A 72089-nucleotide genomic window follows, 5' to 3' on the forward strand; every position below is an offset into this window, starting at 1 on the left:
GAATACATTACCGGATTATGTAATCAGGATATGAAAAAAAAGGTAAATGCATACATTACAGTTGAGAAAGAGACATAATCAGAGTACTTACAACTTTACAACAAGGCTTACGATAAATAAAGAACGATATATTAGGAAACACATGCAAACATTTAAACACTTTAAATAACTTACAACACCAAGTGAAGCAAGACTCCAACATTGTATTCATTGCCATTGCATTTGATATATTGAGGTTAACCAAAAGTAATGGAAAGAAATCAGATAACATAAGTTTTATTTTTACGATTATGTTAACGATTAAACATTTTTACAGGTCATTGTAACAAAATACATTTTCAAAGTAACCCTCCAAACCCTGGCTTATTGATATACAGAAATAACATCCCCATATTGTTTACTAATTGGAAATACCATGAATAAGTTCTGTTATGAACTTTCTGTGGATGGAGCTGATATAAATATGCTGTACAGTTACCCCACCATGTGACAGTAATATCCTGATGTGCATGTGACAGAGAGCAGTGTATGCTGTCCTTGATTAACATCAAGATAACGGGGTCATGTGTTTCTTTGTCTGTGTATCTACTGTTACTCATAGCATCGGTGTGTAGGCGTTATTTAAGTTGCAGAGCCCAAGGTTAGGAGGACCCAGAGCTCACCCTCTGTAACTCTCTCCTTGTCCCCGAGCATTGAGTGCTGAGAAGCGCCTATATTCTCCATCATGGTAATGCTTTTTTTAACCCATGGTGCACTTAGCCCAGTCAAGTACACTGCACCTTTTCAATAAAACCAGTCATATGGCTTGTCTACAGCTCCGAGGCATAGGTCAAACACTTCGACAAACAACATGCTGTCGATTAATATGTCTTCTCTCAGTTACATAACTAAATGCTACTTAGATGTTGAGCAAGAAGGGTAAGAATTATCTGCTACAGGTCTTCAGAGGGCAGCAAGAGGTCAAAGACTCATTTAGTGGCTAATTGCATTGTGAATGCAATCCACGTTTAGAAAGTATACCAAAGTAAAAGGAAAAGACAGGGACAGGTATGACTATTCAACCCGTATGTTATGCTCAAAATAAACTGATACTTTATGATTTCAACCATATATGATAACTGTTTATGATTTTGAATTATCACTTTAGTTAAGACTCAGAGACTCCAGCTATGAATCATGGTTAACACAATGGTTATTCAAAAGTCTATGTGTCTGCTTTTGGAGATGACAATACTTAATATACAGAACTTACCTTCCCAAATACAGAACAAAAATCTTTTGGCATTTTTCTGTTAAGCCTCTCTGTATAGTCATTTGGATATCTGTCATCTTCATTAGATATGCATGCTAAGTTATGTCAATTCCCGAATAATGGGTTTTAAAAAGGTCAGAACAAATAAAGACATTTTGCAGGAAAAAAATGATTTGCAAGAAAAGTATAACTTGCCCACAAATCATGCATCGAAGTTGTCTGATCGTAGGAACAGCATCCAACACCACACTTATATACAGTGGGGCAAAAAAGTATTTAGTCAGCCACCAATTGTGCAAGTTCTCCCATTTAAAAAGATGAGAGAGGCCTGTAATTTTTATCATAGGTACACTTCAACTATGAGAGACAGAATGAGAAAAAAAAATCCAGGAAATCACATTGTAGGATTTTTAATGAATTAATTGGTAAATTCCTCGGTAAAATAAGTATTTGGTCACCTACAAACAAGCAAGATTTCTGGCTCTCACAGACCTGTAACTTCTTCTTTAAGAGGCTCCTCTGTCCTCCACTCGTTACCTGTATTAATGGCACCTTTTTGAACTCGTTATCAGTATAAAAGACACCTGTCCACAACCTCAAACAGTCATACTTCAAACTCCACTATAGCCAAGACCAAAGAGCTGTCAAAGGTGACCAGAGACTAAATTGTAGACCTGCACCAGGCTGGGAAAACTGAATCTGCAATAGGTAAGCAGCTTGGTGTGAAGAAATCAACTGTGGGAGCAATTATTAGAAAATGGAAGACATACAAGACCACTGCTAATCTCCCTCGATCTGGGGCTCCACACAAGATCTCACCCCGTGGGTTCAAAATGATCACAAGAACGGTGAGCAAAAATCCCAGAACCACACGGGGGGACCTAGTGAATGACCTGCAGAGAGCTGGGACCAAAGTAACAGAGGCTACCATCAGTAACACACTACGCCGCCAGGGACTTAAATCCTGCAGTTCAAGACGTGTCCCCCTGCTTAAGCCAGTACATGTCCAGGCCCGTCTGAAGTTTGCTAGAGGGCATTTGGATGATCCAGAAGAGGATTGGGAGAATGTCATATGGTCAGATGAAACCAAAATAGAACTTTTTGGTCAAAACTCAACTCGTCGTGTTTGGAGGAGAAAGAATGCAGAGTTGCATCCAAAGAACACCATACCTACTGTGAAGCATGGGGGTGGAAACATCATGCTTTGGGGCTGTTTTTCTGCAAAGGGACCAGGACGACTGATCCGTGTAAAGGAAAGAATGAATGGGGCCATGTATCGTCAGATTTTGAGTGAAAACCTCCTTCCATCAGCAAGGGCACTGAAGATGAAGCGTGGCTGGGTCTTTCAGCATGACAATGATCCCAAACACACCGCCAGGGCAACGAAGGAGTGGCTTCGTAAGAAGCATTTCAAGGTCCTGGAGTGGCCTAGCCAGTCTCCAGATCTCAACCCCATAGAAAATCTTTGGAGGTAGTTGAAAGTCCGTGTTGCCCAGCGACAGCCGCAAAACATCACTGCTTTAGAGGAGATCTGCATGGAGGAATGGGCCAAAATACCAGCAACAGTGTGTGAAAACCTGGTGAAGACTTACAGAAAACGTTTGACCTCTGTCATTGCCAACAAAGGGTATATAACAAAGTATTGAGATGAACTTTTGTTATTGACCAAATACTTATTTTCCACAATCATTTGAAAATTAATTCATTAAAAATCCTACAATGTGATTTTCTGGATTTTTTTTCTCATTCTGTCTCTCATAGTTGAGGTGTACCTATGATAAAAATTACAGGCCTCTCTCATCTTTTTAAATGGGAGAACTTGCACAATTGGTGGCTGACTAAATACTTTTTTGCCCCACTGTACATAAGACCTGGGAATAAAAAAAGAATTGAAAATGAAAAAGGGACCTGAGAGCGTAGCCTACCTCTGGTAACCCTTTTATAAATCCTATTACCGGTTGTTGTATGGCTTAAACCCAATGGCCTATAGGGGTCCTTGAAATCACTTTTTATTGCAGAGTATCCTAAGATGTGCAAAAAGTTCCCAGTAGAGGATAAAAGGCTCCTTGAAGTAATCACAGCAGTCTCTGAGAAGTCTCTCAGAAATTGTAAAGTCGAGCATGCTGGTAAATCAACGCCCTCTACAACACGCTTTTTTGAGAAGTAAGGCAATATGTTTAATATTTATAACATATGGTAGTTTAAGTAGCTTTTGGCAAACATATTTGGTGGCAGCCATTATATAAATCCCATGGACTATTTGACAGAAGTTATCAGGCTGATAGCTTTAAATAACTAGAAGAAAAATCTGAAATAAGAAGGACACTTTAAGAGTCTTTTTCAAACGTTAACAATTCTACACATGTATGTTTAGTATTTCATTTATGTTATGCAAGATCTTCCTCACTCTGGATTCAAATGCTCTCTTATGACTCTTATTTTGATCTACTTCCTGTCCCCAAACTGTCCATCTACTGTGATGCTGCATGTGACCTTTTGTGCGCCCTTCCCTTCCCACCACTAGCTTCCTCCGTCACTCCTCCATGCACAGGTCAGTGTGATTAATACAGTGAACTCCCATATCATACACTGATGGCCATTGGGAATTTCACATTCTCACAAACACACACATTATACAGAGGAACCTGTGGGACTCGGATAGATGCGAGTGGTGGTGGTGCGGGGAGCTGTGGCCTCTTTATAAAGATCCATGGGGCTATTTTACCCAGAACGGAGGAGGCTGTACTTACAATTTGCAGCGTTAAGAGCCTTGGGTGTGCTTTACACAGACACTGTTATTTGCAGTGATTCGTTATGTGCTTGTTGTGCAATTAGGCCTTTGTGGATGGGCCTCTGGAGCCGGGCTGACACCGAGTAGAGATTAAGTGCATTAAAATGTGACGAAAACTTGGCTTGCGGCGGCAATTAAGGTAAGAGACAAAAACGCATTTTGAATGTCTCACTTAGAAAGTTCCTGGTGACAAGCATACTTTATAATGGTGCCCTTTAGTTTCTAAAACAGTGCTTCAATGATACCTATATTTATTTAACACATCAAATACATGAAAATAGATCTATCAGGTCAAAAAACATATTCAGAGTTGCCGTAATGGGAATATAATAGCAGCAATTCTCTTACTTTCACTACTCACATTGTGAATGGTGATGCTCAAAAGGATGCTAAAGAGGCGGCAAGAGAATGATTTATCTGTAAAATGTGCTCATAAATTAAACCACAATGGTGATGAAAACATGAATTACTAAAGTAGCTCTTGAATGTGTGCTTAATTAGATAGAAATTGATGATTGGATGAAGACACAGTTGAATAAGTACATATATCTGAAAGTTCAGAAGCCCTTCACTGGCATCACACAGCTGAAGGCAAGCCATGGGCACACTGGATTTAACAAGCATGATAAAAGACGTGCACAATTTCACTTCAGCATTTGGAGATTTGGATTTACAGTTCAAGAGAGAAATACTCCATGAGGTTTTTAAGCAGATAACCAAATGTGTTGGGACTTTATCACCCACCCCTCTTTAGGTTTTCCTACAGGTTAGGGTCACTGTGGAAGCAAATACATGGATGACATATACCGGTAGGCTAGAATAGGAAATAGATCATACAAATATATGATAAGTCCAATATAGGCTATAGCCTCCTTTAGCTCTATTTTGGGTTTCTGACAAAACTCATATTCCTGTACAAGTACAAGTTGTTCTAAATGTGCATAAACCAGCCATAAAACACAATCATTTAGGACTTATTTATTCTACTGGGATTTTTGGAGTTTGTTTTTAGCTGTCCCTGAATAGACGGGGGGGAAAAAAGCCTGCACGACTTCCTTCAGGGTTCATTTTGTAATGCCTTGTTAGTGTTGTTATCCTACAGGATCAGCACACAACAGACGCCAGGTGTTCACCGAGAGGAATGCCTTCTCTCTTTTTCTATAAATCAGTCTAGACTTTCCACGGGAACCCTTACATCACTGCTACATCAACAAAATGGAAGACAGCTATTTCACGGAGCTCTACACGGTGACGATGCTCCTATCTGCTGCTTTGAAAATGCCAGGCCACTCTGTGACAGGTGAGCAACAAAGAGGGTGATTTAGCAGCCGTTCCTGTATCCTCTTTTGATGAGCATATCCGGACCTACACTCCTCAGAGAAGGACCCACCATTAATCTCCGCTTCTGACATGCGCATTGTTCTGCCACTTCTCCAAGCACCACCAGCACCCCAAACTTGTACCGAAGCACCCAGGGGAGCAGTTCAGGCTCATTTATCAAACACACACACACACGATGTCCTGCAAGCTCTCCCCGGGCCCTCCCCCCCTTTCCATGCTTCATATCAATGCAAATGTAACCATTTTGGGTGTGCAACAGCAGAGGCTGCCTCACCCGGAGTGGAATAGATAAATGTAAAGCCCTTGTTTGGAAAGCTTTGCATGTGTATGGGTGACTCCTCTATATGCATGCATGCGCGCACACACACACACTTTTTTTTTTGTTAGCAGGCAACCAATCGGGTGTCAGGAAGGGCTGAATAGAAACACCTCTCCACAGCTGGCAGATTTCAACATAACTCCATTATGTCCACGGAGATGAAAGGGGAGAGATGGACAGATTTTTATTACCTGAGAGAGAAGTTCACACCTCCTGCACAGCGACGGTGTTCTTTTGAGTACTAAAATCTGGGGCGAGGGACAAGTGAAGAGGCTCTATTCACTGGGATAAAGTGCTCATTTGAATGGAAGAGTGAACGTGTGTATATCTGTGTGTGTGTGTGTGTGTGTGTGTGTGTGTGTGTGTGTGTGTGTGTGTGTGTGTGTGTGTGTGTGTGTGTGTGTGTGTGTTTGTAGTCACTCAGCATTTCTGTGTGTATTGAAATGAGTGGACAGAGATGAATAGTTGCTGTATTTGGGTCAGGGCCATCATTCAACAGTGTGAAAAGAGACACACAGCAATAGAGGGAACATGAAACAGTATTTTAAGTATAAAGATGAATGCTCATATATCATCAGTCCAGTCTTTTAATCATTTTCTACTTTTAGCATTTTTTTGTGGCACTATTCACCATTTGCTTCCATTCGTCCTCCTCTCCATCCTTTTGAGTCAAACCCAACTTTAATCTAAAATCATAAGTGGTGCGAAACAGGACAGCAAGTGTGCAAAAGAGGAAGGCAGATGGGCCTAATGGCAGATTGTGGGACGTGGTGAATAAAAGATGAGCTCGCTAGCAGGTGGATAATATGATGCATAAACAGCCAGGATGGGATTGTGTGTACACCATTAAATATGGATGGGTCTTCAAGACCCCAGGCTAAATAACAGCATTCCCACAGATGTGCTGGAGGCGCTGCTAAATACACAAATAATAATCCTCAGTGCAAACACACTCCCACCCACCTGCAAGCCCCTTCCCAGTAAAACACACAACAAATGGTCTAAGTGGAGAGGATTTTTGGCCACGCTTATTTTCACTTCCTCTAAAAGCATTTCCAAACATTTAAATTGACAGAACATTGCCACATCACATAAAGTATATCTCACCTGCTTCCCTGCTGATGTATGTATGCAATTCAGACAGATCCAGCACTCCTATAAACACACACACACGCACGCACGCGCACGCACGCACGCACGCACTCAGTGGAGAGGCAGCTCACCAGGTGAGAGCAGCTGCACCTGTGACAGATGTGTCAATGTGATCCTCAGCACGCATACTTACTCAGTTTTCCCCCCTGCCCACGTCACCAGTGGGACATGACGACTGCTGCTCTTTCACCTCACATGAACCATGGCAACAGCTAACAAAAGAGAAACACACACACACACACACACACACACACACACACACACACACACACACACACACACACACACACACACACACACACACACACACACACACACACACACAAAACAAATACACACTACTATAATAAACAGTGTGGACAAGCAGCAGTCTTGCATCATATCTGGCATTATTCACTTTGTGTGGTTTGTGTATTGCATGTGTTAATAAGTCCAAGAACAATTCAGGAACTGCTGTTTAACGGATTTCCATGCAATTCTGCATCATGTCCCCATTAATTAATTGTAATAACTTTTGGTGATCCCGAAACGTTTTGACTTATGGTCAAAAGGTAAAAGTTTCAATTTATATCACACTGACCAAATACTTTTATTAATTCATTCCCATCAGTGACACTGTACCTTCTGTGGGTTGCTAGTCAGCAAACATTAGCATGCTAACATGCTAAACACAAGTTTTACCATCTTAATTTAGCATGATAGCATGGTCTGTTTTTGAACATCAGCAGCTCATTGATATTTGTTTTGACTAAAGGTGGAATTCGATGGACGTGAAGATCTGCATTAAAACTAATTCAGCTGTTTCTGTTGAACAAAAACATAAAACAGGACATAAACAGTCATATTTGTCATTTATTAGCATAACATGTTATTTGTATCTAATAATATCAAAATGTTAAGGGAAAAAGATGTTTAGTTACAGTACATTCCACTTGCAGAGAAGCAGAGTCCAACCTACACAGCTTCAAAAGAGAATGGTAGATCTGTAGGGATGCAGGTTTGGACCTTTTTCCTGGTTTAAGATTGCATTGACTGGTTCCAGCACTGTCACACCTTCATATACAGTAGCATAATTATCTGCCATCCCACACTCTTGCATTCTTTGAGGTAAAAAAATACATCTTTAGTATTGATACATTCATAGAAATATAAAAGCGTCTTCACTTCCTTATTGTGCTTTTATGTGGGAATATTGCGTTTACTCTGAACAGCTGAGGAAATGGATCTCAGTTTGTAACCCTGGGTGACAATCAGTGAAATGGCCTCCATTGTGGATCATGAACCAATTTAGGATTGGCCATTTTTATCCAGGCCACTTCACAATGACGGCTATTACCTTGTGCCTAAATCACCCAGTTGTTTAAACTGAGCCGACATCCAATAAATATGCATCAGTAAATGCCCGGTTCAGCTAAACGATTGAACCTTGTGTCCTTTAAATAGATAGATAAATGGCAAGCTGGATTTCCACAGGGTGACATGCATTATGTTAATGTGTGTCTACAGGCACTACTCAAAAGGCTTGAACGGCATGCAGAGAGCAAGAGAAAGATTAGGAAGGGAGGAGAGAGAGAATGAAAGTTTGTGGAGAAAAACACTGGAGAAGAGAAGCAGAGAAAGAGTCCCTGCGCTCAGTGCGACAGACGACAGCAGGGGCTGTGCTGCCTGAGGCATAACATACCCCCTTCATAACCAACCTCCTCCACCCTCCATCCCCCTTTCCCTGAGGGCCAGCTGTAAAGAGCACAATACATCCCATCTCCATCGCCATGCTCACACCATACTGTGCTCCCAGTTTAACCAGCCACACACTGGTACACGCAATCCAGAGCACCGAGCGTGGGTTGAGTGCGCAAGGACAGAAGGGTTCAACGGAGAGTAAATGGCAGAGATAAGAGGTTGGGGGAAGGTCGTAAAAAGTCCTCCCCTCTTTGTCTCCATAGTCCACCTCCACCACTCAAGATGCTTTTTCGTCCTCCAACAAGCCGACATTAAACCATCAGTAGCCAGAAGCAAAAATAAAAATAAAAAAGGAGGAAAGAAACAACTCTGTCCTCCTTTGTTTACATCATGTCCTCCATTATGGCACCATCCCGCCTCAAGGTGAGGTGGTTGGGGGGGTTGGGGTTGAGCTGTGCCCGAAGAGCTGCCATCATAAAGATCACAACTGACCCAAACCTGTCTAACACTACGTTTCTATAAGGTAAAGCTAACACACCTAAACCTTCTGTGCTTGTTTTCATGCAACAAGATTTTTTTTTAAACACGTGCCTTTAAAACAAAAGGAATCTGAGTTGCATCTCTGCAAACGTCCTCCAATGATATGGGGGACCCCAGTTCATCAGTTTGGTGTCAGTTCAGGAACATATCCCATCAGAAATGATCGGGGAAAACATTTTTCTGCGGAGTTCAGATGGAGGGCTGCTACAAACCCATAGTTGGATGGTGTAAGGTGCCACCAAGTCCTGTCTGAGAACAGCCAGAGCTCTGATGAGGGTCCTCATCTCCCTGTCCGCCGTCTACGCTCGACCTGAAGGAGACAGAAGCCCCGTCTTTGAGGGGGGAAACCTCAGGAGAGCTGAAGGGTGAGGACAGCGAATGAGGCTCTCCGATGAGAAGAGAAGGCAGGTCACAAATTAAAGGTGGAGTTGAGCCGGGGACAGCAGTGTAAACCAGCTGGAGGTCCTGTTGTCTGCAAGTGAGGGGGTCCGCCTGGCACATGGCACCATGGTGCTGACGGGCAGTGTAAGGAGAAGAGGGCAATGACAGGGGCATGTCCGTCCAGATGGTGGCAGTCTGAGCAGGGGATGCTGGAGGGTAAGACTGCGGGTGGTGCAGATATGTGATGTGAGCTGGGGAGCAGTGCGTGGGACAGACCACTGTGGGCTGAGGTGCTGAGGTCATGAGGGTCTCCATGAGTTGAGCCATTCTCTTCATGACTTGTCCAAGGTCGGCCACTTCCCTCCCCAGGTTGCTCACCTGGAAAAAAAAGAAGGAAAGACCATGTTCATTATGTTTTTAAACCCAGGATTAAATGGAGGATATAAAGGAATCAAATTTAACACATTTTAGGTTTTTTTTTACTGAACGCCTTAGTACACGTTATCAGGAGCTACCTTTAGCCTAATTCAAAGGTATATTTTCATCACATTTAATAATGTCTAATACAGTATTTCTTATCTTCTTCTTTTACCCCGTAGTTTTTTTTCTTTGTTTTTATTCAATTGTTGTCTACTGATTTTTTAACACATATATTTTTCTGAATCCCGTTTGTTAGCACATACAAATATTGAGTATTTTGAGGTTTGCCACTTGTTGATTGATGCGTTTGATTCTTTCAACACCTCTAGTAGTTCACTTAGTTTGTAACACAGCCTTTCTGGGAAATACTAACTATCAAAAACACAAATCCCCAGGGTATGAAAAAAAACCTTCTACATTTTGTATTTTCAGGTCAGTTATTTTGGGTCAAAACATTTCCGTCTCCTGCCCGCCATTTAGCATGTAACATCATACTGCTACAATTGTCATTACACCGATGGTAGAAGGGGGGGGTTTGGTGGTGATTAGTTCCTCTCTGCAAATGGCATGTCCACAGAGGGCACGACTATGAAGCTCTGCCAACGTGCCATCTGCTTCCACCAGTCTGAGGACTCATGACCATTCATCAGGCCAATCACGCACATCAGTGCCACTGGATGAAAATCAGCCCTCAGCAGGACACACAGCTCCAGGTGGAAACTGCTCCAGTCGCTGTGTGGTGACGTCACAGGGTGTGCAAGAACACCGTGACCAGGACAGACCAAATAAGGTTATTGGAGCTCCCTGCTTATAATACATTACATTTCATTTCATTTAGCTGACGGTTTTACCCCAAGTGACTTACAATAAGTGCAATAAACCATAAAGATCCAAACTCAGTACAACCAAAACGAATAAACCAACCTATTGTCAGTATTGGGGCAATAGTTTCTAATGGGCTGAACTCATGTGATACTTTTTTGGCCAAGTTACAAGCAAAACAGGTGTGTTTTTAGTTTGCATGGACGATGTGTGGACATCCAATGCATTTGTGACCAAGATAGCTGACCATGGACACAATGTGAATTAGACAATGTGTTACAAACCCATAGTTTTCTTATTTAATAGCCAAATGTACATTGATTTTTCTTATTCGGTTTTGATATCCGTTAACATCGAGCTTGCATGACCTTTGAGTCCCAAACAATACTTGGATGAACTGATTCTTCTTCCATATCTCCCGTTTCTCTGACTCCAGACTGGACGATAAAATTCCTGGGTGTAAGATCTGCCTCTGATAAAAATAGAAAAGCTGAGAGCGACAGGACAGTCCAATCTGACACGCTGTCAACATGATTCCAGTTCTCCCACCTCAGATGCAACCCTCTTTGGAGTTTGTCAGACAAAACAGCAAAAAGAGACAATCCGAACTCACTGCTTCTACAGGTAGGTATGATGCCCGAAACATTAAAGCAGCAGCATCGGTACCACTTAATACCAGATATACAAAACAACTGGAGACCGAAACACAGCCATCGTACTCTTCAGGTGGCTAAATAACTGCTAAAGTTTCTGTTAGATATGCGAGAAGATAATACAAACATGCTGTGTTAACACCTAGTTCTGTTTCTCCCAAGTGGCCAATAAATGTAATGTTTTTTACTATTCGTTTAGTAATGTAGGTCAGTACTGCTGTGCATACAAGTGTGTACCCATGTCTCCTTGTTAAGTGTATTCTTTAGCATCACAAGTGCAATTACTCAGACTCTTAACACAGCGCTTTTTATTATTCCAGCTCTCCTTGTGATTTCCATGACTCGGCACACAGGTCAGTATGTAGGGCCTCTCTTTACCTATAAAGCCGCATTCATCTCCCACAAAACCGCTGCAGGTTAAAGGGCAAAGACAAGAGGTCGCAGAGCGGGGCCAGAGTTTATTACTGTGTTCACACGTTTAGTTGTTCATTAAAATGCTGCCACTTCTCTGTGGTTCGGGTCAAGAGTGAGCAAAAACATTAACCTCTCCAGTTGTGTTGTTGTTAAAATTGCAGTTTGGGATTTTTTATTCCGAGGTACCGAAACAGGTCTCCACAGGTCATCGTCACATTATTTTTACTAAAAGAATTGGTATTGTTGTAGAATAAAAAATAACACTTGGCAGATTCTGGCATGTCCAACTTTTTGTGAAGTGTCGTCTAGTGGATTTCTACCCACAGATGAGGTTTAACAACAGCACCTGTAGTGCAACATTAGCTTTTGGAGGAGAACATGTGCATGAGGTACTGAATTACAATGTTTGGGACAGTAAATCCCTTTTTTAGAAGATCATCTGACATTGCTAAACAAAGTGGTATGTGTCATAAGCCGGAAGCAGATAAACCAACACCCATTTTTTATCTCCTGAGTAGAGCGATCCAAGTGAGGATTAACAACCTGCAAGCCCATGCTGAGAGACTTCCTGTTGAACACCGGTAACCCACAGAGGCACAGAATGGACAACATGTACAACTGTGAAGATGCTGTGCCATTGTCTAGCACACTTTCTTTTTCTCTCACTCTTGCTTTTTGTTTCTTCTTATAAATGTGTCTGCCTCTCCTTCTTTTCCCCTCCATTTCCCTCAATTTTTCTCGCTTTGCCTCTATCTGCTCGTCCCAGGAGACAGACTGAGGCTTAGCGGGAGAAAGCAAACACTCCTCCTCACCCGCCAAAAGTCTAATGTCAATTTAGCTACCCGCCAATCAAAACCATGGGATACAGCATGAGAGTGTGCGTGAGTCTGGGTGGACAGATTATTTCAAGCTGGACAATGAACCTCTAAAGTCCATAAAACCAAATGTGATACAATGAGACTGACAAGGCCCCACTATGTCTGGTGTAGAACTAAACACAAGAGAAACACTGCAGGATTTCCTCCAGCAGACTATAGTGGCAAATTAAAGGGAAATATCATGAGAAAGAAAATGTAATTCAACAAGCACTTCAGATATGGCTTCCCTTACTAATTTATATGCAGGTTATTAGAAAATACCACCATGTGAGTATCTCCCTCAAGGCTTAAGGACTACTCAAACCTTGTTTTTATAGTTAGCTAATCAGATCCGGCCGGGCTTTTTTGGTTGAAAGGCAATAAATGATGGCGTTTTACAGGAGGTTGAATCCAGGTATGTTCATATTTAAGCATGTAAACTGTTCTAGAAGAATTCCAAAATACATGAACCTGAGTATACCAAGCGTGTCCCTTTTAAATGTAAGATTCATGAAACATATACAAGTAGGGTTTCGGTATATCATAAAACATACACTTTTTCTGTCAGTCCTCAACTCATACCTCTACAATCATCCCACAACGTCTCATCACTATACAGCCTGTATTTACTTTAAACCACGCTCACTTTATTCCATCTCTCAATCCGTTCAGCTGTCTTTTGCATGACTTGCTGATATAGCCATATGGTAAATTCTTACCTGAGCCCACCCGTCTCTCTGTCTCTCCACACACACACACACACACACACACACACACACACACACACACACACACACACACACACACACACACACACACACACACACACACACACACACACACACACACACACACACACACACACACACACACACACACACACACACACACACAGTCCTACCTGCTGGTCTAGGTGTTGCAGTTGTCCTCTCGTCTCCTCTGCTTTAGCTGCTAACTCTGCCGTGCTGATCTGCAGAATATCTGTGACAAAATCACAAGTTACAAATGACTTCAAGAGCTGAATTATATCTTCAAAGATCCCAGCAAGTGGTAGGAAGTTGAAGGGATTGTAAATGGTATTGTTTATAATTTAAGCGGTATATTGCTGAGTACTGTAGTATGGGACGACCTGTGGCAGATGCTGGGGCACCGGTTGGTTCACTGACAGGACAACCCCGCCCGGTAGAGAAAGGAAAAGCCAGGCGACCCTCCGACCCCTCACTGTCTTCAGTGCCGTCCACTATCCTGCAGAAAGACAAAAATATGTGTGAAGGAAAGCAAATATGCTATCGATGATGTAAGAAGTGATTAATTATATGGTTATTATTGTTAAGTTGCCATTTAGTCTAAAAGTGTGACAAAAAATGTACAATAATCGACCTGCCATAGACACAGGCCGTATGAGGCAGAGAGACAAATCAATGGCGATCAATCCCACCTGGAGCTGAGGTTAGACGGGTCTAAAGTGGTGAGAGCTATTTCCTGGATCTTCCTCCGGGACCTCCTGGAGCTCGGCTGTTCGGTTGTTTTCTGGTTGGATTGGCTCAGCAAAGTCTTCACTCCCGTGTCCCCGAGGTTCACCGCCTGGTTTCGCTCCGATGACACAGACAGGGCTTTGTCCTCGTCCTCATCCTCCTCCTCCTCCTCCACTTCCTCCTCCTGTGCCTCTATGATGGGCAGAAAGCCCTGAACCACTCGTCCATTCCTTTTCAGCACAGACTTGAGACAAAGGATTAAAAAAATCATGAGAAGAATAGCAACAAATACACATTGCCTGTAATTTGAAAACGACTTTGAAATACATCCTTTGAGTGTGGATGGGAGCAAAACTTTTTTATTCTACAATCTTTCTCCTGACATTAAAATGTAAGTCTATCCATGCTGATTTACTCCATCTGAAGCATCAGCCTTGATGACGGTAACTATACGTATTGTGTCTCACAGCAGATTTTGCTTCCTCTGAAGATGCTGAATACACTAAGCAGTGTTTGTAAGGCTGATACCGTGACCCTGACATACAAAAAGGTGTATGTTAAAACGTAAGCATGCTCTCATGACTTTTAATTGCTACACACAGACCACTCGTTTGAACAAAAAACCCCAAATCAACATTTTAGACTGAACGTGTGGCCTGCGGTGTAATGACGGCAGCACAGGTGAACTCTGACACCGGCCATGTGTCCTCTTTGGTCAAGGGTCTTCAGTTGTGCAAACTTGCATAAGCTGATCAACCAGATAAATATAGTCCACATTGACCTATTGATCATGGCCTACGACCCGACTCACAAGAGGTTGAAAGCTTGTGGGTGAAATATATGACTACAGAATATTATATTTTAATCTTCATCCTCAACATTCAGAGATCATTTCATCACCGCCCACTATTCTGAGGAATGTTGTAATGACTCCTGTGCAGAATTGATCCATCGTCTACCGAGAAATTTCTCATTATTAATTCTTAAAGAGTGATCGAGGCCATTATCAGCGATGGAGGTCTAGTGCCGGGTCGCCCTGGAGTCATTTAATAATGATAAAAAATCAATTCGTGGTTGAATGTTAAATTGAGTTACATTATTTTCCCATACAGGCTGATAAAGTTGCAGGCTGGTATAAACAAACAGGAGAAGGTGATCCACGTCGGACAAGTCTTTTAAATGAATGGTGCGCGTCTCAATAACGGGGCATATTACGTTTAGATTGTTGATCATCAATCATTGTTTAAGTGTGCTAAAGTGCTTGCAGTAAGTTACCTGAGTATCCAGAGTTGTTGTGGTCAATCTGGCCTTAACCTGGAAGAGAGCAAGAGAGGAAGGATACAGAAATGAGCTGCAGGGAAAAAGCAATCAAGACGTCGCCTTCCTTCTCTCGGTTTTAACTTACTGAGGAGCTTTTTTCACCATGTTCAGCTGTGGTTTAAAAAAAACACCTGGCACAAGAAGAGTACATGGCTCATGGTGATTCAATGAGAGAAAATGATTCACCTTAATACATCGATGTTTTTTTGTTGTGCTCTTATGTAGTGCAGTAATACCAGAGCAATCTCAACCTCTCGGGCACAAACACATCATCCATCCTGAGCTGCCTCTTTCCTCCCGTCTTCATTTTAACTCCACTCAGTCCTGAGGTTTGGGACTGCACCTCTGCACATTAGGTGGACTAAAAGCCCTGCGGCATGTAGTGTGTGTGTGTGTGTGTGTGTGTGTGTGTGTGTGTGTGTGTGTGTGTGTAAGTGGGCCAGTGGTGTTTGGGCTGGCGAGACAGAAACACCTGAGTGTAATTACAGCAGCAGAGCTCCTCCAAGTGCCCTGACTATTTTTGCCCTCTGTCTCCCCCTCTCTCTCTCTCCCTCTCTCCCCCTCTCTCTCTCTCTCTCCCTCTCTCCCCCTCTCTCCCTCTCTCTCTCCCCCTCTCTCTCTCACACACACACACACACACACACACAAATATACACTTTTTTTATTTGAAAGCATTTTTGCTCTTGGTTTCTCCAGCCAGCCTCAACATCCATTTCTTCATACCTCACCAAACTACAATCTTTCTTGCCTTCCTCATTCCTCTTACAATACCCATCACAGTACCCATATTCATTATACTACAGAGAAATAGTCAAGTATGTATGAAATACTTATCATGCATTGCAGTGCTCATTTACTCTTGGGGTTTTCTCAATGAAAGAATAAATAAATCAGGAACTGTAAGGGTTCAAGAATATTAAAACAAGGGTAGAAATCCTATAGAAAGTCAGAAATACAATTGAGGGGAGCACATTCAGTTTTTCCCATTCCTTTAACAGGTCACCTATTGTGCAAAATCCTTTTATACATAAATAGGTGTCCCCTCTGTGAAAAGAGCTTTGGAAAGTTTCAGGAAATAACATTCTCTCTCCATGTCCTGATCCATTTATATAAAAACCTGTCTTTTGGCCACAATGTTTTTTGGATTGTGCAACTATGAGCCAATAACCAACCAAGGTATCACCCGCCCACTTTATCACCTCCTAGAGCACCATTGTGTTTCATCTCGCAGAGGGGCGTGGCCAGCAGCAGCTCATTGGCATTTAGAGCTACAGACACCGAATCAGCACTTCTGGAACAGGGCTGAAACAGAGGGGGTGTATGGCATGCTACAATGCATGATCTGTTTGGTATTTTAAGGCAAACACTTGGCGAACCTCATTTACTCTTTGCTTTTGCCTTTACTGTCTTTGCTGCAGCATACAGACAGAAGACCTATTTAATGTAAACCACAGTGACATTTGTCCTTTTGCGGCACGAAAACAAATAACTTTCAACAAGGGATAAGGTCTCATAAGGATATGTAATAAAGATGAACCAGTTTAAAGGATCTGATACTTTTAAAGAATGCTTTGAATTATGTGGTGAAAGACAAGAAGCTTCAGACACACTGTAATTAAACACAACAAAGACAGCAGCGTCATTGACATTTAGGATAAATACAGCTCAAATGGACTTACGTGTGTCTCCTGTCCCTCCCTCAGATTGTATGTGAGGTCCTGCTGGATGTCCTGGACGAAGTTGTGCGAGTATTCAGGGTAGAGGTCCAACACCTCGTACAGCCCCTTCAGGTTCACGCACTGCAGGTCACAGTAGGTCAGAGCTTTCACGTCTGCGTTGGTTTTTATCACTCGGTCATCTAAGGACAGGTTTGCCCCGATCAGGTCACCTTTACCTGTTCAGAGAGAGACGTGGCAGGCCAGAGAAAGGGGCACAACATGTTGTTTATTCTCTGGTGAAAGGTGTCGAGGATGCAGAGTTTCTAAGGCAGTCTGTACTATGTTTCAGATCTTCCATTTGTTAAAGAGCTTTTCGAGGAGAGTTTGGAGCGTGTGAGACATATTAGATCAGACGGATGCTGTACCTTTCCCTGACCTTTGACCTCCCTGCAGGTCACAAAACAAACATGAAAATAAAAGCTGTAGGTTGTATGAAAAGTAAGAAATTATTTTAAAAGTAATAAAGCCATTAATTGTAGCCTGATGATTTCTTTCAAAGGTTATTCTTGCATTAAGTGTATTTCTTTTTCAGGACCAAACAGACACAATCACAGGCAACTAATTCTGGAGTTAAAACTGTCATTCCAGCATTATTGAAGGTAGTTTGTACAGCTTCATCATCTACTTCTTGCAGCTATTTTCACCTTAAAGAAAAGCAAAGCAGCTGGAAAATAACCGTAAGCTTCTTTTATCTTCCACATTAACACTAATGCTTGTGGCCAATTAACGGTTACCACTGCTTGTTGCAGACTTTTAAAATGATAAGCACCAATAGTTATCTGAATGCAGAGAGGAAAAGCAAAACAATGAAGTAGAATGGTTGGGAAACCAATCATTAATCTTTAAATACTAATAATAAAAACACGATTCAGTAGACTCTGAATGAACAAAACATATATGTTCATGATGATGAATAATTAATCAAACAAACAGTCTCACTCTTTTGGTGATGTTTTTTGCTGTTTGAATGAATTGGCGCTGACAGCGGTTTCCTGTTCTCTTTGTTCTTAAAGTACGGAGCTGTGCGGAGTACCACATTAGTGTTAATGCCCCTTAAGCATTGATGAAATATTCATTATGGTCATTGAGAACTGTGAAAGCTGCTCAATGACACTGAGGCTGATGGAGCGGCGGTCGTGACTGTTCTTATTCTCCTCCTCCCTCGCTCCCTCCCTCCCGGTCCACTCCTTCACCGCTCAGCCAGTTTCTAGATTCCTCTCTCCTCCTGTTTTATCAAAACCCTTCGTCTTCTTTTTCCTCATAACTGCCACTCTCTCCACTTTGCTCTTCATCCTTTTTGTCTTTACTGCCTTTTCTTTCCCCCTTCCATCCCTTCCTTCTGTCATCCTTGTTATTCATCCTTCATTACTTATTTTCCTACTCTTTTGCTGCTTTTCTTTATTCCCGTTTTCCCTTCCTCTTTTATTCGTCCTCTATACTTTCCTTCTTCCTTCCTTCTTTTCCCCCCATTCCTCCTTTCAGTTTGTGTTTGTGCATGTTTTTTCCTTCCTCTATTCCTCCTTCTCTTTTTGTCTTTTTATTTTACTTCCCTTTTTCCTTTGCACCAAGTTCACATGTTCATTCCTTAATTCCTTACTGATTTCCTCCATCCTCCCCTTCCACTCCTTCGCCCAGGTTTTGCCTTCCCCACCTTACATCATCTAAAGGGTGTTCACCAACCCTCACTCCCCACCCTCTCATGACTTTAAATCTAGCCTCTCACTCTCCATTAGGAGGAACCGAGCTGTGGTTGCAGACTTGTAGTGTGACAAGGAAGAGCCCACAGAGAAAGAGAAACAGTGGTTTTCTCCTTCAGTCAAGACACTCAATGTCAGCCTGACCTTCTGCAGGCAAGCACAGACACACGCACACGCACAAACATCCACCCACCCACACCGACACAAAAACCACTCTGTATACCAGTAAACAATTCCACCTACTCCTTTCACAAACAGGCCCAAACATATGCAAACTTTTTTTTTTTAACAGGAGAAACAAGCAAGGATAGAGAGCAAAAGCAAACAATGGACGGACACACACGGACACACAGTTAGAGAAAAAAATTGGACTGCCTGACAGAGACTTACTGATGAATCCAGGTCCAGATTCAGATCTTTCCCACTAAGTCTCACTGAGACTCCCACACACACACACTTGTACCAGATTGGTCTATAACTCTGTGTCATGAAGGTCAGATAGCAAAAGCCATTAAGGTCACTCACTACAAGAGGTTGTGCTACACAGCAGATGTTAGTAGTTGGAAATACACCCAGACTGAGAGAGTTTCCATCTTGTTGCAGATTCGTTCTGCACCAGAGTCTTTTTCCTTCACCCCTACCTTTTTATAACATTTCAGTGCATCGGTTTTGCAGGGGAAATCTCCACCAATCAAAAGCAGGTGCAGGTTGGACTGAGTTACATTTTGGAAAACCCCCCCTGCTGTTTTTAACGAGCAGTCCTCTCTTTTATCCTTATATCATTTAATATATTTGATCTTTCATTACAACTTCACACAATGACCTATAAATAGCTCTTTCTATAAATAATTTGAATCATTATAATTGTGTGAATAAAGACACGGACAAATAGTTTCTTAGTTTGGGCTGATTGCAGCTTTAGCAAATTGTTTTGGACGTTATTCCTCTATTAATGAGAAGCCAACTTCTATTTTAGCATCACAGCCATCTGGAATTGCTGAATTCAGGGTTATCCCACTAAACATACGTTTCAGGTTTTTATATTAGGTTTCTGTGGGCCGAACTGGCAGCTTATATTGTAAATATATGCTTCCTAAGCAAATCAAACATTCATTTATCACTGCAAATTAAAAAAAAGAATGTATCCTTGGGTACTGGGTTAAAACTGAATTCAACCACAGCTTTCATGCACTGGACCGGACAGCACTGAACTGGCCTTGACTAGATGGAGCTGAAATGACCTGACTCTGGTGAATTGGACTGATGAAATGGGCTAGACTGGACATGAAAACACAGATTAAACTGGACAGGACTGAATTACAATGCTGAGCAAAAGACTGGACCATACTTGGCTGGACCTATCTAGACTGGAGTGGCTTAACCAGTACAGGGAATTGGACAATCATGTGGTGTTCTGAATGGTATACACATACTATAATACAATCTGCAGTGGTTGAAATGTGTGTTTTAACATCTGTCTGTCAGCTCACACAGCATCAATTAAGAATCTAGCTTCCCCATTTTGTGTGCTCTTTCGACTCTCACTGCTTGAGCATACTGTTGAGAAAATTGCATGCAACTAAGGTTGATCTTCTTGGAGTTTCCAACAAAAGGCTCTGAAAGCGAGCTGTAGCCTTTAAGACACTATTTCTAAACAATGGGCTCATTTGCAGACTTAGCTTCATCGCAATGAGCTGCTCAAAGATGTATTATGAGGCCTGCTGCTAGTTTCTTTGTAACCATAATGGTTACCCACAGGGGTTCCCGCTCCTTATTCACACAGACAAACGCCACACCCTCCATCCCATTCCTCTCTTTTATCGTACCCAGGATGGCCAGCACCATGCCGTCTTTGAGCACCTCCATGGACCCGGAGCACACGAAGAAGATGGCTTGGAGAGCGTCGCCCTGACGGAGGAGGTACTCTCCTGGAGCGCAGAAGGAGGTCTTGATGTGCAGTGACAAGGAGCGAAGGCAGCCACGACTGGCAGAGGCGAACAGCGACAGCTCCAGGATCTCCTTGTTAAGGTGCATGGTGATGTCGGATCGCAGCTCGTCCGGGAAGTCCTTCAGCAGCTGTGAAGAGGAGGGGAGGGTAAGATGGAGAGACAGAGAGTGAGAGCAGATCACGACTGCTGTGAAAGCACAGCCGTACTGCAACTCAGTGATTACTTTTTCAGCCTTGGTTGCCTTTTATTTGATTCCTAAGCTGTTGTACCACAGGAAACGTTGGTGGCAAGTCAAGTTCATTTACATAGCCTAAAATGTATTGTTTTGCTGCAGAGCGTTTTTAGAGCCTTGATTCAGACAAGGAAAACTATAAAAACCCTTCCTTCCCTCTTCCAGGACATTAATATACAGTACATCTAAAATCTAGTTGTTAGAGCTATGTTCACTTGAAGCTGGACCGTTAGAATAAAGATATCTGATAAAATTACTATATTACTCATATAACAATGTATAAATCAACACACACAGTTTGTACACATGTAACAAACCATCAGCCATTGGGAAACCCCGATCATATTTAGAAAAAATCTAAATAGTGTCATCATCTGTCTTTCAGTCTCCTCCTCAGGATCTGAGACTCTCCGTCACAAAGAGTGGATCAATGAATCATCAAGAGCCAGGCCGACTTTAATCAAAAGGCCCATATATAATTCATCTGTCTGGGATTCATCACTCCATCTAAGCGCTGGTCTGGGCTCTGACAGCTGTCTCACAGGCATTCACAGCCCGGAGGGACGGGACGCTAACTGGCTCCCTTCGTTTCCCTGTGTTGGTCGAGGGAAGGCAAAGCTCACCCTCTCTGTTTGTCTTTTTCTAAAAGCTGCCCTTGTGCCATATTGTTGTTAATATTTTAAACCAAGTGTAATATCCTCTTGTGGTCCTGCAATCATGTAAACAAGATTTCCCCCAAAAGGTAATTGAGAAAACTGTTTGGACAATGTGAACTTGGTTTTTAGGAGGCAGGGCTGCACATGTTTTGTAAATTAATTGTATTATGAGGCTGGGTTAAGTGACTTTGGGGAAGCAAGCAAGAGTAAGCTAGATATTAAACGTAGCGGGATGCATCTGACTACCTCTTGTCTCAATCATATACATAAGAAAACACATAACATTATCATAATGAATTTAAACAACACACATGGTAGTTGTTACGGATGTTTAGAGAAGACAAACAAAAATGTCTACAATAAATTGCCTGCTGTTAGGGCTTAGGTGTTTACCTAGTTCATAATTTTCTCCTTCCTCTGTCTCTACTCCCATGGCATAGTGCTTTGGCCTTCGGGTTGCTGTAATCTCCCCTAAGGAGGGGCAGCTTGGGCTCATTGTTGATGCCAGTCTATGACCGAGCACCAGCTGACATGAGATAGTTTTTGTTTAGGGACATCTAGAAGCCCTTCTGATCTGGATCGAGGTTCCCTGGTGCACATTCTTTTCTCATGTAAGACAGCTTTAGTTAGATTTAGGATCCATATTTGTTTAGTCTGGCGACTGAAGAATGTTGATTATACACTATGAACTGGTTAAAAACTCGTACTATAGTAGAGATCTTCAGAATTGGTCGGGCAACCGCTCTGTCAACTCGTGGCTGCAGCAAATGTCTTGTCAATTCTCCGGCCGTGAACTTCATAATAACCCTTCAGTGTTTGCCATCAAAGTTCCAGCTCTCCCCGTATCTGTCTGAGTTTCGTCTCCATTGCTCCAGAAGTTTCCATCACACCTGCCATGGCTTTAATACAATTGTGACCTTAAGAAACCTGGAAAAGGTCTTCAATGGTTACAAAAGATCCTGTCAGCCACAAATGACCATGTAATACGATGTTTTCGTCTTCTTTCCCCTGCTTGTCAATCAGGGAAACATCATGCTCCCACATTGTGGAGGATCATGTAGTATTGATCATAATGCCATCCTTATGATGAGCTTGAATGTGGATGATTAGGATTGAGAAGTATGTGATCCTTCAAATGAATTATTGATTCCTGTATGCTGTCAAATACACGAGTTAACTGGAGAAGGTGTTTGATGTGTAAGTGTTACCTCGTTGCAGTCGATGCCGTTGTTAACCGACCAGGTGGTCTGAAAATACTCCAACATTCGCTGCTTCAGGCTCTGCGGAAGGTGATGGACACGTATGAAGTCCTTGAGGTCTTTGGTTCTTGTGTGGTACTGGGACCAGCGCGAGTATATCCTCTGGATAATGGCCGTCACATTACCAAAGACCAACGCATGCATCAGTGCTGCAGGTGTAGAAAGAGGAGAGGAAGGAGAGATTATGGAGTATAAGCATGAATCAATCCATTACGCACCTGGTGCTATCTTGAATTTGTTTCTCAGATGACTCCATGATGAACAATAAATCCAGAAATGGGGAACATATTTGGTGTATAATGTTTTAAGATTGGAAGGTTTTAACTTTTACTGTTTTGTGTTGATATAGTTTTGCTGTAGTTAACTCTGACCCATTTAATTCAATTCATCAAGAATTTTCCCAGTTTCTGGATTCTTTGTTTATATTGGAGGCATGCGAGATAAACAAAGTGTTTTTCACAAAAACAAAAGGTACCATGGGGTGAGAAATTGATTTACAAATGATCATTTTGGTGGAAATTTTAACAACTGCTTGTGTGGACATTGTGAGATTTAGCATTTACAGAAGAGCTTTACTAACGGCAGTACATCTATTAACTATTAACAGATACAAATCAAACCTATAATTTCATTCCATTACCACTTTCAAATCTCACCTGAAAACATATTTATTCATTAACTTCTTGCTCTTATGAATACTTGATTGATGGACTGATTGTTTTTGTTTTTATTTTTGTACGGTGACTTTGTTTAGAAAGGCGCCCATAAATAAAATGAATTATTATTATTATTATCTCCACTTAAAAAACTGTAAGTTCTAAAACCCTATCTGTATAATTAAAATGAATATTTCTGCCATGTGAATATGATTAAACATTATTCCTATTGGAAGATATCTGCAATCAAATAAGCAGGCGAAGCAGTCAACCAGGTAAACATTACATTAGAATTCATGTCTCGCACATCTGCACCTCAGAGAAAAGGAACATCAGTGTCTGTCAGGACTGAGTGGATCTGATTTGATTGGCATGACAGAAACCTGCCTTTTACTCGCCCACAGATAATGTATTCTCCTAATCTTGTTTTGTTTCCAGCTGTGCAGCAGGCATGCCACACACATCTCTACATAAAAGCACCGAACACCGATTTCATGTCAAGTGTCACTGTTGTGCACGACTCCCTTTCTTGTGCTTTTACATCACAGCCATTTTAATGTAAACCGTGTTGTGTAGTGATGAGGTAGATCCAATTATTCCTCTTTAGGATTGCAGTTCCTTCCACACGTTGACCTATGCTTTGCTATAAATACGAACAGGTGCTTCGTGTTGGTTTTCATTTCCTGTTAACACACAAGGGATGGGATGGGTGTGGGTTTGTGCAAGCATGCGTTTGTGTGCTGCGCTTCTGTGCCTGCCCCGAGGCAGCCAGGGACATTTAACATTTAGCCGAACCAGAGTGGGAAGCGTCTACAGGGAAAACCCCGTCACAGTGACCTCCCTTCATACCTAAAAAACAAAACTAGTGTAACGATGCAGTTTGAACTGGATCAGACTTTCTTTTAAGTGTTGAGAAAATACTTCTTCATCTTCTTAGGATAAATAAACAAAACTATTTTAAATCCCTCGTAGGTCAGCTGGAAAAGGCTTTGTCAACAGGTTGTTTTTCTGAGCTCACAAATTGTTGACTTTTCGGGGATACATGGTTTTCACAGCGGACAGCGAAGCTTCAAACAAACGATGATCTTATACAGTAAGATGAATTGCTGTGGAAAATTATCCAACAGTATGGAAAAATATATCAGGAACTTTTTTACGGCACAGTTTCTACTTTACATTTTTATTATTTTTGCACATTTTTCTAAATAAACTAACTTACATTTACTAGAGTAATGTAACAAACGCAGGACTTTTACTTGTAATGAGTATCTCTGTGGCTTTGATTTTACCATGAAAAATAACACTAATACTAATAATACCAGCTGTGTAGTTATACAGTAAAAGCCTTGATAGTGTGGTCTGAAGTTAAACAGTGTAGACACAAACAGAGTCTTTTTCAAACGTGTGGTCGCTGATGTGTGTACCTCCTATAAGCATGACGCAAATAGAGAAGATCTTCTCGATGTCTGTGTTGGCCGACACGTTGCCGAAGCCCACACTGGTCAGGCTGCTGAGGGTGAAGTAGAGTGAGGCGATGTAGACGCTGCGGATGGCGGGGCCGTTGCTGGTCCCGTTCACAACTCCTATGGCATAGTACGGTGACTCCAGTCGCTTCCCCAACTCATGGAGCCATCCTGGTTATAGGAGGGTGTAGAAGAGAAATTCATGGAAAGAAGAGAGGTATGGAGAGTTCTAAACTGGTACTTATTCCCTTTCTTTGTGATTTCCAATATTGGCCAACAATATGTCATAAGAGTATGGTCATTAAGAGCCAAACTTGGGAGAATTTTTTATCTGTTCAGAGAATTGTGTACCGTGAAGAATAAAAGGAGCTATCAAAACAAGTGCATGGTTATTATTTTTTCAAATCATCCAAAAGCTCGGTGCAGTGAAGCATATTAGATGCAGGTAAAGCTGACAGCATTGTTTCCTAGTTATGCAAACTGTGGTAAGAAGGTCTTCTCTCTGCTATATCTAATCTAAAACAGTGGGTTTAGATGCTGTGGAACCAGAACTGATCCCTGGTCAGTTTATTGTGCAGATATCCAGCTGATCCCAGGAGAGTCTCCTGCAGACACTGATGAATGGTAATTGGATGGAAGCCCCTCATAGCTGCCCGACTTCAACGCTCAGTTCAGCATCAGAAACGCATAATTAGGATACAGCACATTAATCCTGCCTCATGCACCGACCTGTTATGCCATGACACTGAGATGCAGTAATTGGTGGGGAGAAATCTGCATCGTCGTCATGACCCAGTCAATGCTGACCCGGAACCAGTTATGAAGACAACTGGGAGCGAGGTAATTGCAAGCGGTGCAGCTCAGTGATACTGACCAGGGACCAGCCCAGGGGGCCTCATTATATTAGGGACTGAGGGGGAATACCGAGAGGACCCAAGTCAATTTTATTCACACACAAGCATCTGCATGCCAGCACAAACAACTAATGCCTCTCATATTCACCATTCAATAACTATTTAACAAACAATTTAGGAATCAATATAATCCATGAGGAATTCATAACCTTATTTAGTCATTACTGCAGTCAATCTATACTTGTGTAAAGCGTTTAATTTAATGCTGGTTGTAGATAAACACCTGCTATAATAGCTTGAAACCCTACAGCGATAACATTGATGGAAAACCAGTCTACCGCTGAATATCATATCTCACCTCACCTGACAGAAAAACCCTGCAGGTTTCACACATTGATAGCTTTTCAGAAACACGGTTCATTTGGAAATAATGAGCTATGAAACCCAAATGCACCGCAGTATTGACACATAAGCCAAGCCCCACATATTAAGGCAAACATTTTTTTAATGCCAGGTGACCTTAAATCTGAACAACAAGTCGTGAGCCATTCATCCTGCAGCCTGTGCTGATAAAGCCAAGTGTTTCCTTTATATATTGATTTAGTGCAGAGCTCAACAAAACCAGAAAATGGATTCCTCAGATAAAATCAAAACACTTTATCTGGCTTCCCTGATTGCTCGCTTGTAAAAAAAAACACATGTGCATCAAGCATAACCCATCTGTGGCTCACGCTATAGGTATCCATAAAAGGACCATACCCTCTCAAAACTGCCACACTTAAAATGTACTGCAGGTAGGCTGAGATTGAATCCATGCCCTCTACATAATCTCTAATTTACAAGCATATGAAACTGCACCTAACATGGTTGATGCTATATGGTGCTTTTAGCATAATAACAAATACACATGCTCTAAGCACACTTCACATGCCATACAACTTCCACCTGCAACTACATTCCTTTCCAAACTGGACGAGTTTTGTTGGAGAATAAATTCAAGAGTCTCTAGGGAAACCTCAAAAGTATTTGATTTGCTAAATCTGAATCCAAAATAGCATTATATGTCATGGTTTGTGTTGAATCATGAGATGAAGTGTCATGTTATCAAATAAATACCACAGAGGTACACCACAGGCCTGTGAAATTGCAAACATGCATTTCACATCAGAAATTCCCCAGAAAATCTTCAACACTGCCTGAATACATATTTCCTGGTGTTAACTGCACAATAGTACCCCTGGTAAAAGGCAGGGATAGAAGTAATGGATCCCACCTCAATTCTCCTTTTAGCTTTCAAACATCAACAACAGAGCTGGGAGTTATTTTTGGGTTTCAATGGTATCATGTTCCTTTACTCACCTATATCCCAGTTGTAAGCGTTGGCCTCCATCTCCATCTTGCCGATGATGTACCAGATGCAGGCCATCCAGTGGGCTAACAGAGCGAACATGGACATCAGCAGCGTGAGCACCACCGTGCTGTGCTGCGAGTAGCGGTCCATCTTCTGGAGCAGCCGCAGCAACCGGAGCAGACGCACTGTTTTTAACAGGTGGACCACGGACACCTGGGGATAGAAAACACGGGGAATGTATTCTTAGGATTTAATCATTAACAGAGTTATCATTTTTAAAGGAATACTAACCACACCTGCAAAAGGACCATTTGTATATCATGTATTCCCCCCTCCAACTTTGTTTTTCTTGCACCTTTGGGGATTCTTCTAAACGAGGGAACCAAAAACAGAACGTACCGATGATTTATTTATTTATTTTTAAATGAGGGCTACGCGTAACAACAGCAAATCGTTATCAAGACATCTGTTTAAGAACTGCCACTCAACTCACGCAGCATAATTCAAGTCTTGTTTATCCAGTTGTATGGTCACTACTTCCCAAATGGATGTATTTTCACTAAAAAAGTATCCTTAAATCCTATTTAATACACTCCTGCATAAACACTTCCACACTTCCAAACGGATAAATGACACATGGATTACACTGATGTGTTCAAGTTTTTAAATGTATGTTTTGATATAGCATTGCACCTTCACATTTATCTCCATTTAACAATACTTCTTCAGTTTTGATTTAATTTGTCAACAATTCAAGGTACAGATAACAGAGGGAGATCAATTGATATGCAATATATTGTAGGTGAAGCATACACTTCCATAGGAATTGCCATCATGCCATCTTAGAAAACACATACCATTGCCTTTTATATGTATCAGCACTGTATCGTCATCATTTCTCTCTACCACAGCTCCTGAGGGCAACATGTGTTTCATTCCTCACTAAGAAGGGATCAACAATTGCAAATAACATAACCTCCTTTTCATATCTTGAGATGTTCTGATGTTCTGCTGAGGGCAAAGTCAGAGAAGCACACAGAGATAAAGAGATTAAAACAGAAACTATGAATGTGCGGAGCAGGCTGCAATCACCCCCCCCCCCCACCTTTATACAGAAAATAAATCTCATGGGAAGAGTGATAAACTACCAAAGAGCACACACACACACACACACACACACACACACACACACACACACACACACACACACACACACACACACACACACACACACACAGACACACACACACACACACACACACACACACACACACAAAAAAGCTCTTAACCGTGGATAATGGTCTCTCCAAAATTAGAGGCTGCTCTTCTAAAATTAGAATTTGACAATCGCTTGCAAACACATCAACAATACGACCCATATGAATCTGATTTCATGATGGAGTCCTTGATTATAAAATTACCAATTGGAGCAAACAGGTGCTAGCTCACAGGTGTGTTTGTTTGTTTATTAACCTCTAATTGTCACCATCGTCCAGCAGTATTTCTCTACCCCAGCATCTCCATTTTCTGTCTTTGTGAACAATGACATATTAAAGCTTTTGCTGTACTTCCCTCGACTGACTTGTACTTTAATGATCCCCCAAATGTTCACTTTCATACCTTTACCACATGTTCTGCAGATGTGATGTGAAGGTCCTCCATTGAACAACCTCTCCTCAGGCAGTCTCAACCAACAGTCCGTCATTTGAGACTTTGTGTATCGCCATTGGACGGATGGAGTGTGTGTGTGTGTGTGTGTGTGTGTGTGTGTGTGTGTGTGTATCCTGATACAAAGGTGACAAACATCCTCCTTGTCCTACATCCTCGGCAATATTAGAAGCGTGAGTGTGTGTGTGTGTGTGTGTGTGTGTGTGTGTGTAGGAGTTTGTTGAGGCAGTGATTTTGTAGATGAGGCACAACATGATGTTATAACTAGATGGGTAATGTGAGTCATAGACAACAAAGGAATGATGATAAAAAAGGAGAAACAAGTGTGTGTGTGTGTGTGTGTGTGTGTGTGTGTGTGTGTGTGTGTGTGTGTGTGTGTGTGTGTGTGTGTGTGTGTGTGTGTGTGTGTGTGTGTGTGTGAAAGAGACAGGTTTAAACAGAGTGTTTGAACAAAGCTACTGTAAAAGGAAGCGATGTGAGGACAGTCCGATCTGCTCTTCTCTGTGTCTCTGGTGTTTTATGGCAGTTCCTGCACACTCTTGCTGTGAGAAATATAGAACTGGTGCAGCATGAGGGGTAATGAAGCCTCCTGCCGAGCCCTGGGGAGAAGCTCTATCTCCTCTCCATCATCTATCACCATCCGGCATCCCACCTATGGAGAGAGCAGGCTGCGCCACGCCCCATTCTCCTCCAGCAGCATGAGCAGTGTAAGCTGTACAAAACAACACCTCGTGCCTCCTTCTCCTTAAACTTTTCCTTCTTCCATCTCACCTCTGACACTCACATTTCCTCCTCTGATCAGGTGTGACATTTACATTTAAGTTCTTGATTAACTTACTTGCCCTCAGCTTTTTAACTTAAATGTGAAAATAACTTTACAGAAATGCTCATTATTTCTCCCCCTGCAGCCTCGCCCTTAGCGCTGCAAACCAATCACATCCACACTACTGATCATGTTCCTGAAATGTATTTTGTTGATGGAGCGGTATTGAGCAAATAAGGATGCATAACGATGTTCTCCAATACCAACAATAGTCCTCCAGGCCCAGGAGCTTTAACAATAGCTATAGCAGTTTAGTATAAATAACAATTTTGGCCCTATGTTGTTAAGATATTATATCAGTGCAGGGGACTAGTGCTTGCATCATCTTACTACTGACCTCTCTGTCAAGATGATTTCTGTCTTCAAAATATGAAAGATGGATGTTATTGACCAGTTATTTTTAACGCAAATAATATACCTCAAGGAAGAGCAGAGTAAGACAGAGAAAGTGTACATTTTCTGAAAACAAAGGAACAACTTGAGATCAGGTCAGATGTTTAGGGGAAATAAATTAACTGAATAAGGACCATAAAGTAATAACTCACTGTGGAAGTGAAAAATAAAATCTGGTGACCAATTTCTAAGGTTACACCAGGACAATCTCTCTATGTTCCTCTTTTTTATATCTTTAAGGTTGAATTTTGAAAAAGTTGAAATTACTAATGAAATAAATTCACTTACCAAAACTATAACAAAACTTTTCATCCAAAATAAAATAAATAAATATAAACATTTAGGGTTTAAATGAGTTCACCTGACAGAAGAAGCAGAAACGAGCCAACAAAAACAAAAGCTAGACGAACAGCAGGGAGACACCGTGCTGAGGCCCCTTGGCTAATTTTGGTAAATGATGTCCTCAAAGGGGACATCAGCCTGAATGCTCCGTCCTTAGAGGAGACATCAAGCAGAAATTAGCTGGATCCTCCCGCTCTGTCAGGTGGTGGCAGGGGAACTTGTGGCCCTTTACCCAAAAAAGCACCTACTGGCATGTGGTATTTCCATTAATAGAGTCTGAAACCAAAGAGGAACCGTTGCCTGGAGCGGCGCTAACAATATATCTCACCCCTTTTTAAGGTTTCGATTGCTATTTTCATACCTGTTGTTCTATCTATTTAAAGTATGCACATACACTACATAATTGTCCATCCATCCATCTTCTCCCGCTTCTCCGTCAGGGTCCCAGAGGTAATAGCTCCAGCAGAGAGCCCCAAACTTCTCTTTCCCTGGCCACATCAGCCAACTCTGGCTGGGGGATTCCAAGACGCTCCCAGGCCAGCGAAGAAATATAATCCCTCCACCTGGTCCTAGGTCTACCCCTCGATCTCTTCCCAGCTGGACGTGCCTGGAACACCTCCCTAGGGAGGCGCCCAGGTGGCATCCTCACTAAGTGCCCGAACCACCTCAACTGGCTCCTTTCAACGCGAAGGAGCAGCGGTTCTACTCAGAGTCCCTCCCGGATGACTGAACTTCTCACATTATCCCGAACGGAGATGCCAGCCACCCTGCGGAGAAATCCCATTTCAGCCGACTGTATCCGCGATCTCGTTCTTTCGGTCATGACCCATCCTTCATGACCATAGGTGAGGGTAGGAACGAAGATGGCCCGGTAGACAGAGAGCTTTGCCTTCTGGCTCAGCTCGCTTTTTGTCACAATGGTGCAGTAAAGCGACATAATTGTAACTTTACTTATTGATACGTATAAATATTTGACTCCTTTACATGGAAGTTTTAGTTACCACAGCTAATTTGGATAAATCAAATATAAATATACCAACAGATACATATCTACTAATTGTTTGAAATCTAATGTTGTAAATTAGACCTTTTTGATTCACATTAAAGTGGATGATTGAGTGTAAAAACCATATCTTTCTTTAAACACAGAAAGCAAAAACTGCCATAAGCCACCAATAAAAAGCTCCCTATGGTGTAGTAGTGCTTCCATTGGTTGCAATCACTCAGCCTGGACAAGACAAGAACTTCCGCCTAATTACCTCAGACCTTTGATTCTCCCTCCTTTCAAGTATTCTTAAGGGGACCACGAGTTAGTCGCCACCAGAACAGAAACGGGTTTTAATGATACAGGTTTGGTCGATTTCTCCGTCCTTGTACAGTATGTGGAATCAATACACAGAATCAAGGAGGCGCTGGAGCACCACTGGAAAACGCTCCATGCAATCTATTCTTATGAAACGTCAAATGAGCTGAAGCTGAAGCACTTTATAAGCAACCTTGAAATGACATGGGCAATCCCTCAATCCCCAGATTTAGAATTTTCTTGAACAGCATTAAATGTTGTTCTATTGTACTTCCCTTTTCTGATTTGTTTCTTATCTATTCAATGAACAATGTGCATGTGTAGCTGCTCACCAAATATGCTCTGTGTTAAACCCAGGGGAGCCATTGCTACTCACCACGCTGACTTTGAAGGCATAGAGCAGGTCAAAGGGCAACGCAGCCACCAGGTCGATGATGAACCATGTGGTAAGGTAATGGATGCAGATCTGCCGAGCGTCGAAGATCACCTGGCCCGATTTGCTGACATAACTCGTGCGAAAATTACAAACAATATCTGGCAGAAAGACAGAAAAATGTCAGAGTTAGATCTGGGTTATTGATTCCAGATTATTATGAGAATAGATTAAACCGTAAACTAGATAATACATGAAGAAATTGTAATTCTGCAACTTACCTATGATGAAGAGTATCTCCACCGCGATGTCGCTGACAGTCGTGCTGCGGGTCAGGTCGTCGTCATCCCCGATAAAGCACACATTGTAGGGCACCGTCACAGCAACGTAGAAGGTGGCAAGTAAAATCAGCCAGTCCCAACCAGCTTTGAACGTGCTGTAGTGAAGTAAGATGAATTTGGACTTCTTGGCATCTGCTACCTTGTACTCTGGCAGGGCAGGCGGATCCCCAAACACGTTCTGGACAGGGTAAGAAAACAGGCACGATAAAAGAGCAATACAACCTAAAAGCATATTTCCTTTTTAATGAGCATTTGTAGATCCAAAGAAATCTCTAAAAAATATACTGTATTATGCATGGCTTACGGATCTAACTTGCTAATTACCTGCTTGGCAACTTCTAACTGCATTGTTTTTACTTGGTTTGTGTTTAATTGCACTTGAAAGACTGTCAGTAGCTTTGACACTCGGTCAAAAATTGCATATGTGGTCAAATATTGACAATATTTCTGCTCAGCTCCCTGCACTTTGATTGTGTTGAATTGCTTCAATAACAGCTTTGATTGTCTCACTTCCTGCATGACAGTCCACAAGCACCTGCTCTTGAATGACCTGGAATGATCTTACACCCTGGCCTGTTGTTCGAGGTGATGGATGATACCTTGTTGAGTTTAATCTTGCTCTTCTCTCTGCTGTGGAGGTGACCAGAGATGTGGTAGAGCACCGTGTTTCCCCGCATACGAGCCGAGCTGAATGCAGATCCTGTTTTCACCCTGCCGCGCCGTCGCTCTGTAAACACACACAAACACACAAAGGTTAGTAGATATCTCCCCTGTAATACTTTACCCCCCGATGTTGACTCCTGTTGAGTGAATCAGTCATTATGCTTGATGAAATACATAATATTCGGTCCTGAATGAGGAAACATGAATATGCAACAAGAAGGATGTCATTTCTGAGTAAATGGCAAGAATGAGCAAAACTGTCACGTTGCTTTTCCAAAAGTAAAGTATCCTGTTGGCATTCGCATTATTCAGCTATACATATTAGTTGATGTTTTATTGTGTAAACACTTTCTTTAGCTAATCTGCAATTTGGCAGCTTTAATAAGTTTCTACTGGGGCAGAGAGCCAGTCAAGTTTAGTAGATTCTCTGCGGTAGATTGCTATGTGCGTGCGTGTGTGCTTGTGTATTTCTTCCAAGAGTATTGTAGATAAAGCAGATAGTGTAGGAGTGAAGTGTTCAGACTGAGGAGATGGATAATGGGAGAAGGCACTTTATTGCTGAGCCCCATTCTCTCTGTTGAGAACCCACAGGAAAGGACTAAGGCCAGATTGGCTAGAGGGGGGATAATGGCAATAACAAAGCTGGAGAATGGAAGTTATAACTGCTTTTGAGTGTCCTTTGGAAGAGGATTGCGTCCTGGTGTGTGCGTCTGTGTGTATGTGTGGACCCCAGACGACGCAAACAGACAGGGCCCATCCATAACACAGAGCAGCCTTGGGGGACGCGACACGGCAGGAGCACAGAGACAGAGACATGCTTATTTTTAGATTTAATGAATTTCCCTCCACTTTAATAGCACCTCTTTTAGGGGTAGAGGGGGAATATAGGTGGGGAGGGATGGGTGTTGTGTAAAAGACGGGGACGGCCGAAGGCATGTAGGGCAGATAGCGGAGGTGGGAATTGATGTCTACTGTAAATGCAGCTGGAATAGATGAGAAGCAGGGATTATGGAGAGAGAAAGGGGTGAGGAAAGGACAGAAAAATGAGACGGGTGAGAGACTGGGTTTCCCCCTTTTACTAACACTGTCTACATTGTCGTGACCAGTAGCTAACTGGGTCACATCTGAGGTGTGTTTCCGTCCTTGAAAGGCTTCCCCAGCGTGGATGGAAATGTTCCATTGATGACGACATACGCTCTTTTCTGAATCAAAAACTCAGGAATGTGTTTTGGTGCAAAATCAAACCTTAAATCGCAAGTTTATTATTCTGATTATTTATAATAGTTAAAGTATTTTGTAGCTTCCCCTTGGTGTTCCTCACGTATTCAAGTCAAAACATTTACATTTTGTTTCAAATGTACATGTTTTAACCTCAAATGCTGTTCCCCAATGATATCAAACTTTTCAAAACGGTAAACGGAAAAAAGGAAAGCCATAAAATGTAATAAAATAAAAGCAATTTTTGCAAAATCAAGAAACAAATATATAAAACTAAACAAAAAATAATTAAATGTTACAAAGAATATGTACAAGAAACACCCTCAGAAAAGGACAAAATACAATAAATGAAAATACAATACAAATTAACAGTTGTTAAAGCTGTGCATAATAATTGTCTTAGGAATATTCAAAGGTACAAAGTATTAAAGAATATCTATTTAACAGCGATAGTCCCAAAAAGGAGAACTCATGTAATGCAAAGAAACACCATGAAATGTTTTTATTCATGGATAAAATTGTTTTTTTTTCACAAGCCAGGTTTAAATCTTCTGAACTGACAAACCAACAAACGAGAAAGCCTCTTTCCAAATCTGCACCGCGGTGGTCATAAAAATGCATACGTTTTGTGAAATTCATATTCTCATTTAAAGCAGCTTGTCAGACCCAGACTCATAATTAGGGGTTTGTCGCAGACTTGCAGTCTATGCTGCTGCATCATCCTTTCCCCCCCTTTTCATTTCATTATATGGGCAAAAATAACTTTGCTGCATGCTTCCTGTTTTCTCTTCTTTCAATGAGAGTAATTAGGCATTTCCAGAGGAGGCAGGTCTGAGATGAGACTGGTTTGCTGACTTCGAAAACACACACACATTGACCTTCTGTCAGGTTTTGATGCTGGCTTTTGCTTAGGATTTGACCTTAAGGTAAAGCTTTGAAGAAATTGATTTTGAGGACATTTCTTGCAACTTGGCTTTGTTTAGATGCTCTGTTTGACAGAACAATAATTGAACTAAAATACTGGAAGGCGAAAAGTGACTGGAAGTTCTAACAAAGACATCATAGCCATCAGCACAACAACAATGCACCTGCATCCTTAGAAAAAATATGACATTTCATTCATATAATCACAAATACTAACCCTGATAACACAAGGGTATTTTTTACAATCCAGGTTATGGAAAACTGCCATTAGCAAATCCATATTGAAAAACACGTATTGTTACCTTCATTATTTTAACATCACATTACAAAATGGTAATATAAAACACATGATACAAACCGTGTCTTATATTAAATGTTCTTTCAGTACGACATCCATTTTTTGTTGATGCTCTCAAAACTTATTTTACTGTTAGAGTAAGTTTTGGGTTGGTAGAATTCTTTAAATCACAAACAGGACATTTATTTATTGATTGATTTATACATTTCCTACCTACTACCAAGTCTACATAATCCATTTTGGCTCTCCGCAGCTCCTTCATCTACCCCCACTTCTGTGGCCAAGTTATGTTAGCATAGTAAGCACATGGAGGTTTTAGCATGCTAACCTGCAAACAAAAGCACTTACAGATATTTTCTATTTGCAAATTGTCCAGTCACAATGGTAAGTACTAAATGTTTTAATACATTCAATTACATACTTTTTATTGGTTATAGTTTACTACAAGTAACCAAAATGTTTGCTAATGCTAACACACAAATTACCTGCTAGTCATGGGTCCCCACTGTCAAACAAGAAATGGAACTTTCCAATTGAATTAAAGTGGAGGTAATCCAGACTGTACCATGTTGAGTGAAGCACAGAGGGGTGGGGGGGTCATTTTGGGGGGGAAATAGTCGTTTTAACTACTTTAAACAATATATATGTATTATTGTTTTGATGGGAAAGTTTGAATAATGATTAATAAAGTGTTTTGTTGTTTATGAAAAGATATTTGACTTTGAATTTAATTGGTTTAACGTTGCATTAACTGTGGTTTGTCTGTAGGAGGAGCTTCATGTTTAAAGTCAAGCTAGGAACTTCACAGGGTTAGTTTATAGTTGGGTGGATAAGAGACAGCTGCTACAGTTGTTGTGTAAGGTTGGTTGTTGTTTTCTTATACTCTGTTTGAATTGTTTATTAATCTTTGTATATAGGTTCCTTACAACCTCACTACAACCAGGCTGATCTGCCTCTTGGTATAAAGTTAAAAACAAACATTTAATGTTTCAATCAAGCCTAAGAATAGTTTTTTTCTATAAGAATTGCCAACACTGTCCTGTGGTTTGCAATGGCCCTGATATTACCAAAATCCATGTGTAAAAGATTGTTTTTATAGTGCCTGCTCAATCCTCTTGTTTAGCAACCATTAGAATCCATTAAACCACATTACCAACTCACTTCCTTTATGCATACAGACATTAATATTTACACACTGACCTTCCTTCTTGTCCCCTTGGATGGCTTTGGCTTTAGTGTCAGTGGTGTCCTTGAATGAAGCCAGAAAGAGCACCACGTCTCCCTTCTCATTCTTAATTGGCACAATGTCCAGCAGGCACCAGAACAGAACAGCTGAAAGACAAAATAAATAAATGCTGTTAACCTCTGTGTGTGTGTGTGTGTGTGTGTGTGTGTGTGTGTGTGTGTGTGTGTGTGTGTGTGTGTGTGTGTGTGTGTGTGTGTGTGTGTGTGTGTGTGTGTGTGTGTGTGTGTGTGTGTGTGTGTGTGTGTGTGTGTGTGTGTGTGTGTGTGTGTGTGTGTGTGTGTGTGTGTGTGTGTGGTAACAGTTTCACAGATCCCAAGACTTATTAGTGAGCCTTTCTACAGCTGTAAGTCCCTGTGGTGAAGCAGAGCCTTAAATAGACCACGTCGCTGTTCCCCAGGCACAGCAAGAGATGAACCCATCTCTGAGGCCCCGTCTCCTGCTAAATGGATTGCTTTTCAGAGGAGCTGTAGGTCAGTTTGTTTGATTCTGCACCAGCATGTGTACTAGGGCTCATATCATTAAAAAAAACAAACAAGTTTGATTCATTAAAATATGAAAGGAAACTGAGTATAATTTAATGTACAGGGTTGCCTTCAAGTTTTAAGTTACTCACTTTAGTAAGTGCTTAACAAGCGAGAGCAAATCTTTATCCACAATTTACAAGGGGGCCACAAATCAATGCCTCAAACGGTTTTGAAAACACTGGTGGATGGTGGTGTTTCTATGTCTATATTTCAACAGTTTATCTTTTACTTTTAGATAACTAACTCAAATGTTTCATTATGTTAAGCTTCCTGTTTAATGCTCTCTTGCTAAGTAGTTTCCTGTAACTACAACATAAGGAAGCAACAACTTATATGGATATGTATTATTTAAATGATATCCTTTTTTTTTATTCATATAACTTCAGCTACTCAATCTTTCCAAGAACTTGTTATTACACCTTTTCTATATCTTGCACCAACTTTTAATTTCTTAAGGATATTCATGTAAAAGGAACAAATGTTGAGAAGCGTCTGAGTGTTTTAGCCTTGTTAATGATAATTAATTAATCACTGCTAATTAAGTCTAATCCACATCATGCTGTGGCATTTGCACGGCAGTTTTGGGCATAAGGGTATTTTCATGTTTTCTCTTTGATTGATGATTTTAATGAATTCCAGTTTTATAGGTCAACTAAACTCTTTAGCTCTTCACCTTTTAAGCTCTATGCTTAAATGGTTGTTATCACATGGATCCGTCAATGTGTTCAAGGTCATGATCTGCCTTCCATTTATTTCTACTTAAATGAACTGCTGATGGAATGGGATTTCCCACGGAGTTCCCTCCCCTCACTCCTTAAATCTTCCCTGTCTGGTGATGACTCAATCAGTGTTTTTGTCTCTGCATGTGTGTGTGAATATCTGCATGCCTGCGAGACGACGCAGCACTATCAAGCACACAGCGAGAGAAAAGAGCGTCCCTGATTGCGAGCACACAGCTTCCTCTATTCTCAGACTGACAGACGGAGGAGAAACCAAGTCAATCAGCTACGTTTACTTTTCAGGACTCCGCTGTGACAGAGAGAGAGAGCGGAATGAGACAACATGAAAAGTCAAAGGCAGGGAAAGTAAAAAAGTAGGATGGGAATGTGAGACAGACCGACAAACTGGCACAAAATGTTCTACATTATGTGAAAAAGTGAGAGGGATGGGTGAAAGGAGAGACAGATTTAAGGTAACAAAAGGAAATGGGAAAGTGATATGAAAAGATCTGTGTGTGGGAGGCTGGGTGTGTGGGGGGCAGGGGGTTTGACATAAAATACAACAAAGAGGGAGACACTGTGCTGTAGACAGTCACATATGTGGTGGTATTAGAAGAGCTGTGTCTATGCAAACTGAGTCATCTACGAAATCTGCATTATGAATCAAAGAAAAATCAGGGGAGTGACTGAATTCTGCACATACCATGATGCCTGCATGAGTCATTTAAAGAAAAGCACACAGTACCGTAGACAATCCTTACTGATGTTGACAAAGCAATCCCACCACAAAGTCAATTTACACTAGATGCTTTTTTTCTTTGTTTGAAAAACAGTTTTGCTTTCCCATCTTGAATGCGATTCAGGATATGCATTAAAACTAATAACATTACATCAATAATACATACAAAATTGGCAAAGTGTGTTTTGTATAATGAAAAGTATTTAAACGGTCATGTGTTGAGGTGCATTAAAGAAAGGTAAAGATAGAAAGACCTGCTACCTGCTATTCAACGTTTGCTGTAAATTTCACCGCTGTGGGACTAATAAAGGATTTCTGATTCTGAAGATAAATTATTTACATTATATTGTAAGGCTCTTTTTCCAGTTTTTTATCATTTATAATTACATTTTTATAATATATTTAATTTAAAAAGAACAAATGTGGAGCACTAAAGCTTTATATTTCTTTTTTTCCCCATGGTAATATTAATTCATTAATCACTTCAGATTCAGCGTTATGCTGTGACATGTGCACCATAAGTCTGATCGTCAGACGTGGAGTTTGCTCAGTTGTCATAGAGTTGCAAGTATGTGTATTTCCATTTTTCTCCAGCAAGTTTATTATTTTCTGTCTGTGTTTGCTCAAAAGCTGAGATTGAAATGCCCAAATTGTCAAAAACAAACTTGTAATCAAAAGCTCCCAAAGAGCTACTAAAGGGACCTTGTAATGAAGTTATTTCTTCAACGTGTTTCAGAAAAGGGAGTGAGCTTTCACGCTCAATCCACAGTTTTGTGGTTCACATAGAAATGAGAAAGCTTGCAGTGCGGATGTGGTACACAACAATCCTTTTTTTTTTCTTGATTTGTGACAGCAGCTACAAACACAAAAGCTGCCCAGCTTGATTTTAAAAAAAGAAAGAAAAAAAGAACATGAAACTTAGAAGTGAAGCAAACTGCAGAAACCATGCAAGGGCACATTGCACCGTCCCACATCACAGCAAGCATGTATCTGTTGATGCTGAAACATGCTCATTATTTTGACTTCATTCTGTTCACTGGCCAGCTAGCTAATCAATGAGGCACAAACCCAACAATGCCACACCACGGCTAGCTACTGGTCTCAGTGTAATCGAAGGAGACAGGGTTAAGGAGTCACTAGCTGACAGCTATGAAAGTTTAATGCGTTTAAGCGTTAAATAATAACTGGGTTATTTGTGTGACTGATTGCTTTGTTTAATCACCTTTTAATGACTGGGCAAGTAAAAAAGTTATACATCCATTAATTCTGCCATCCATTCATCTATCCATGGGACCATCTATGCCAATTTAAATGTGACTTCTTCAGAAATAGCCACAGAGAACTGCCATTCATTTATGGAAATACACAGGCAACATCCAACATGGTAATCACTCTGTCTGTGCACTCTCTAATGGCTTTCTGTGCTTCTCTACTTGGCTTGGTTATAAAATGTAATTGCTAAATGGCTCAGGAAGCCACAAAGCCTGGGTTGTATAGTATTGTGTTTAACAGAACAGCAACAAAATGATATATAAACAAAACTGACTTGGCATCCCCCAGCCTACCTGTCTTTTTGTAGAACATGATCTCATCTTTAAACTCCTTCCGCTCCTCCAGGGCTTCGTCGATGCTGAGGATGATGCTTTCACTGGTCTCTGGCCCGTACAAGAACTTACAGGCACAGCTCTTCTGCATGACCTCGGCCCGGGAGAAGCCCGTAAGCTCGCAGAAGCCATCAGAGCAGTAGACGATGGGAAAGCCTTTGGAAACCTGTGCATTGGCAAGGATGAAGTTGCTGTCTGCAGGAGAGAAGAAAGGAAGAGGTGAGATGAGATGACAACAAGGTAATTACTTTATTTTTGGGGATTTTTGTGGTGGGGTTTTTCCTGCTTATCCACTCTAACTCATGGATATATTTTGTGTCCCTGAGTTTAAATGAATAATGAGCAGTGAGGATACACACTTATAAACTTCCCTATTTAAAATATATTCACACTGAATGCAGTGACATACACAAAATATCCAATGTGTTTTTCTGGCTCGAGGCAAAAAGGAGAAATGGTAAAACTGCCAGCAGACCAACTATGGTTTTAAACTCCTCATTATTCTGCATCTTGAAGAATTCCTTGAGTCCCACATACAAGTCCCTAGTTAACCATGAGTCTATAGGACTGCAAATAGCTGGCAAAGCATAATATGTTTAATTGACACCAGTAATAATACACATTACCAAAAGATGTTGTGTTTTTAGACTTCAAGCAGGAAACCTGCTATAAGTTTGTTTTGGCCACTTGGTAGTGCCATGACAATTTGTATACACCACATTGAAACCATGATCTGTTTTGGCTATGTTGCATTATTTAACATCGAACTGAGGGAAAGCAACATTCAAATGTATTTGTAGTTGTATTGCTAGTCACCCAGCAAATGTAAGTCCACTATTCACTCTGTTTTGTTCCACACCAACTCCTAAGAAAAATATATGGCCCTTTTCTAAACTGTGGATTTGTTGTAGTACGGTCTTCTGTCAATCGGTGGTCAACATGTTGATGTATCCTTGAGATTAACCCAAAGTTGCTAGCAATTGCATGCTCAACAGTTAGTGAGTGAATGCATGTGAATGTAAGTCTCCCTGAAAAAGTGGCACCTTTATGGCAACCAATGTCTCTGTATGAATGTGCTGTGAATGGGTGACTTCATTATGTAAAAAGCATGTTGAGGAGACGTAAGGAGTGGATAAAGCGCTATATAGATACAGTCCATTTTCCCTTTACAATTGAAGTACTCGCAGAATGTTAACAGTGGGTTCCTGTCACAATATGACTGAGAAAGACATTGATGAGAGCTGTGAGAGCGAACCGAAAATGTGACTTTTAACACACCGACACATAGGCTGATGGGATCCTGAGCTCAGGCAGATAAAGGCATGTGTGGGCTGCAACAGGAAGGTCATTTACCTCAATAAAAGGCTGATTTCTCTACAAGCTGAAGTGCAATGGAACCCTTCTCTTCAAACTCAGTCCCTTGTGTCGAGAAACTCTCCTCAAATTCTAATTCTTAATTCAGTGAGAGTTGAGCAGTTAAGGAGAGATATGGGTAAGGAAGAGTGAGAGGAAAGCAGGGATGAGAGTGACAGTGAAAACAGAATATGGTGCTGAAGTCGATCACAATTAATGAGACTGTTTGTGTCGAGTTCTAAATACCCAGTTGAAGCGGACCAGCTGTTCATACCTGAAGCCATCTTTTATGGCATACACACCCATCCACACAAACAAACACCTCCAGTGCCAATGAAGCGCAGGATGATGCTGAGCAGGGCTGATAGACTGCTAATGTTTACAGTAGGTTGCCCATTATACAACACAGTGGACTATCATGGTTTTGCAAATTCTGTAATCTGATATGTGTATTTTCTCAAACTAGCCCTGAAGTTGCACAACTAAATATACTAAAGCATATATTTTAACCACACCGCACGACGTAAAAGCTCAACTAGGGACAAGAGTTGAAGATTAGCAATAGCTATGAACTCTGTGCAGCACATCAGTTTTCATGCTTTGTATTTTGAGCTATGTAAAATTGCATCGTCCCTATCAAATAAAAAATAACTGAAATGAAATGCAAGTCTCAAACCACACACGCAATCATACGCATCACATTTGGAGACAGTGTAATTACAGTAAATAAATGAGTCACGCACACAAAGCTACGTGAGCTTGTTTATAATCATTGCTTGAGACATTCTGCAAAGCGACTTGTTTCAATTACATTTCATTACAAAAATCCATTTTCTGCATCAATAATTTCCTTTTCCCTCAACCCAAATGCATAATTGTTTTATGTCAAACGTCAGGCTTTGTTGAAGGGAACCACCTGAGATTTGAACAGGGTAAACACCGTCAGAGAACAAAACCCTTGTATGCATCCCTCAAGAGGAATGAGCATCATGTTCCTTTTTTTATAACCCCATTCAGTGATCAACAATTACAACTGCACACTGCTGGATCTCCCTAAAAATGATGATTCATGTCACTTTCCGATTATGTAACGGTGAATGGAGGGTAACTCTGCCTTATTTAAGCTATTGCTTTCCTTCAGTCAAAGAAAGATAACTCATTACAAGCCGCCCAAAATGCTGCACACTTCCTGTCTTCTCGGTGGGCACTGTCCAATTTATTTACAAGTTATTCACAATTTATCAAAGGTTTTTGTATATACTGTACATTTGGGGACTTTCTTTTAGATGCAGATGTGGGTCTTTCGTCTAGGGAGTATTGTTGGAAGCTAGAAATGCTACAATTCCCCAAGACCCAAACATTTTGAAGTGGCTTTATTGCCACTTGCTGAATGAATGAATGGGTTAGCCCTGAAGCTAGCGACCTTTTAAGGTGGACCAGCTATGTGACAAGCTACTTCTCAGTTTTGTTTACTGCTACAATATAATGCTTTAACTACAAAGACATCTTATATCTGGACGTATCAGACACACTCGTTGCAACGATACATGTCTTTTAAATGTAGTGAAAAAATAAAGGTTATGACAAGATTAATCTCCAATGATTATTCAGATTCATGTCATTTTATTGAATCTAATGTTGGTTATAATCCCCACCTGCAATAGGAAACTGTGTCCAACTGTGATACATGTTTCAATTGATAGTTTAGGTTAGATCTTTTTAGTTCACTATTATTTTCTCTTCTCAATAATTTGGCTACCAAGAAAGTCTGATTATCTCAACACTCATATTTGTATTTCTTTTTGGCATGGATGTCACTGGGTTCTCCCTTCTCGACTTTGGCTAATGCAAAGCAAAGTAACAATCCCTCTTGATGAATAATGATGACCAAACTATGACAATGAAACCCAAGTTGTAACAGACTTATTTAACTGTTGCTTTAAAAAGGTTTTGGAATCACAGTGTAAACTCAGTGACAGTGACACCAGTATGTGTAAGAGGAAAACACAAGGCGGATGCCATGTCAGTGGTAATATCTGACTGCACGGCCCAGACAGATGGTCAGAGCGGGTCTTAGTATTGGGACCGGCTGTCCGGCTTGAGGCCCCTCAGGCCCGGAGTAAGAAACAGACATGGCTGCTGGCCTCTCAGAGCAAAGACCTGCAGCCTGTCTGGTGGCAGCTCCCGAGAGCTCGAGAGCATGGTGTTGACGTTAACACATGTTTACATGGATATACCATAGCCTCCCGTGTTTGACAGTGGATTACTGTGGTTGGGAGGAATTGACAGACATACTGTATGTTGTTTGACTTGAGAGTATGCATGTGTGTAGGAAGGGAAAAGTAAGGAAAGGCTGGATGATCGTTTTCTTTGCACCCCATAAATATTTAGCAAAATTAAAATATAATGACAGCTGTATGTTTGTTCTTTATGTTGCCAGGTCACTGTCAATCAAATCTAATCAAATCCTACATAGACATGAGGAAAGCAATCTTAGCTACTTGCTACTACTGTGGCAGGTTGACACCTCTGTTTTAACCTTTTATGTTTTTAACTTTGTCGCTACACCAATTTCAACTATATTAAGTTTTCTCTAACTTTTCTTTTATCCTTCTTTCTTTTCCCCCAGCTCCTTCCCTTCCTCCTTTTCTTAATGCCAACCAGCATCATGACCCCTTCCTGCCTCCCATTGCTCATTCCTTCCCTCCCTATATTACTTTCTCTCTGAAACACTCTCACTGTCCTTTCCTCTATCACTCATTCCCTTCCCTATCAACCTTCATTTCTCTCTTCCAGCTGCTCTCTATGTCCCTCCTCCCGTGTTGGATCACTCCACCTAATTACTCTTCATCTCCTCTTTACCCTTGGAAATCCAACAGACTAACCCCTCTTCTCCCAGATCCATTTATTTCCTTCTCTCTTTGCACGCGTTAACCTTTTTTTCCACCACCTCTGCAAGAGAATCATCTGTCTACTTTGCTATCTTTCCTCTACATCTGAAACTCTGCTTAAGGAAAAGTCTAAAATCTTCTCTACTTCAGAGTCCTTTTCAGATTGTATCACACCCTCTAGCGCTACCTTACCTGTTCTTTCTTTTGTTTCTTACTTCTCTCCTGTCTCACCTCCCATTTTTGTACTGTATATCCCTCTCTCTGTTCTGTATTTCGTTTGGCTAATTGCTCCTGTGTAGAAGCCCATAGATCATCTTCTCTAATGCTCACACTATTGCATGACAGCTGCTGGAGAAACCCCACAGGGACACGAGAGGATGAGCGAAGAAAGAAAGACAGAGACAAAGAAACAGAGAGAGGGCAGTGAGAAAAGAAAGACAGCAAGAAGGAAGGAGGAGAAATATGTTTAGAGATGCTTTTTATGCAATAAAAGTCAACTGTAGGGCTTTGTTATTGTTGGTGACCAAGTCATTTGTAAAACATGTGCCGGCAATTGCTAAAAGAGAGTTTCAAGTGCGCTTATACAATCAGAACAGCGGCATCAGACAGCTGTTTCTTCCTCGCTCCTCTCCATTTAGTGGTTTGGAGATTTGTGGGTGTGAACAGCATTAGTCATTTCATCAGACACTTTGATAAAATGACAGATGTTAATGTTTCCCGTAAAGGGACCCCTTGTGATGAAATAACGATGGTTTTCTCTGAGAAGCAAAGGCTGAGGTACAAACAAAAGTTGTTTTTGCTGTAAAGAAATGTTGTGGTTGAAAGACTTTGATTCTATATCTTAATACACCTCTTACCATTGAAAGAAATGCATAGTGCTGGTATGGCATGTGTCAAGACAAGAATGTTTATCAATGTAAATGAAGTAGTTTTAAGCCAAGATTTCCCTATAACTAACAATTATTCTGAGGGTAGTTATGGAATTTGGTACAGGTATTCATGACCCCCACTCTCGTAGTTTGGTGATCCCCTGCTGCAGACATTCATGGCCAAAGGTGGATGAATCCTAAATATTTCGTTAAGCACTGATGTTTAATCTATAGCCCCTACCAGGTCATACCTATCAAATCCACATCAATAGAGTAACTTAAATGTGTTTGAAAGCATCCATTTTTGTCAGACAATGAAAACCGAAGACGTTTTCTCCTCCAGCAAATATCCCTTTCTCCAAAATGTTGTTTTCTGATTGAATGCCTGCAAACAGATGATCCCAACCTGTATTGTGTTTAGTGCTAATTGGCAAGTAGCGACTTCTAATAGATTGATGATAATGGTAAACATTACAACCCCAGCAGTTCATTGAGCCCAAGTCAAGCCTCAATGAGCTGCTAGCTGTCATCTCAACAACAGAGGGTGCCAGGTCAGGAACACACACAATCCAGGACGTATTGATTTTTATGTTGTCTCTGTTGGAGTACTTGTTGGAGTTTACTTTCTCAGCAGGTCAGTTTTATAACAACCAGGCTGGTCAGAGGTTTGAAGCACATGTTTCGAGGAGATCTAAGGCACAAATTGCACCATTAGCTCCATTCCTTCACAAGCAGATGCTATACTTGGGAAGAGGTGAGTGTGTATAATCTTGTCCGTGCAGTGCTTTGTCCCAGATTGGTGGTTGTAAGCACACTCTCAAATGCTCCGTATGCATATTCACTGACTTACTAGACAGCCCCAAGACACCACTGAGAGTAACCCCAGAGCTATTTACAGCACAAACAATGACATGATGGGTGAGTGAGTTAGGGAGGTATAGCAAGAGGAAGAGGGAAGCAGAACCTGACAGAGAGGCACAGCTGAGGGGGGGAAATGAATGGCAAAGCAGGTGGGAAAGTGAAGGATATGGGCAGGGGAATGGAAGAGACTGAAAAAATATACAGAGGGAGACTGATGAGGGAGGGAAAGGGACAGAGGGAGATGTGAAAGAAAGTTGAAAGTGAGTGAGATGGAGCTACCAGAGGTGGAATGATGAAAGATGGAGATGGAGTGTGTAAAAAATCGCCAGGGAAGTGAAGAGATGGATGGAGAAAAAGACCCCCTCACTTCTTTGCCAGAATTCATGCAAGCCTCTCACAAATCACTACAAAGCAGTCACATAACCACAAAAAAGTTGCTCTGGAGTTACCATAGTAACAACTGACACACACCATAGCAACCAAGGTTACAGTTCTTCAGTTAGACTCGTGTAATGAAACTTGTTGACAAATGGTGAGATTCACTTATTTGTATTCAGTGCTGTACATTCATTTTACAAAACGTGTTACTAGTTACTTCACAGATTTGGATTATTAGCTAATACAAAATATATGTTGATATGATTATAGGTTGATATATCCAGTAGAAGTACATAAAGTAATTCAATTAGCTTCACCTTTACCAGCAGTGAGTAACACGTTAATGCATGAATGCTAATAACCCAGGAAATTAAATGTAAGATTCTGAAATAGGACATTACACTCAATCGGAGTACTTCTTCCACCTCTGTTTGTATTTTTTCTTAAAGCAAGAGCACACACACACTAATACTGTACATTCTCACACACATAGAGGACATGCCTGCACATACCCACACAGCCATTCAAACAGTGGTAATCCCCTCATAACTGAAGAGGGAAGATCATTAGACAAATCCACATCCTTAATCACTTCTATGGCTTTTTATCATAGAGGCCCTCCGGCTCTTACCAATTGAAACATTACACCAGTCATTACATTGCTGTAATTTGCAAGTGAGCCTCCAATTCTTTTTTAACCTCTCCTTTTTCACCCTCTATTGCCTACGTGCCTATTTAAAACTTATGTCAAAGCCTCCCACTTCGCTTCCTCACACAACCCAATACTGTCGTTGAAAAATTAATTGAGTCTAAAAATGGCAGACTAGGCCCACACTTCTGCTGGGGAAACCCTTTTGTCAATTGTTATGGGCAGTCCATTAGAGAAGGTGATTAGAAGAGGAATCTCGCTAATTGGGCAGTTTAACAAGGCACGGTAACTGGGGAGGCACTCGCACAGAAGTCCCAAAAGTTTGGGGAAACAGAGAACTCGGCCCCTTTATATGCACGGTAATACTAAACGGTTCCAATGACCTCACAGCGAGGACAGCGACTGCCTGCTGAGCCTGTACTGATGATGTTGGCCATACTCTCCTAACAGAATAATTTGTCAAAGCCTTGTTTAAGCCAGTGGATCCTGCTGGGTCGCCATTAGTTCAAAACACACTTTTCTTTTGCTCTGTTGATTTACTGAGATTGAGTATAGATGCAACTCATGATGTTGTAGGAAACAGCCTTTTTCTGAGTAATACATATTGAAACCAGATGTATTTTGGATCATAATTGGAGTGTAGGGCAACAGGCAGCTATTTAAAGCAAAGAAAAAAGTAAATCCATTCTGTTTTAGCTTCATGACCAGTAGGAGCAGACCCTATTTTTAAAACATAGCTAAAGCACTAGATATCTTTCTCTACAAATGCATGCCTTTGAATTGCACATTGATAGATTTTTGTGAGTGATTGATGTTTGGGTTTGCTAGTTTCCCAACAGATCGCTAGCTGTTACCAATAACCAGTGTTGCCAGATGTGTACATAATCTTTCCCCTCTTTTCACAGTGCACGATCATTGCAAAAAAGTGCTATAATTTACTAAATTTGACCCTTACAAGTAGTAGTCAGTTTAAGCCTGTGCTGTCTCATTTTAATTTATTTTGGAAAGACAAATATGGGTCCAACATCTGTTTTTATGTTTTGCTTCTGCAATAATTTAACATTTTCTATTGGCAGCGTCAGCCATTACCCCGCCCGCATTAGAAAGCAGGCATTATGTTTCCATTACCTTTTTATTTAACTTAATTATTTTATGATGCATAACTGTGCTATTCTCTGGTTCAACCGGGTATTGGGCGATGGAAGTTCTAGAAGTTCTCTGTACTCAACATAGTTCACTAGAATACAGCACAGCTTAATCCTTTGTGTATTTGTATACCTTGAAATAAAAAAGTCTCGGTATTAAGCGTGTTTTGTAGAAAATGCGAACAGCAATGCCAATCCACTGCCAGTAAGTGAGAGCCCCTGTGCACCCTGCAGCACAACAGTCAATGATGATTGATTACAGCCTCACAGTCTCATAACTGCACTCATTACTTCTTTCTCAGTCAGTCTGCAGCTCAGGACAACACGAGACCTGCCTTTTTCACAAGTTTACATAATCAGATTGTAAAATAACAATGTACTAAACGTCTATTAAGGTAAATTAAAGAGTTGCTAATGTTTATACACTATATGACACATGTAATTAGGCCTGGGCAAAATGGAAATAATCAGTGGAATTAATGACAAATAGGTAAAGACAAATAATGATTTAGTTAGAACAGTCTGTTAAATGACCTTCATTTATTACAACGCAGCCTTTAAACCAGGGAAACACACTTAAAATATTGCAATATCCAAAGGCGATATGATTTCATTCAATGATATAGAAATACTATTTATATATTGCCCAGCCCTAAAAAATATCCTCTCTGTTTCTAACAAACAACTATCTCTGCTTTCACAAACCTCATCGAAGCATATGTGTGTCAGCGAGGCGTCTTTCATTCACTGTAATTAACTCCCTGGGTCTTTCTGCTGGCCATTAGGTCATTGGTGAGCACAGCCATAGGGACAGAAACAATATATCCTCTGTCTTCTCTGACAGCAGGATCTAATACTGGCAGCTTTTTCTTTTGTGTGCGATCCTCAGATGGCTTTTTAAACACTCACTGAGTACCAATGGTAATCACGATGTGGGATCCCACAGCCCCTTTTTAACATCTTAATTAGTCTTGCTTGCATTTAAAGGAAGCTAATCAGTGGAGGGGAGACTTCTGCTTTACAACCCTTATACTCAAAGATAGAGGGAGATTAGTACACACACATTGAGAAACACACACGCATAAAGTTCTGTGACAAAAACATGCAAAGTGCTATAAAGCTGCAAACTTTGCTTTCTCTTCCTCCTCTTTTTACACACAGGTATAGATTATCCTACTCTTTTTCTCTCTCATTCACATACACACTTTAGCATACCAAACTAAAACACAGCTGTTCCAAGTCTTCCTATCAGTGATTGTGACAGTAATTACCTGGTGGAACTAGTGTGTGGTAAGAGCGAGGTAAAAAAGTATCCTGGAATAATTGTGCAGGATAGAGAGCACAATCTGAGATAGTTTACATAGCCTTCTGCTTAAATTGGCCAAAGGATGACCCAATACTGTCTCCATTGCCCCAACGAAGGCCATCAGTGCTTGACAGGAAGTCAAGTCAGCAAAACATGGCTGGTGGCTGAAATGAGTTCAGTTCAGAGGTATTTTAAGTGACAGTTTGCTATCCAAAGAACTGCATGGATGCAATTTAGGGCACTCCCATATGCAGTCGAGGACAGTTACTAATTACATCTCTGCCTAAGTAAAGCACATTTACAGTACGTCAAGTTTGCCCTCGAGTAATGCTAGTCAATGCTACTGAAAATGCCTTCTACATTTTAGAGTAATATATTGTGCTTCACTCTAGTTATTTGACACTTATTGAAACATTTAAACTTAAGATCACATTTACTTACTACATCTTATTTATTTGCTCGCATACAAATCTAGTCCTATGTATACTTCTACACAAAGTTTTAAAATTGGATCCTCCTTGACCAACTATTGTAGCTAATGTTCTTAGATGTATTATTTCTTTATCAAACAAAAAGGATATAATGTTCTTTATTAATATAACATAATAGTTTGAGTAAAATTAGTAATTGTCATACTTTTAGTACATTTTGCTGAAAACAATTCTGTACTTTAACTTGCATAGTTAATTTAATTAAGGTCTTTTGAATTTGTTTAAGTATTATTAGACAATGGTGTTGTTTTATCACTATACTATCCCCTACACAGAATACCAGTTACATATGATTGAACATATAAAGGTATATTTCATATTAATTCATAAAACCTACAAAAACAATTTACAGGTTTTAAGCTTCCAATTTGTAAAAATGTCTATTTTTTTGGTCATCTATGATATTAAACTAAATATGTTTGGGTTTTGGACTGCTGGTTGATCAAAAACAAACCTTGTAAATGTTAAACAACAAGGAAAATACAATGATTAGAGAAGTAATAGAAAAACCCCCCAGTTATAATCATTTCTCCAAGAACCTTTATATTTTAAGACTTTTGGGAACAAGTCTACAATTTTATGAAGTACATCACTAGCAATGACTTTTAATTCTCCTCCTGGTTATATTTGTTGGGTGAGCCATTATCTGTGAGATACTGGAAATGCAGGACCGATCCAAACTGCAATAAGAGTGGTTAGACAGAAGACAGATGCTCCCTTGTATCAGCGGAGTGGATATAAAACTTAGGAAAGTGTATGAACAACTTTTCTATAGAATAAAAGGAAAAGTGGGAAATATATACAGTATCTTGAAATAGGAAAAATACCAGATGTAATTTACAATATTTGTATCTAAAAAGGATACATTTAATATATTAATTAATAATAATAATAATTATAAATAATAATAATAAAATCGGACAGGTCTACATTTCTTTTTTTCACACAGCTGTTAACTGATAACTTTACAGTTATTTCTCTGTGACCGCTAGGTTTTAAGACGCCTACATTAATTTAAGTAAAGCTGGGTGTTAACATGGAAGACATCTATATTCATCATCACTTAAAAGGTTATGTATGTCTGTCTGTCTGCAAACTTAAATCAAGAGAAAGACTTTCACTTGTATCCATTTATCATACTCTGTGTAAAGGCTTTGGATGATGTCAAAGAGGATCACATAGCAGTGAACCCAGCACCTCCTTTATATTTGCTCCTGGACAGGCCATAGGACCTCATTTGTCCAGTCACACTCCGCTGCCTCCAGTCTGCCCCATCTTGCAGTCGAGATCCAACGTTAATTTCCTCTTACTTCACAGCTCAAGGACAATCCATTTGTTCTGTGTGGTGCCTCTCCTGTTCCCTTGTTTAATATCAGGACAGAGATCCTGCACAGGCAGCTCAATGTTTGTTGCCACTCGACATATAGCCTGCTCTCACTCATACATACAGTGGTGCTCCACCTGCAGCCATGGGGACTAAAGTACAGTACTGATGGATGTGTGTGATCATTACAGTGCCTCTCTGAGAGGTATGAACAAACCAGACAAAATGGTGAATGCCCCAAACAGTAGAGGGTGAGTTGGGTCAGGTGTGGGATGGGAAAAACCATCACTAATGTGTATTTTAACAAGTAGTGGCAATTGTTAATGTTAAACAGGCAACAGTGTTTTTAAAGAAGTTGTAATGGTGTGTTTTGTAACAAGAACAATGACAGGAAAACACAGTTTGTGTTTTTTTTTGTAAATAATACTTTCCTACAATAAGACCTAGCCCCCTCAGATGCACTATCATACACATGAAGTCAAGTATAAGTCAATTAATCAATTAGCTGATGATGAAACCACAACTAGTACGATCATTTGTTTCAAAATGCAATAAAGAATGTAAAGCATTTTCTGTGTGTGTGTGTGTGTGTGTGTGTGTGTGTGTGTGTGTGTGTGTGTGTGTGTGTGTGTGTGTGTGTGTGTGTGTGTGTGTGTGTGTGTGTGTGTGTGTGTGTGTGTGTGTGAGAGAGAGAGATTTGGTGACATATTATCAAGAAAATGTCTATAGTACAAATATTTGTTCATTTCTACTACAGATACATTAAAGTAAGTATCTGAGGTTGAGTGAAGAGTAGAGGCTAATCGAGCAAACCATTAAAAAATGACATGACCAAGGGATTGCATCGCTTCCTAAAAATAAAAAAAAGAGGCCTTGATCTAACCAATTACACCTATGAGTTGAAACTGAGCAGAAAGAGACACAGACCTAGGGAACAACTAAACGTGGAGCAAATGTCAGCCGTTGCTGGATAGATAAAGAGAAATGATCATTATGGGGAAATATAAAGAGCGAGAGTTCTGACTAAAGTTGTCGTTTGGAAATGTCTCAATGTGTAAGCCTCAGCCCGGGGAAGACTTGCTGTTATGCCACAGCCGACCAATTAATTTTAATAAATCTGACTGCTGGTTTCAAACTAGAGGGAGGGAGACCATGGGGAAAAATCACGAGTGGACAAACTCAGAAAAGTTATGTATTCAGGTGTGTTCACAAATATGTGCATCTAAAATATGACACAGGATTCAACTTATGAACAAGTTGTCCAGATGTTTGGTGGTGTGGAGCCACCCAGTTAACCATTTGTCTCTATCTGTGGTCCTGAAAGCTCAGCACCACAGACAGCGACAGCCTCAGCCTTATTGCAATGGGAGTATATCTGAGGCTTAGTTGTCACTCTTAATATACATATATATGAAAGATAACGGCGCTATAGTTGCTCTGATGTCTATTCAAATATAATTTGCATCCAGGACAACCAATTTTTAAGCCCCTGATCTTTATCAGATCTGTGCAGGTGTCTTTTAATCTACTTAAAGATCTCCAGGAAATAGACTGAAACGAACAAAAACTTATACTATAGCTGCTAAAAGGACGAGTGTTAAAAAAGCAATTAAAAGCAAACTTACGAGTGCCATCAAACCGTGTGGCTATAGTGTCCAGAAAGGTGTTCTGCGGTGCTAATAATCCCTTCATCACAGGCATTTTCCCTGCTCAATATCGAAGTCCCCATCAAAGTTACGGAAGAGAAGGTGCAAGTCGTCCAAATGTGTGAGGTGTTCCCATTGAAGCCGCGGAACCTATATGAACAAGGCGCTTATTCGGTCAACTCAGCACAATGCGATCCCCTGTCGATGGAGAGTGCACGTGATGCGCGCACCCGCGTGTCTGGGGCTTCTGTTGCGTGTGGAAATGACAAGAGAAGATGAAGCCCACAGGTGCAGTTCAGGTAGTAGCCAGGGACGACCGTGAGGGAGCGACACCTCCTGTCAGCGATGCCTTTATTATGCCGTGGATTCAATGATCATCTCTCCACAGGGCGCAAGTGGTGGGAGAAATCAAGCACTCTCAACAACAACTGGGAGTTTGTCAGTGTGGAGACACGGTGACATCACAAGTCAGAAACACAACTTTTTTTAAAAAAACATTCATTTTTTTCCTTCACGTTATAGCAACTTTGAAATACGTTATCAACAAAATACAGGAGTGTGCATGTTGCCCATTTGTGTACACCCATTTCCTCCCCCCGTACAAAACAAGACAACATTAATAGTACAATAATAATAATAATAATAATAATAATAATAATAATAATAATAATAATAATAATAATAATAATAATAATAATAACTGCTCTGATATACACAACATTTATTCAAGGTTTTTCCTCTTATCGGGAAAATCAGCTGGAATGATCCTTTTTCAATTCCTCAATAAATCACTGGCAGCAAACTAATGGCTCAATCTGTGGACATGTTATTTAAAAAGTGCACATAAGAAAGGTTTTTGATAAAGCTTTGTTACCTTTGACCTTATTTCGTAATTTAGTGCACTGCAAGGCAATCATATTGATGGCATGAGTTTGACAGTCAATTAAAAAGACAGTTACCAGCGCTTTTTTTTGGGGGGGGGGGGGGGGGGGGGCAGGCGTTTATGCAAAGAGGCAGAAGTATAGTACACTGCAATGATCCCCCCCCCCCCCCCCCCAAACATCTCAACCAGAAACTGATACACATAGCACCTTCACTTGCACACCCTTATTGCCACTTATTTTATACAACTTAAATACATTATAATAGAGCAGTTGCACATTGAAGAGTAATTGCTTCTAGCTCGTCCTCGCTGCCTTCTCTCCACGTGACAATACCTGTCAGCTGGCCACAGTGAAGAGTGAGTTTTTAGCGCCATCTGATGGTTAGATTTAACCACTACCTGGATAAAAGTCATGGCTGGCTGGAGCACAGCAAAAACATCATGAGAAACTCGGATACAGTTTGTTCAGCAGACCCATTCATTGCACCATAGCGCCTCTACGTGGACAGTAGGGTGCCAATCTCCGATTTATAAAACAAGTATATTGTGTAACTTTCTTAAATCCACATGAAGAATGTAGAAAAAACGCATGAATCTTCTTTAAATATTGTAACAGAAGGGATGTAACAACCGGTAAATAAGTTACATGTACATTTAAAAATGTTTGCGCATGCCCTTTTATTTAATAGTGTTTTACTTTATTTATGTTTTGTCTATATCCTCGCTTTTGCTGTACCAATGTAAATTCCCCCTCTGTGGGACGAATAAAGGTATTCTGAGACTGATTCTGATGTATGTAAACAGAAAAAGTATGTGTTTAATGAAGTTATCAAACTAATAAATGAATACTTTTTATTTGTACAGCACTTTTCCTTTTAAGGGAGATAGCAGCACACAATGCTTGATAACAAGGGAAAGTAGATATTTAATCAACCAAACATTACCAACATAAACTCAACAGCAATTCAAGCAAATATTAGTCCGTGAGACACTATCTGACTGCTTTGGCTACTTTGAAGATTCAGGTTAAAAATACAAAATACATTTGAATGATGGAAATCATTTTGGAAGAAGACTTTGCCTCCCACTTTCGAATCCAAGTTTGCAAATTCTAGTCTGTAAATCCACTAATGGGATTGCACACAAAGTTTTTCAATTACACGCATCATGTTGCAAGTACAAGACACCTCTGGCAAAAAAACACGAACCTGGAGAACACACACACACACACACACACACACACACACACACACACACACACACACACACACACACACACACACACACACACACACACACACACACACACACACACACACACACTATACATGTAGCAGACCAAACTCCAATCTAGGTCGATCCCATTACCTACAGTGCCACAACATTTGGGAATAACACCAAAATCTAGCAGTGTGCCTCCTACTCAGATCCTCCACAACAGTTGAGTGGCTGTTATGTCATTTAGAAAAAGTGAGTCCTCAGGTAGGCTGACTGCTGTGAGTCACATACTACCTGCATGCACTCATACATAACACATGCATGATACATACAAAGAAGCATATGAGTCGTTTCCCTGAGGCAAGTCACTGTGAAACACAGAGATGTACGTCCATAGATGTGTCAGCAAATAAAATGAAAACAGACAGCAGATGGGCAGCAATGCTTCACCTGAGTAATTAAGTGACTAATACATAATTAAAGCCTAATCACCGCTCCAAACACACACTTTGTGTACTGAACACAACAGTGGGTCATTATTGCACAGTGTAACCTCATGAGAAATTTTATACAACCTGCATCAACGTAGCTATTTCTGTAGCACATTTTAAAACAAAAAGACATAGTCCGAAGCAATCAAAATGAAAAAGCCTATTTTCTGACTCTAAACATTGGATGCAACTTAGATTTAAAGGGTGTACATAAAAGAAGTGAGATTATTGCTACGAAATAATTATGTATTTATACCAAACACACAAAATCTCTTCCGATTGGATCCATTTTTGTTTGCTGGGAAATCTCAATCACAATGCTAGTGAAATGTTTGTTTTGCTCTTAGCAGGTAATGTTGTGTCCTCTGGCTCAGATGTCTTTCTTTAAACTACCACTAGGAGTCGCCAAATATATTTGACAAATTGATACATACGTTTAAAGTTAATTTAATATCATGTGCAGTTGTAGTCCCTTTTATATTTAACAACAAAAATACAAACCAAAACAGAAAAAGGTTTAACATTGAGAATGTGTATTAAATATGACCGAAAATTCATAAGCATCAGTATCGAAGAAATGTTAAAGCTCCCAGTTGCAAGATTTGTGATCTTTTTTTATTTTTTAACAAGCATACTACATACGAATTTGTTTTTGGGTAAGTGATGTGCTGCTCTACTTCAATGTCAAGTTCACCTTTCCGTCTCTCTTTGTTCTCTAATTTCATTATTACCCATCTTGATTACACTCTTATCAGATCTGGCCTTGTGCCTGTATACCATACAGTGGTGCATTTATGCTTTAAGACTCCCTTGCTGCATTGCATAGGAAACATTGTGCGTGCATTTTAACTTTATGGTTTTTACAACACCCCCAGGTGCCATACAGGAAGTGGGCATGGCTGTTAAAAGATCCAACCATAAGTTTTGTGCAGATAGTTTGAAAAAGTTAATGTTCCATATTGTATGTGTAGCGTGTATACACACACACACACACACACACACACACACACACACACACACACACACACACACACACACACACACACACACACACACACACACACACACACACACACACACACACACAATGCAGCCATGGCTCATTGCAAAAGTCATCCTATACTTCCTTATTATATGTGCTCATATCCTATACAAGCAAATAGAAAAATGTCCCATGGCACTTCATGCTCTCTTTTTACCTGATGCCTCTCTCATCCGTAGCTCAAACAAAAGCTTGAAAACCCTCTAACTACATAACAAAACCCACCATTTTTTCCATCTGGTTGTATGGATCCCTCTGATCCCAAGCTCACAATCTCATCTGAAATCTGGAGGTCCCTGTATTCAAACATGACCCTCTTTTGTGAGAGACTCTCTGATTCGTATACATACATCAAAACTGCCATGACCTGAGGCTATGCTTTTTTCAGCCCATATTTGATACCTGCGCTGGTCCATTAACAGCGGCCTACACCCCAGATCAGGAGAAACCTGAGGAGAGCCAATTCTCTTTAAACCTGGTTCTGGCACATTGTCAGATAACATCATTGTATGGACATGTAATATGTCTATATAGAGATGTTTCTGGGTTACGGTTTAAAGGCATGACAAGGACAGTAGAAAAAGTACATGGATCCTTGTTTAACATGTAACATTCTTCCATTAAAATCATTATAAAAATGTACTTAAAGTATCAAAATGAAAAAAGGCACTGTTATTGATGACATATTATTGCATATGACATTCAATTATTAATACAGTAAATCAAGTGGCATTTTACCTCTGTAGCTTAATGAAATTGACTTTGTTGCAATACTTTATATGTTGTGCAGTTAGTATAGACCAGTGGTTCCTTCAAAAGATTTCAATATACATCTTATGGGACCTAAGATGATTAACACATTATTCATTTAGAAATAATGTAGTGGAGTAAAAATAATTTCCATGAAATGTAGTGCAGTAAAATCAAAAGCAGGCCTTGCATTCCATGGAAATACTCAAGTACAGTATCTTAACATTGTACTTTACAACACAAAAATACAGTACACTATCAACTTAACCACTGCACTAGACATAGCAATCTACACTTTGAGTAGATGATAGTGTAATTTTTGAAGGTAAGGTGTGTGTCTGCTTGTCAGTCTGCACAAACTCTTACATTGTATTGTGAATCTGTGTGTGTCTTCTACGAAATAATGTGTATCAGAATTTGGTCATCTGCCAACATACTTCAGAAATGCACTGGCAAGTGAAACAGAGATGTGCAATACTGAGTGTGGCAATCCATTTCCCCTTTAACGCACCAACATGATGCCTCTCCACCCATCTAATGGCAGCAGGCTCACTAACCATATCATGAGTTTATAATAACCACATCACATCCATGGCGAATGAGGTGGAATGAAAATCTAACCTAATTTGGAGAGATACACGACTGTGTGAGTAGTAGGGTGTCCCCTGAGATGAGGCTCCGATTGAGGGAGCCGTGTGCTGCACTGGTAGCATGCTCTGTGAGCGTGTAATGGTCTTAATTATCATTTAGCATGCCAGCCTCATTGACGACGTATCAAGGCAGTGACAAAATAGTAGAGCAGAGGGTGACAGGGAGAGAGACTTATGAACATATCAACACTTAAAGGCACAGGTGCACACAAAATGGTACAAAATATCACACACACACACACACACACACACACACACACACACACACACACACACACACACACACACACACACACACACACACACACACACACACACACACACACACACACACACACACACACACACAAAGTGAAACCTTAAAGCAACATAGCCAAAGGTTCAATTGGAGTGCACACAAACACATTTCCATCCAGCTGAGTGACATCTCTCTCTTTAAATTAGTCACGATGAATGATGTGTAACCAGCCATGACTCGTTCTGGGTGGGGAGATAGCTAATTCACTTTGTTTAATTAGTCAAAAGTAGTAGAGCATGCTCTCTCTCCGAAAACATACATTCTGATTGCACAACATCCACCCATCTGCCCATTTCATCTGCAGAGAAAACAGACCTGTGACCACACCGGTATAAGATTTCACGGGGCATGTCTTTGAATCTTATCTGTCAGAGTGATAGATCTCTGACTCTTCTTCTCTCTTTCTGTCTCTCACAGACACTCAACACCTGCCACCCTTTGCTTGGTGATACCTACAGAGAGACTTCAGACTGCAGAGGTGCTTCTCATCCGCAGTGGACAGCGTGGGGGGAGGTCTGCTGATACTTGGCTGAAGGTTTCTGGGAACTGAAGACAAGTTGTGTTCACAGCCAACTGATTCATCAGTTTCATAACTTTGAGGTACAGTGATGAAAATCTTTCTTTTCTTGTCTTCTTTTAGGTTTGGTGGATATTTTACAGTACAATTCAAATGAGTATATTATTAGAGTCAAATGATCATTTTTAGAAAGATGTATTGCTTTATCTTTATATCTAGAACTTACGTCTGAAGAACTACAAGTGTTGCCTAATATTAGAGACAACGATATCCTATACCATAGTATACTGTGCCATCTATACTGTATACTATACTGTACTATACTGTACTGTACTATACTATACTATAATGAGCTATACTTTACTTAACTGTGTTATACTATACTTAACTGTGCTTTACTATACTATACTATGCTGTGCTATACTTTACTTAACTGTGTTGTACTATACTATATTATACTATACTGTGCCATCTATACTGTATACTATACTATACTGTACTGTACTATACTATACTATACTGTGCTATACTTTACTTAACTGTGTTATACTATACTTAACTGTGCTTTACTATACTATACTGTGCTATACTTTACTTAACTGTGTTATACTATACTTAACTGTGCTTTACTATACTATACTGTGCTATACTTTACTTAACTGTATTGTACTATACTATACTATACTGTGCTATAATTTACTTAACTGTGTTACTATACTATACTATACTATACTATACTATACTATACTATACTATACTGTCCTTGACTGTACTGTACTAAAAACAAACTGGAATTGATTAAATGAACTATGCTGTAAAGAATATTATAGTATACAAAGGATATATTGTTGAATAATAAAGCTACAATAGTTTCTCTTTAAACCTGTATGAAACTAATGTAATGTAGGCTACATATCCATATAATATGCAGCCTCTTCTATTTCTACCTTGATTTTAGTATAAGTCGCTGTACCACAACAATATACTTTTTACAATTATTTTACACCGTTTTCTATATTATATACTGTAGCAACATGCTTAGCCTATTTTACTGTGGTATAGAATAGTATAGTACTATCGGCTATATACCATAGTTGTAATGGGATATAGAGCACATGTTAACACTGTAATTATCTGGGCCTACATGTAAATCATAATCCATAGTTAATCTAGTGACAATAACACATCAGCGTTCAAAAGTTAATATCAGTCAACCACTTCCTCCTTGCTCCACTTTGTTACCATTGGAGAGCTCCAATACCCTAAAGACAATAATAAGTGCGTGCACAGCATGCGGCAGACAATAATAAATAGATTTATGCGCAATTGTCACATTTAATACATTTACGGAGCGCGCTAGTGAATTCATTATTACACCATATGCTAATGCAGCTGGGTCCGCGTATTTATGAGTCTGTGTGGGTGAGGGAGTCTCCCTCTCTCTTTCTATTTCTCTCTCTCTCTCTCTCTCTCTCTCTCTCTCTCTCTCTCTCTCTCTCTCTCTCTCTCTCTCTCTCTCTCTCTCTTCTCGCGTGCGCATAGAGCTTTGAAGTGTAACCAACAACTGCTGTCCCGGAGTCACCGCTGTAGCCTCATACATTATGGTGTATGCTCTCCGGGAGCTGCAAACCGTGCATTGTTCTCTCCATAGCTGGATCCACAGAAACAGCATGCCCCGGTGCTCTGGATGGGGGGTCGCTCTGAACTTGCTCTAAGGCCAATTTATCGTTTCACCGGAAAGCGAAGCGCGAAGAACAAGGAGCGATCAGATGCAAAACTTGGACAGTAAACACGAGATAACGCCGATGTAAAACAGGCGATTATTGCAAGGAAAAGGACGAATACAGCCAGCAAAGAGAAAACGTTTCCGCTCTTCAACTGGAGATCAATAAAAGGGAGGATAATGTATGGATACAGCCGATGTCTACACACAGAAACGGGCTGTTAATGTGTGATGGCAGGATCGGACATGCACGTTGTTGTGCCGACTGAAACAGGTTGGTTTCTCTTCCATCAAACTTCAGCAGAATCAGACGTGGGACAATTAGCGCACATTTAGGTGCCGAGGATGAACTGAATCGCTCTCGGTTTGCAGCGGCGCGCCTGGAGATGACAGCTGGTTTATTATGGGAAACAGCGCTCCATCATTCACTGGATTTTTACTGGATTGAGAGGGTTATCCTAATCGCTGCATCTGGGTGAAGGTCATCCACAATAACTGATCCGGATATCATTGTGTGTAGGTGTTTGTAAAAAATTTTGTTCAAAAATTGTTATCTAGTTTTCTTGTTAGAAGACATAACTGTAATAGACTGAAATTGCATTTCCCCAGTGTGTAAATGCTCAGCAGGTACAGTATCAATATATACTTATTTTTATTTAATTATGCCATTACTAAATTACTGTAAAGACCCATACTTCCTATTCCACCACTCATGGACACATTTTTAAAAGGACACTTTGTCATTGCAAAAGTTACTTTACAATATAGATAACACTCTTTTGGAACATATTAGGAGATCACCATAATCTCACTACTGCCTATACTACAAACATAATATCAAAATTGTATGATACTGTTTCATTAGGTTTCCTCAAACACTGTTTGATTTTTAATGCGCCTGTGTCTCTGTATTAGTGTGAGCCCACAGATGGCCGCCCTGTGTAATGGAGCCAAGAAACCTGAGGGCAGTGATCTGGTTGTAGACCCCCGGCCGCCTCCTGCCAAGCTGGCTCGACTGGAACAAAACGGAGCGGGACCCTCGGCGCAGGAGAGGAGCTGTCAGGGGAGTCCTGTTGCCAAAAATCCCTGCCTGGCCCAGAAACCCACCGCAGTGAGGCTACAGAGCAAGAGCTGGCACAGCAAAGGTACATGGCATTACAGACTGGGTTTTCAGTGCATTACGACTCCTGTGTTATCCGATATGTCTAATAACTGTTTGTCCATTACCTCAGGGAGCCTGCTGCCGGTGTTCTGTGTGGTGGAGCACAGAGAAAACCCTCTGGAGGTGGAGAAGAAAGAAGAACATGCTGAGTTTGTGTTGGTCAAGAGAGATCTGCTGTTCAACCAACTGATAGAGATGGCTCTGCTGACACTGGGCTACTCACACAGCTCAGCCGCACAGGCCAGAGGTACATCACACACTCTTGCAAAGATAATTAATAACATAAATATTGGTTAATCGCATTCTTCATATTTTTGTTATTGTGTTCAGGTCTGATCCAGGTGGGCAGGTGGAACCCGGTGCCGCTGTCCTGTGTAACAGATGCTCCAGATGCCACCGTGGCTGATATGCTCCAAGATGTTCACCATATAATCACCCTTAAAATACAGCTGCATAGGTATGGAGATACAGCACATCTGTTTATGTTTCTCTCTACAGTTAAGCTTTTATACCACATCCCGGCTGTGGACTTACAATAATCAGTCGGTGTGAATGTGAGCATGAGTGGAAAGGCTGGTTTCTGTATTTTCCAGCCTTTCACCTAGTGCATGCTGCAGCCACAGCCTGAAAGTGTTATGTTTGAGACTGGATTGATTTGACTGATTTTTCATATGATATCAAGAAGTAATACTCTGTGAAACAGTTGTGGCTCTGAAAGGACATTTCTTAAATCTGAGGAAATAAGCAAAACAAGACATCAGGGTCTAATAAATGATGCTATAAAGTTACATTGTGGGACTTACAGTGTAGATACAGCGTTTTAAGAGCTTTAATCATAGAGGGTACTAAAAGTTAGTTTGTTGATTTCCACAACTTTACGGAAATGCAACAGTACATCACTGGACCTAAATAGAAATATATAAAGATCATTCTATCTAAGTGTTTTCCCTTTCCCTTTGACTAGCTGCCCCAAATTGGAGGACTTGCCACCTGAGCAATGGAGTCACTCCACAGTGAGAAACGCTCTGAAGGAGCTCCTCAAGGACATGAACCAGAGCTCCTTGGCCAAGGAGTGCCCCCTGTCCCAGGTACAAGACACACACACACACACACACACACACACACACACACACACACACACTCACACTCACACTCACACTCACACTCACACTCACACTCACACTCACCCTCACCCTCACCCTCACACTCACACTCACACTCACACTCACATTCACACTCACACTCACACTCACACTCACACTCACACTCACTCACTCACTCAATCACTGTGTGTGTGTGTGTGTGTGTGTGTGTGTGTGTGTGTGTGTGTGTGTGTGTGTGTGTGTGTGTGTGTGTGTGTGTGTGTGTGTGTGTGTGTGTGTGTGTGTGTGTGTGTGTGTGTGTGTGTTTGTGTGTGTGTGTTTGTGTGTTGCCTACTTTGACGCATAAGGCAGAGTAAGCTTGTGGTTCAAATAGTTCAACAGGAAGTCCAGATGCAGAGGTAGATAAGGTGTGGGGGCAGAGCGAGAGAGAAACCGATAAAGAGAGATAGATATCTCTTAAAAAGCCTTCCTGTCTGGGCTGCTGCATATCTCGATTCTCTTCACTGCCTACCTGTCTGCCTGTCACTCTGTCTGTCTGTCTGTTAGCCTCACCCCCTGCCTTACCCTCTGCCTCTTTCTGGCTCACACTATCTGTCCATCCTTCACTTTCCTTGGTATTAAGCATCTGATTTCGCAATAACACCCGAATCTAGTTTTAAAATCTTGGTTGTTTAATCAAGCAAAAATAGAGACAATTGCAGAAATAATTTTACATTAATCATGCCGTATTTGGGAAAGGCCTTTTTATGAATATTTGTAATTATCATCTTAGTCTATCTGTTATTTTGCCTGAGGGTGCCTATGACATCTACATTTTGAAGAATCAAAAATGCTTTTTCTTCAGACTCGTTCCTTCTCTGCAGATTTAATACTATAAACCCTCCCTTCCACATCTTTTCTCCCCCATATCTCTCTCTTTCTCTCTCTGTCTATCTCTCTTTCCTATCACTCCCCCCCCCCCTCTTGTTTGCGAGAGGCAGATTAAAATAAATATGAGAAGATGAAAGGTGTAATCAGATGTAAAGATTGCACAGGATGGTCTTAGGGGAACATGTGTGTGTGCTTGTGCGTGTGTGCAAGTGTGTGAGTGAGTGAGAGAGACAGACAGAGAGGCATAGTCTCTGATGACCTATAGTGTTTTGTTTGATTGCACACACACACACACACACACACACACACACACACACACACACACACACACACACACACACACACACACACACACACACACACACACACACACACACACACACACACACACACACACACACACACTGCACACACACAAGCAAACTGACACACTCATCTGTCTTTATTATCCTATTTACCTGGGGGTCTTTTTAATAACACAGATCTGAGTTCATTAATATCAGATGTGTGAACAGCTGAGACACCCAGGCCGCCCATAGCAGGAGCTTGGAAAATGTAATGAATTTCTATTGTCTTTTCCCCTCTGTTTCAGAGTATGATATCATCTATTGTAAATAGCACTTACTATGCAAATGTCTCAGCTGCCAAGTGTCACGAGTTTGGTCGATGGTACAAGCACTTCAAGAAGACCAAATGCTTCAAGGGTGAGGGTCTTCAATCAAGTGTGCAAACAATAAGTGTGCCTGATAAGTCTCAGAGCATGTCCCAAATCCATACTACATACTTATTCTATATGGTATATGTACTAAACATGAGAGCACACTGTTTTAGCAGTTAGACAAACTATTTTACTTACAGTAAATCATGCAGTATGTGCAACACCAGACATCCAGATGTTTCCAGAGGTGTCTCTCTTCCACTCTCAATTTATTTAAAAGGTCTGTTTAATTTGTGCGTAGCATTATGGAAGTGGAGTGCTGCATACGGTTTTTTGTAAGACAACCCAAAAGACTAAAACGCCAAAGGGTTTTCTCCACTGGTTTTGTGTCAATGTATGACATGAGAAACTAAACGAAGAAAATCTACCATATTTTGTTTTGCATGCTGTCTGTCTGTTTTAAGTATAATTCATTTTGGACATAATTTAATCCTAATCCTTACACACTCAAATGCTGCTTAGAATTGTTATTTAGTATTATTTGGGACTCCCTGTTTGTATTTGATGTGTTAATAATTGAACATCTGTCTTTGCTTTCCTTTTCCTGCTCCAGATATTGACAGCTTCTCTGACCAGTCGGCACATATCACCCTAACCCAGCAGCCAATCACAAGCAGCCCAGCTGATCAGAGCTCAACCCTGTTTTTCTCTCATGGAGAAGTAGCCAGCATATGTGGCCGGTCCCCACTCGGCAGGCGGCCTCCAGGGCTGGTAACCCAGCCATTAAGCTCACAAATGGTCAACCAGCAGCTGGTGATGGCTCAGTTTCTCAACCAGCAATATGCTGTTAGCCGCATGCTAGCCGGACAGGGTCTCTCACCGTCCCCACAGCAGTTTCTCAACCACCCGCCTGTAGCGATTCCTCCCCCCCCTGCGCCAATGGTTTTCTCCAAAATCCCTGATTCCCAAGCCCCGCAGCAGGCCCAGTGCGGCCCAGGAGGAGGCCCAGTAGCCGGGACACAAACCCAGACAATTGCTGGCTCTTCTGTCGGGTCTTCAGACGTGCCATTTGAAATCTACCACTGTGTGAGGGAGGAACTGAAGAGAGCAGGCATCTCTCAAGCCGTCTTTGCACGAGTGGCCTTTAACAGGACCCAGGTATGGAATAAGGGGTCTACAGAGGCTGTGATCTGCATGAAAGGTGTTGAAAATCAAAAGGGGTTGCAACTGCTTGTTGGTGATTATCTTGTGGGAGTGTTTTCTGGTGCTAGGGTGGTGGTGGTGGTAAAGAGTGTTCTGTGAATATCTGTGTTTGATGGTTGGCACATTGGCATGGCCTTTGCTGCAGTGCCCCCTCCCCCCTATGTGTGTGTGTGTGTGTGTGTGTGTGTGTGTGTGTGTGTGTGTGTGTGTGTGTGTGTGTGTGTGTGTGTGTGTGTGTGTGTGTGTGTTTTTGCCAGCCCTCTGCAGCACAAAGCTGGTGCCAGCACTGAAGCAGCTGCTGGGCCAACTAATCACAACCCCGTGGAGGGAAACTGTCTCCCTCTGTACCTCTTCTTCTGTTTTACTGTCCCTTCATCTTGCAACCTTTCCCTCTAAAAAAACCTTCAAACGGTTTTGTTTTTTTTAAATCTTTCCCTTTGTTCTTCCATTGGTCTCCCTCATTTTGTATCCATATCTCACTTCTGACACTAAAATGCCACATAATCTGTGTCTATCATCTAACATTCAGCACCACACCCACAGAAAAGGGCTCAGAGGACAGGCTAAGCCCATTGTTATTATTATTATTACCGTCATTATCATTTCCATCACAATAAGCAGAGCTAGCTATTATCCACCCCCATGTTTCCCCATTGCCAAGTCCAAGGTGCTTCGGTGCCAGCCATACAAGTTGGGCATGATGCCAAGATGCCATATAGAAGTGATGGGAGCATTTGTCATTTGGCGATTCATGTTAAAGTCGCCATCTATTTGGAAGGGTGGGTTTGCTGGGTGGATCCAAAGATGATCCATGATTTGAATAAAAAGCCTGTTTCCTTCCTTTCCATTTCACTGCCAGCGTGAAATCTGATTCCTTTCCAGGACGGAAGCCCAACAATCAGCATGTTTGAAGGCTTTCCTGCATACACAGATACACCCAGTATATTACCAGCTCTACATGCAAGTGGCGTGTTTAGGACAGACTGGGGAACTGGCTCTGTATAGCTGTGAAACACTAAACTGCAGGAACTTGATAAGGTGTCTTCGAATGAGATCCAAAGTTGGATTTAAGGAGCTTTTGCAAAAAATCTTTGAGGCATATGAGAAACATTGTGTTTGCTACCTTAACGTGAAAAATATACGCAATTCTATATTTCCAGAAATGTGAGATATTAATTTGACGTTTGTTTTACTTGATGCACAAAAAAGGAATAAACTATAGCCTCAAGATCATTTACAAAGTTACTTTTTACACCAGCTATCCATTTATTTGAATAGTAATCTGAAGCCGCTTTTTGTCTGAATGCATTTGACATTGTTTGACATCAATTGTGTATTATTTCCTTATACTAATCAACTTGTAACTTGTGTTTTGTTTCTTCTTTAACCAGGGACTGCTGTCAGAGATTCTGCGGAAAGAAGAAGACCCTAAACACGCCTCTCAGTCTCTACTGGTCAACCTGCGGGCCATGTACAGCTTCCTGCAGCTGCACGAGGCTGAGAGGGATCGCATCTACCTGGAGGAGAAAGACAGAACCTTAACTGGATTCATCCCTGGCTGCAGTAACACGCCACCGAGATGCACACAGGTAAGCCAGCACAGATTAAATCAGTGTCACAAAGCTGCTGTAAAATGTTTAAACTGATGTGTTCCTCCTCATAGCACTGTATGAGTGAAATTAGAGTCAAAGACTGCTAGACAACTCAACAAAAACAGGTAAAGGTAGTAATCAACAGCAAAACATAGATCATAATTTTAGGTCTTTCATGAAGTTGTGAAGCTAACAAACCCCTGAAATACCTTAAAAATAGCATTTTAAAAGGTGCATTAAAGGCTTGGAAAATAGATAAGAGTTGCCTCCTAACAGATCGATAAAAAGATGGGGATTTTGCTCCTTTCTTCTGTCCCCCAATTTTTCTAAACTGTAGTGCAGGAAATATTATACGGCAGGTGATTGGTCTGACCCTACAAGCTTCCTTTCTAGCCATGTCTTTATTGTATAGCTGCTGCTGTGCACTACGCTGCTGACTCTGAAAACCTGGAGAGGTGCATGTATATATTCATGAAGTTGCCAGCTGCTTCTCCTGCCAGGGAGGAGCTACATATCGGAGGAGTACCGTGTGCATTGGTTCATATTTTCCACCCAGAGAACAACCCCTAGGGCTGTTTAAAGGAAATGATCCCTCCCTGGCTTCCCATTTCCTACTCAAACCCACTTCTGATAAAAAAATACTAAACAATTATTTTCTAATTTAAGAGAAAAAAATACAAAAATAAACTAGGCTGTAAATCTACTATTCCTCTGTCAGCTGTAATGATAAGCATAAATATTCTGCTTCCCTAACCCCCTTACTGCCTGCCATCATGAATTCAAATATAATGTATTCAGGTTTATATTTCCTCAGCACATGGTTTGGAGGTTTTCCTGGAGAGGGGTCGTCTCCCACATAACTTATATACAGAAATATATACTGTATATATCTCTATTCTGTAACTGGATCCGAGGAGATTATTGTTTTTTGCAAGCAAACAGTGGAAAAACACTTGAGTCTGTACCCTGTGTACGTGATTGGTGTGCTGATATAAAGATGTTATTGTATTTGGAAATTATACATTTTAACTTGACATTACTTATTGATGTGAATTCTTGAGCACATTTCGTAATCTAGCTTTGTAAAGTACCAAAGATGTATTCCAATCTACCAGATTTAAAGTACGTCTCTTTGTTCTGTATTAGATTGAAATGTTCTGCAAATGCCACATACTTGGATGCCATCTGTGGCTCATTTTGTCTTTCTGTCCTTTGTTTGTCTCTTCTTAGGCGAGACTATCCCCAGTTTCAGGAGACCGAGCATTGAGGACAGACAGTTGTGTCCTCAATGTCAGCGCTTCTATCTACGAGGACATCCAGCACGAGATGAAAAGAGCCAAGGTGTCTCAGGCTCTGTTTGCAAAAGTTTCCGCCTCCAAGAGTCAGGTACTTACTTGCTTTCGGATGTCCGATCTTTAACACACACAGATGCACCCAATTGTTTGCAATGCTTGATTGTTCAAATGTAGCATCCATGATGAGATGAATCCATCTTCTCATTTAAAGCTGGGATAACTAGTGTGTGTAGAAACCCAGATAATCAACCCAGCAGCTGTACTCTGCAGAGGACTATCAATCGGTGCATCAGGCTGCTATTGTGTCCTAAATTATCGCTTTAATTGTTGCCCTACAAAAACCCGTGCACACACACATACATACACACCACTTATTCCTGCACATAGATATACTGAACGAGCACATGCATGTGCAAGCAATCCCAAAAAGACACACGCACACTGGCAAACAAATGCACTAATACTAATGCGCGCGCACACACACACACACACACACACACACACACACACACACACACACACACACACACACACACACACACACACACACACACACACACACACACACACACACACACACAGGCATGATTCAAATTTTTATTGTTCTCATTTTTATGGCGGCCCCATAAGCTTGTTATTGCCTTTTGTTTTGAGGATAATTTCCCTTCATGGAATGGGGGGATTTCAGCTGTCTCATTTTCTCTTCCTCTCGTGTATGTCTCCAGTTTTCATTTCCCTCCTTTCTTTTTTTCTTTCTTTCTTTCTTTCCTTCTTACATTGTTTGTCTTTTACTTTCCATCTTTCTCCCTTCTCTGCACTCATCATGAAGCTGTTTAGAGGTCGTTTAGCGGTCAGCCAGTACAGACAGGTGGTCCGAAACCCCTGAGGTTTTTTTTTCTATCTCTTCGCTGGCCTCCCTTTTTACTTCACTTTCTCTATGTCCTCTTTCTCTCTCTCTCTCTCTCTCTCTCTCTCTCTCTCTCTCTCTCTCTCTCTCTCACGCTCCCTTTCTCTTTGTATTACCCGGGTGTTTGGCACGCACAACCATGCTGGATCTCTCTGTTCTATCTGCACTGTGCATCTGGATGGCATTGTGTGCTAGACTTGGGTAACAGCCAGGTGTGAGTGTGTGTAAGTGTGTGTGTGTGTGTGTTTTTGTGAATCTGTGTGTGTGTGCTTTTCAGCCGCCTCGCAAACGTAATCATGCTCTAGTTCATGAATTTGAAACTAGCTTGGCTTTACGTTAGTCAATCTGCCACTCACAAGTTTCTCCCCTTGTGTCGTGAGGCAGAAAACATTTCAAGTTAATAAGAAAATCTGTCCTTCATCTTTTGGCTTTGCTTTACAACATGAACCCATTTTGAATCAATCATTGTGAATTCATAGTTTATAGACCAAGGGAAGGCCTGAAATTATACCTTAACTTAGTTAACCTAGTTATTACTACCTATAAGTCATAAATGGATAACAGAGGGTGTGTGAGGGTAAATGAATAATAAAAAGAAACTGGAATAGCTCATAGAAATATGACCTTAAAATAATCTTAAAAGAAAAAGGCATTATACTTAATAAATTGCAGAACCTATAAATGCCTTTGCTTTTGACTGTGCATTCAGTGCTTAAAGGTATGTTGCATGGCTTAGCTTACATTGAGAAGAAATGTCATTACAATCAAGTAGCTCCATTTTAAAGGACGTAACTCTGTACCCATAAACTTATCCAGACATACTGTTGATGCTTGGTCTATGTAGTTGCCGTCAGGTCCCTAAATCTGCATACAACTAGAGGGTTAGAAATAATTTATGAAACCTCTGCTTAGCGCTTAAAGATGCTAAATAAGTGTGAGTGTTCCTCCTGTAGGGCTGGCTGTGTGAGCTGCTGCGTTGGAAGGAGGATCCAAACCCAGAAAACCGGACCCTGTGGGAGAATCTGTGCATGATCCGCCGGTTCCTCAGCCTGTCCCAGACTGAGCGAGACACCATCTACGAACAGGAGAGCAGCAACACGACGGCACAGCAGCACTGCGCTGACAGGCTGACACTGCTCAGCAATGACAGTACACTGGTGAGAGTGCAGAAAACAAGATTAACACAGCATCACTACACACACACACACACACACACACACACACACACACACACACACACACACACACACACACACACACACACACACACACACACACACACACACACGCTGCTCCAAACACTCTGACTCTGGTACATCTTGCTTGTCAGATTTAGAGACAGCTGTTAGGAATACATTAAAATGAAAACACAAGAAGCAAGAATGGCAGATAAATAACTCTGGTTAATAACTTTCTAAATTGTCACTTTTTTTGTAGGGGAGCCTGCTCTTATCAAGAGGGCATGAGGTGATCTGACTTTCTTCTTGGAGGCACTTCTATCTGTATAGGAGAAGTGATTTATTAGGATTGTATTATAATTCTTCCAGAAATTTGAAAAAGAATGTGTCACATTAAATGCCCATAGATCTCTGGGGTGTTCAACGTAAAAGGAGCAGCAGCTAAATACCAAATATGTAAAAAAAAAAAGAAGATGATTGCCATGTTAGGCAATGATCTGTAAAGCTTATTAGTTACTAATCTTTCACATGGATTTTGCATGGATAGATGGCTTGATTGAAACACAGACTTTATATTTAACATACAAAATAGCTTTGTATACCACTTTCTTTTAAGTACACTATTTTACATTGAATACCATTGTATTTATAGCAAGACAAGAAGATTTTCTGTCAGCTGGGACAGACCCTGGTCTGTGTGATTTGTTTGGTCTCCGATATCATTTCTAATATTAGCTATACAGAGTTTATAGATGGTAATGACATGTGAGCAAAAAGGAAGAATCGTCTGTGTATCAATTCAACTTCATCAATATAGCAAATTTCATTAATAATAACAAGCAACAAAATGGACTTTAAATTGAACATAATATGCCACATCTGTCAAAAATGCCCTCGCCCACACATACAAACACAAGCTAAAAAGTTGGCCACCATACAGATTTAAAGCTTTATAGCTTTTCCTAAATTTTGCTTACAGACAAAGAGACATTGCATCCCTGCCAGAGGTAATAAGTTGTTGTTAATAAAAATATGAAACCCTAAAAATACTAAATACAGAATGTTCTTATAATTTCTCTTCTTCTCTTGCCAGTACCAACGCCACTCTCCTCTGCCACAGCAGCACCATCTCCAGCCCCATCAGCCTCTGCAGCCAGAGGCAGGACCTCACCTGTCTCCACGGCAACCATGTGCTGCATCACCAGC

At 40.9% G+C, this 72089-nt stretch overlaps 3 protein-coding genes across 5 annotated transcripts in view; 2 read left to right on the plus strand and 1 right to left on the minus strand.

Moving 5' to 3' along the window:
• Positions 1-1056, plus strand: part of LOC134875103 (polypeptide N-acetylgalactosaminyltransferase 15-like) — a 6659-nt gene extending 5603 nt beyond the window's left edge. The window contains 1 exon segment of the mRNA XM_063899520.1: positions 1-1056. This exon segment is cut by the window's left edge and continues 753 nt beyond it. The gene's annotated coding sequence lies outside the window, so the exon portion shown is untranslated.
• A 6715-nt stretch (positions 1057-7771) lies between these two features.
• Positions 7772-53484, minus strand: kcnh8 (potassium voltage-gated channel, subfamily H (eag-related), member 8). The gene is made up of 16 exons (XM_063899373.1): positions 53323-53484; positions 40392-40625; positions 36799-36930; positions 33095-33222; positions 32436-32673; positions 32158-32315; positions 27261-27465; positions 25009-25218; positions 22878-23077; positions 20659-20908; positions 17097-17311; positions 15373-15411; positions 14061-14341; positions 13752-13867; positions 13524-13603; positions 7772-9834 (listed from the first exon to the last, which is right to left on the minus strand). The coding sequence occupies exons 1-16, from the start codon at positions 53396-53398 to the stop codon at positions 9280-9282; spliced, it is 3117 nt and encodes a 1038-aa protein (XP_063755443.1). The 5' UTR covers positions 53399-53484; the 3' UTR covers positions 7772-9279.
• Positions 53485-58876: 5392 nt separating this feature from the next.
• satb1a (SATB homeobox 1a) overlaps positions 58877-72089 on the plus strand; it is a 15016-nt gene continuing 1803 nt past the window's right edge. Inside the window, exons 1-12 of one of the 3 annotated variants that reach the window (XM_063900013.1) lie at positions 58877-59004; positions 59093-59275; positions 61831-62060; positions 62148-62324; positions 62408-62534; positions 63042-63165; positions 64643-64754; positions 65322-65866; positions 67303-67500; positions 68734-68889; positions 70659-70862; positions 71977-72089. The exon at positions 71977-72089 is cut by the window's right edge and continues 1803 nt beyond it. In XM_063900013.1, the coding sequence (XP_063756083.1) occupies positions 61844-62060; positions 62148-62324; positions 62408-62534; positions 63042-63165; positions 64643-64754; positions 65322-65866; positions 67303-67500; positions 68734-68889; positions 70659-70862; positions 71977-72089 (1973 nt within the window). In that variant the 5' untranslated portion in view covers positions 58877-59004; positions 59093-59275; positions 61831-61843. Of the gene's footprint in view, positions 59005-59092; positions 59276-60743; positions 61432-61830; positions 62061-62147; positions 62325-62407; positions 62535-63041; positions 63166-64642; positions 64755-65321; positions 65867-67302; positions 67501-68733; positions 68890-70658; positions 70863-71976 lie in introns of those variants that run through there. The other 2 variants (XM_063900012.1, XM_063900014.1) reach the window with 2 other exon arrangements.

Source organism: Eleginops maclovinus, chromosome 13 (assembly GCF_036324505.1).
Source record: "Eleginops maclovinus isolate JMC-PN-2008 ecotype Puerto Natales chromosome 13, JC_Emac_rtc_rv5, whole genome shotgun sequence".
Lineage (NCBI taxonomy): Eukaryota > Metazoa > Chordata > Actinopteri > Perciformes > Eleginopidae > Eleginops > Eleginops maclovinus.

Bases quoted from the DNA above. Each gene is read 5' to 3' on its own strand.
- kcnh8 (XM_063899373.1), bottom strand. From the start codon at position 53,398: ATGCCTGTGATGAAGGGATTATTAGCACCGCAGAACACCTTTCTGGAC. The intron at 20,909-22,877 runs GTAACACTTACA...TCCTCTTCACAG, and splicing joins ACGGCATCGACTGCAACGAG to CTGCTGAAGGACTTCCCGGA. The intron at 13,868-14,060 runs GTGGGATTGATC...GTCTTTCTGCAG, and splicing joins CCGTCTAACCTCAGCTCCAG to GATAGTGGACGGCACTGAAG.